The 64,847-nt window shown below is 54.8% G+C and overlaps 1 pseudogene across 1 annotated transcript; it reads right to left on the reverse strand.

Annotated features, from left to right (window-relative positions):
- Positions 1–9,024: 9,024 nt before the first annotated feature.
- Positions 9,025–48,685, reverse strand: LOC309603628 (olfactory receptor 14C36-like; annotated as a pseudogene). The gene is made up of 3 exons: positions 48,666–48,685; positions 48,467–48,580; positions 9,025–9,992 (listed from the first exon to the last, which is right to left on the reverse strand). The product of its transcript is annotated as an olfactory receptor 14C36-like (transcript).
- Between the last annotated feature and the right edge of the window lie 16,162 nt (positions 48,686–64,847).

A 64,847-nucleotide genomic window follows, 5' to 3' on the forward strand; every position in this document is an offset into this window, starting at 1 on the left:
CATGTGCTAGCTCCTGGCCTATCGTCTGCTCAGGCATGAGTGACCTCACAAGCACTTACACAATCCATAGGCCTGCTCCTGGCCTACTAGCTCCTCAGGCAGGAGTGACCTCACAACAAGCTGCACATGCCATGGGTCAGCTCCTGGCCTATTGTCTGAGAGTGGCCTCACAAGTACGTATCTGCCCATTTGCCATGTACTTGCCATTGGGCTACTCAGGCTCCGGTGACCTCACAAGCACATGCCAACCTATTTGCTGTGTGCTCGTGTGGTGGAGTGACCTCAGCTTACAGCAAAACCCCCAACCAGTCTCTCGCTCACTCCCTCCAAGCAGGATGGGGGAGACAACTGGAAGGGCAAAACCAAGCTAAAAAAAAACCATTAGCCGAGATAAACACCGTTTAATAAGTGGAGGGGAAAAGAAGGAAAGGAACCAAGCAATGGAGAAGCAATCACTCACACCAGCAGACCGATGCCCAGGCAGTCTCCAAGCAATGGCTACTTTGGAGAAACTACCCTCCAACACTTAGTGCTTAACAAGACGCCATATGCCATGGAATATCTCTTTGGTCCATTTGGGTCAGCTCTGCTGACTTTGTCCCCTCCCAGCCTCTTGCCCATCCCCAGCCTCATCGCTGTGGGGGCAGAGTGAGAAACAGAGAAGGCGCTGACATTATGGCAGCACTCCTCAGCAATAGCTACGACATCAGTGTGTTCTCAACGTTATTTTAGACAGCAGTGCAAAGCACAGCACCATCCCGAATTCTCCCCTCACTCAGGACTGGCCCCTTCTTTGCACGGGCAGGATTTGTTACGGAGGCCCCTTGGAGGACTCCTAGGAGGTGGCCGTAGCCCCTGGGCACATTCCAGCTTGTCCATACCCCACCACCTTTCAGGCACCCCTCTGCCCTCCTGAAGCCCCCCCACCCCAGACCTGTCAGGGATTGTTCTGCAGCCTGGGAAAGTGGGGGACCCCAACCTGGCCTCTTCCTTTTGTTTCTCTTCACATTTAAACTTTAAATGCTCACTCCGGTAGCTCTTATTAAAAAAAGGTTTTATCCGTTTTATACCTATGGGTTTTTTTATGGCTGTATATATTTGCTATCTATAGCTTTATAAATGTTTGCATAGACATAAAAAACTCTATATTAAGTACCTATACAGAAGTATAGATATAAAAATATTGTACCTATTTAGAAATAAATAAAATATGTATTTGTTTGCATTTCTATACTTACTTATAAATACATATATATTATATAAATGTATATATCTTTATATCTGACCACTTCCTGGACTAAAGGAGGTGGGCAGCCAATCACAGGGCTGCCTGAGAACACGTGGCTATGAACGTGTCATGAAATGGCTGTCAGCCAATCACAATGCAGGATGAAAAGACGTGGGGAATGAGGCTGTCAGAAGCGGCAGCCTCCCTGTAAGAAATGACAGGGGGCTTCCTTTGGGACGTGCCCCTGGGGACAGCGGGACGGGTGGCCGGTCCTGCCAGCCAATCACAGGGGCTGCCTGAGAACACACGGCTCTGATGGTGTCGAGACATGGCCATCAGCCAATCACAGAGCAGTACCAGCTTTAACAAAAGGGCAGCTCACTGCCATGGAATGGCGGCGCCCTGTCCCGAAATGGCGGCCAACCCAAAATGGCGGCCCCTGTGGATGCAGGGGAAGGGCCTTCCGGGTCTGACGTATCTCTGGGCCAAGCGGCAGGGGTGGCCGGTCCTGCCAGCCAATCCCAGCGGAGCACATGGCCGGCAGAGGAGAGCGACTTCCAGGGCACAGGGCCCCTGCGGGTGCTGGGAGGGGGCGGGGCTTCCAGCGGGAGCGGGTGGGCGGGGCCCCTGTCCCGTCGTGTCTCCCGCAGCAGCGGTGCCCGTGCTCTGGCGTGTTCCAGGGCAGGGATCCCAACAGGCACCGGGAAGGCCCGTGGGGAGGTGAAAATGCTTCTTGGGAGCCGTGGGCAGAGAAGGGCTCACTGGGGGGTCAGAGCTCCAGGGTCTGTGCTGGACGTAAGACCTTTCCCCGCCTCCCAGGGCTTCAAGGCCGCATCACCTTCCTCAGCAAAATAATTACCATTAATTAACTAACCAAGAAATAAACCACCATAAACCCCAAAACAATGAAAGGGAAGAGGATGGGGGCAGAGAAGCAAGGATTAGAGGAATGAAAACCCAAAAAATCTTGCTACTGCCCAAATCTTCCAACAACACGACAAAGCACACTGCTGCAGAGACCGGACTGACCAGGCAGTACCCATGGACGTGCAGCTCCTGGTGTTCACGTGAGTTGCATCGTTCATGCGATGGAGCCTCTGACAGGGTGACCGCAAGAGGAAAGAGCTACTCAGAAATAGGCCGATCCCTGCTCTGTAAATCTTCACCATGCTGCCCGAGTCCTCCAAGAGGAACGTTCACCAAAGAAACAACCCCTCAAGCACCGACTGCCAGGCAGAGACCATGAGGAACCAAGCAATCACCTGCGTGAAACCACTGAAAAGATGCATTTTCCTTGTTCACAAGCTGCAAAACAAGCCCCATTTTCTTCAGCAAGGCATAAAAGAACACAAAATGGGTAAAGAAATATTCCATGATGCCAAAGCCTGCTAACACTAATGATTTTTTTCTGCAAGTTAAACAAAAAAGTAATAATGGAAAACCTTGGTGAATGTAGACATTGTATTAGTTTTATGAACTCAACAATATAAGCTTGAACTGTCTCAGTTTGTTTACTTGCTAGTTACTCATTTTAAAGAGCCTCTCAGAGATAATGCAAATAAAATCTCAAGTGCTTTCTAAAAGCAATGGGGTAGCTGAAACGACTCGAGATTCTTTTATTGACATTAAGATGTTTTCTCATTTGGTAAGTAAACTGTTGATTTAGGACACACGAGTTACATTTTACATCTCCTGTAATACCATCAGAATAACCAAAACCAACAGACCAAACAAAATGAGTCTTAAAGTAAATATTATTTGGGCTATTACTTTGTGTGTGCTATCACCAGGTACTTATTAAAACAAGGACGCTGGAAAGGGCTCTATTTAAGCCATATGGCACAGCGTGACGTTTCCTACTTGATCTCTTTTGTCCTCCTCCACCTACTTGTTTTCCTGCCAGCTTGCGCTCCCAGCCTGAACAGAGTTTTTAAAACCCTCTTTTTCAAGCAGTTTTGAGCTATGTAGACTTATTACTCCTTGAAAGATATTTTCACTTGCAGAACTTGGGGAGTTAAATGGCTACGTTCTCACCTAATGACCCCTAGCAGAGATTGCTGAGTTGCTGAGTAAATTGATATAAATAAAACCGACTGAAAGACCCTTCCTGCTGAATAGCGGTGTCTGGATGACACCTTGCAGTGACACCGAGCACGCCTTGTGCTTCAGCAGCCCACGGCCTGCGTGAGGACTACCGCAGAGAGGATGAATACCAAACACCCCAGCCAGCGCTGGGCCTGCAGAGCTGTGAGAGCCTCCAGTTTCTCAGACCTCCAGACCACGTGAGTGACTCCCTCGCAAAACATAGCGTTAATTAAACTGACGTGAAACACCGGCCCTGTTTGAGCTCTCAGGGCAGTTTGTCTGACCTTCTCGTCCTGGGGAACCTGCAGCTGTCCCAGCACCGCCTGTGCTCACCATCTGACACTGTCACAAGAGGTGCCCTCGCCCTGTGTGTGGGGGACTGCCTACACTTGCACTAGCATGATCTATGTTTTACTCTTGTTCATGACATCCAGCCATAGCATATCTTACTCTCATCTGTGTCCGGGTGTGCGGAAGGAGCGTGTCTGCTCCTTTAAGGGTCTCTGGTCAAGGACCTGTTTCAGTGCAACAAGGGATGATAAGAAAAGGAGGAAGCCATGGACAAGAACATAGAGGGACACAAACGTGACCGTCAAATGATAAGGGAAGCAGGGATGGGGGCCAAAGCTGGTCAGTCACACAGATGAAGGCGTATGAGAGGGTGAGAGGGTTTATTCCAGCAAGTTTATCTGATGGGGGACCTTGTTAATTGGGGAACCAAGAGAAAAAGGGGAAACCAGAATCAAAATTTACTGAGACAAAGACTTGACAAAACAAAGGTGGAGTCAATGACAAGAAAGGAACCTAGCCATCAAGAAACTACAGGCGCCACTTCCAAGAGGATCAACTGGACTGTTCAACTGATAAGACTGTGAATCAGAGGGACCCCAGACGAGAGGGGTGTGGGAATCGATAGATCTGTGCAAACCCATGAGGGACAAGCACGGGAAGGGGGAAGAAGGAGGAACAAAGAGGGAGTGAGACAGAAATGGGTATAAAAGAGGCCAGTTGCATGTCAAACTTGGTCAGCCAGCGTGCTTGTCTGGCTGAGAGCTGCACCTGATCACCACACTCTGTCTTGTCATCTTATATCTTCTCATAAAATCTTGTCTTAATCTGTATAATTTCACTCTCTGTCCCGTGTGTGCGCGTGTGCTGCAAGGACTAAGTGCCAGCTGCTGGTGAGACCTCTGTGTGTGCGAGTGGAATTTGGTGCCAGCAGCTGGAGTCTGACCAGGGGTGTGGGTGCCCCTGGCCTGTGGTGCCAGCATCTGGAGGGAGTGGTGGTCCCACTGAAGCTACTGGAGCCAGTGGGGTCCTAGTGCAGCTAATGGAGAGAGTGAGGTCTCAGCATCAGCCTCTGGAGCGAGTGGGGGTCTTCAGCTTCCAGCCACTGGGGTGGGAATGGTGTGTGTCCCCAAAACCACCTACTGGAGGGGAACGGGGTGAGTGAGGTGAGTGAGGGGCTCCATGCCAGCAGCTGGAGTGGGACTGCAGGTCACAGCCTGTGTGCCTGGTGCCGGCTGCTGGGCAGCGGTGAGGGTCTGTATCCCCCCCAGCCTGGTGTGCATGGGATGTGCGTGTGTATTCACCAGCAAACTTCGACCTGGCCCGGCCGGGAGCAGGGGGGCCTCAGGACCAGGCCAGGTTATCAGGGGTGGGGGTCTGTGCTGGTACCTGGGGGGACCTGCGAGTGTGGGGCGGCTGTGGGACGGGTGTGCGAGTGCTGCGTGTTTGTAGCGAGCACCAAGCTGGATCAGCCAGCAAGTTGGGGACCTGTGGGGTGGGTCAGAAGGCCATGGTCCCGGCACGGGTCCCGGGCGTCAGAGGGGCTGTGCCAGTGCTCAGAGGACCCATGAGCGTGCATGTGCCTATGAACCCTGAGCGGCGTGTGCCTGCACTAGTGACCATCTCTCTGTGCCAGCCCCAGCAGAGGAGGGGACGTGGCTGTGGGTGCTGGTGTGTGATGTGGGTCCTGTGCGTCCTGCTGCTGGCAGCAGCACCTCAACTGTGGCAGCCTTTGTGACCGTCTGTCTGTGTGTCCCCTGTATGTCTGTGGAGGGGGAGCGGGGGTGGGTGTCTGTGTGGGGGGTGGGTGTGTGTGTGTGTGTGTGTGTGTGTGTGTGTGTGTTTCCCTGGGACATGTGGTGTAAGGGAGGTCAAACTCTGGAACAGATTTCCCAGAGAGGTTGTGGAGTCTCCATCCAGCGAGATATTAAAAACCTGACTGGAGACAGTTAAGGGCAATCTGCTCAAGCCGACCCTGCTTTCAGCGGTGAGGTTGGACTAGATGACCTCCAGAGGTCTTTTCCAACCCCAACTATTTTGAGGTTCCGTGATTCTGTAATGCCTGGCTGTGTTTCTGAGAACTTTTCTGTAGTATCCCCATATTACTTTGACTCCTGGTGCCCATGGAGCAGAGCCTCCTTTGGAGCATTAACACGTTCACTGTGTAACCCTGCAGAAAGGGTGGAATCGGGGATTACAAATGCCTCAGCAGTGTCCCCTACCCTTGACTGCCATGCCCAGCCCCTTCCTCCAGAGGTCTGGAGTTGGAAGTCAGCTCTGGAGGTCTCCTGTACCGTGAGCTGCTCTGAGCAGGGATAGCTTTACAGTTACCTGAGACTGGTCAGTGCTTTCTCCAGTTGAGTTTTGAAAATCTCTGGTCCTCCGGCACAATGCTGATCCATTGTCATAGTGATATATAAATACATAGACATGTAAAGATAGAAATAGGTATTTATTTATTTTTTTTCTTTCCTTAACACCATTTGAAATTTTGTTTACTGCTTCTTGTCCTTGTCTCTTTTCCTTCCCTTCCCTTCCTGGTCCCCAGCTAGATCATGATCATCGCACCTACTCAGACCAAGGACAATCACAACCTACTCTCTAAGCACGCCTTTGCTGGGATCCTCTGGGACCATGCAGGCCAGCCATGGTGGCCATCTTGAAGCAGAGACACACGCTGCAGAAGGATTGTGGTAGTGATTGTGAGCTGATGCCAGGAAAGAGCTGGGGGCTATGGTGGTCAGCAGAGAAGACCTCCAGCAGTTCCCCTTCACACCCAGGCAAGGAGTAACCCACCTGGCAGAGCTCCTGAGAGGCGATGGTGACACAGGAGGTGAGCATGGTGAGCTGCGGTGCGGGGAACCCTTGCTCACTCCTGTGTCTTGGGGCTCCTTGCATGTGGTGCCAGTGGCTGCAGCCCCCAAGAAACCCCCCAACCTTGTGAAGAGCAGGGAGAACTATCCTGACTGTACGGAGCTGCTCTGTCTGCAGCACAGCTGCTGGCAGAGCTTGAGTTTGTGGTGCTCACCCCCCACCCCCCACCCATAGTGCCTCTTGGGTTCCCAGTTTCATGACGGTGACTGGGGCAACAGCGCTTTGTGGCTGCTGGTTGAGGATAATGTTTGACCTCCCAGCAGTGTGGGAACATCCTGGAGCATCGTGGCTCCTGTGCACGTTCTCATCACTGCACCAGCCCAGCCCCACAGCCCCACATGAGGACCCAGAGCAGAACTGTGCAGGCACCACATGGGGAAGAGTGCATTCAGGGGCAGGGAACCATCCCCCTAGTATGGTCTGCACACCAGACCTCCGTGCCCTATCCCCCTGCAGCCCTTCTGCTTTGGCAGCCCATGCCAGTGACCGGCCCCTGCCCAGACTTGGCTGTGTCCCGTGTGGGGCTTTGCAGACAGCCCATCTCTGGGGTCTGCTGGGGTACAGCGGTGTGTGAGCCCAGGAAGGGCTGGATGCTCCCCCAGTACAGGCAGAGTTGGTCACGTTTCAAAGATCAGCCCTCACCTGGACCCTGGGGAACGGCCAGGGCATGAAATGAAAGGTACAAAGGGCTGGGCCTGGGGGTGACTTTTGGGGAAAGGTCCAGCACAGGGGGTGGGGGATACTGTGGCCACATGCTGGCATGAGGACTGAGGGACAGCAACTTACTCACATGGCTCCTGGGTCACACTTCTTTCAGTGCAAGCCCTGACACAGGGTCCCAGCCTCCCCCTTAGTGACACCCTTCAGGAGAGATGATGGCACTCAGAGATGGGGAGTGGGGAGCACTGGTCCTTCTTCAGCCATTTCCCAACCTCGTGGAGCACCAGAAAAGATAGGATTTCACAGCGTGAACATGCTTTAGGGTACCCACAATCTGGGCACTGTCTTGCTTAGCTGAACACCAGCATTTTCCTCTGTGAGGCAATTTCTAGCTCAGGTCAGCTCCCATCTGAAGTCTTCCCATCCCTCCTTCGTTGTGGCCAGACTTTGCTGTCCTCTTCCCCGTGCTCCCTGCAGAGCCCTGAGCTGGATGGGGATCACTGCAAATCCCCCTCCCTGGAGATGTGTGGATGTGGCAGTGTTGTGGTTTAACCCGGCAGGCAGCTGAACACCACACAGCCGTTCACTCACGCCCCCTGCTCCCCAGTGGGATAGGGGAAAATGTAAAATTTGCAGGTTGAGATAAAGACAGTTTAATAGGACAGAAAAGGAGAGAAAATAATAATAACAGCAATAATAATAATAATAATAAAAAGAATAAACAAAATAAATGATGCACAATGTAATTACTCACCATCCGCTGACTGATGCCCAGTCAGTTCCTGGTCATCTCCCCCCTGTTCTTATTACTGAGCATGACAACATATAGCATGGAATAGCCCTTTGGCCAGTCTGGGTCAGCTGTCCTGGCTGTGCCTCCTCACAGCTTCACGCTGGCAAGGCATGAGAAGCTGAGAAGTCCTTGAGTAGTGTAAGCACTGCTTAGCCACAACTAAACCATCAATGTGTCATCAGCATTATTCTCATCCTAAATCCAAAACCCAGCACTATACCAGCTACTAGGAGCTAACTTAACTCTATCCCAGCCAAAACCAGGACAGGCAGGTACTTGAAGGGAGGATGGAGCATTTCCAAAGTCACCTCAGTGACTCGGTTATGCCCGAGGGTGACATGAACCACTCTCCAGCCTCCTTTCCTTGTGCCGGCTGGGTCCCCACAGCCTCCCCTGGGATAGAAAAGCCCTCATTTCCCTGCAGATACCTGGATTTAGCACTTTCCCTTTGGATGACTCTGCCTTGGGCAAGCTCTCCATTTGTGGGGCTCCAGTCACTGCCCACCCCAGGCACACACTGTCCATGGAGATCTCCCAGGCTCTCCAGGCCGCTCCAGACTCCCCTCCTTAAGGACACCACCCTCATGTCGCACGTGGGGCAGCCCTGGGTATGTAACGCAGCGAGAATTCACCACCTCCACTGTCATTAAACACCGACGGGTTAGTCTTAAATCCAGCTTTTGTTCTCTAAACGGTCACAATGTGACATGGAGCCCTTTGATCCAGGCCTTTTGGGGGAGCGGTTGCTCATGCCTGTTCTTGGCACCAGCACTGAAAGAGCCAAGTCCTCAGGAGTGCACTGGGGAGATCCCATTTTATTAGAGAGAGGCTATGAGAGAGCCAACTCTGATCCAATGTTGGACAGACGTTTACACGAGGTTCAGGTGAGACAGAGCAGGTTCATTCCTCAGCAGATGTGAGCTGAATCTAAACCTTTGTGTAGGAATGTAATAACCACAAATAACAACGATGATGACAGCAATAATAATAATGTTAACAATGATGGTGATGCTAATGCTAATAATGGTATAGCAAGTTAAAAAAAACAACTCCAACCAAACCCAAAGAAAAAGCCTGGAATGGGATAGGATGGGAGTCATTTTTGAAGAGTGATGGGAAGCTTATCACTATTCAGAAACATCCATGAAATCCCTTTCCTAATACCATCCTTGAGTTCCTTCTTCCTCATGCTGTAGATGAGGGGGTTCAATGTTGGAGGCACCACTGAGTACAGAACTGCCAGCACCAGGTCCTGGGGTGGGGAGGAGATGGAGGAGGGCTTCAGGTAGGCAAACATGGCGGTGCTGATAAACAGGGAGACCACAGCCAGGTGAGGGAGGCACATGGAAAAGGCTTTGTGGCGTCCCTGCTCAGAGGACATCCTCAGCACGGCCCTGAAGATCTGCACATAAGAGAAAAGAATGAACACAAAGCAGCCGAATGCTAAAAAGACACTAGCCACAAAAAGCCCAACTTCCCTGAGGTAAGATTGTGAGCAGGAGAGCCTGAGGATCTGGGGAGCTTCACAGAAGAACTAGTTCAGGCCATTGCCTTGGCAGAGTGGTAGTGAAAATGTATTGGCAGTATCCAGCACAGCATTGAGAAAACTACCGCTCCAGGCAGCTGTTGTCATTTTGACACAAGTCCTGCTGCCCAAGAGGGTCCCATAGTGCAGGGGCTGGCAGATTGCAACATAGCGGTCATAGGCCATGACAGTAAGAAGATGCAATTCTGCTGAGATCAAGAATAAAAAGAAAAAAACCTGGGCAGCACAGCCTGCTGGTGTCCCAGAGGGAATTGGCCATGGATCTGGGGAGAGTGGTAGAGATGAAGCCCAGGTCGAGGAGGGAGAGGCTGAGGAGGAAGAAGTACATGGGCGTGTGGAGGCGGTGGTCACAGGCTACGGCGGTGATGATGAGGCCGTTGCCCAGGAGGGTAGCCAGGCAGATGCCCAGGAAGAGCCAGCAGTGCAAGAGCTGCAGCTCCCGCGTGTCTGCGAATGCCAGGAGGAGGAACTGGGTGATGGAGCTGCTGTTGACATCTGGTGCCTCTTGGCATGGGGGCCTGTTGAAGGAGGGAAAGACAGTGAAGAGTTAGGACAGACACCTCTGAGCAAAACCTACTCCATTTCTCACAGAAAATCCCCACACTGCCTCTGTCCTTTCAGAAAAGCCTTTGTGCAGCTCCCTTTCCCTTGAGCTCTGGTGCTGGCTGAGGCTGCCAGGAGAGCAGGGACTCTGCTGAGGGCTCTGGAGGAATACCTGCCCTACAGCAATTGGTAAATAGGAACATGGCTGATCTTAGTTTAAATCCGCTTGTGATAGCAAAGAGCTTTTCAGCATTGTTGCTCCCACTGCACCCCACTGCAGAGCAGAGCTGAGGGAATTTTGCAGGTTTTACTTTGTCCTAGTTGTCCCACCACACCTGATGAGCGGTTTTTTAAGGCAGAAATCCTTGGCATTTCTGCTGCGCTCCAAGTCAAACAGTGTGGGTCCTTGGAGGCAAAGGGGCTGTCCCTTAGCGCAGTGAGGACAGCTGGTCAGTCCACCCGTCCTGCTCTCACCTGCCCTGAGCTGGCAGCTCTTTGAGCTGGAGGATGATCACACCCCGATGTTCCCCTGAGAAGAACCTGGGCACTGCTGGGAGCAGAGGAATCCAGTTTGAAAGTGCAGGTCAAGAAACCACTCACGCGGTCGCAGAGCGCCTGAGGAGGATCTCAGCTCTCTGTTCTGTGCCAGGGACACAGAGGGCTCATTTCAGTTGTCGACGTACACCATTCAGCAGCATTTCCATGGCCTTAGCACCGAGGCGTCTTCATGGAGCTCCTAGATAACACAGAGATGCTATGGGAGAGCTGTGCCCTTGTGGAGGGCAGGCTGCAGCCCAGCAGAACCCCCCCCAAGCAAAGAGGGGAATGTCCTAAAGATGGGGTGCCCTGAAGCAGGGGGGTCAGCTCATTTCCAGCCCCTCACATGGCAGTGCTCAGAGCCTGCCGCCTCGGTGGGAAAAGGCAGCGCAGAGAGCTGGGGAAACATGGAGAAATGCCTCAGTGTTCCTGCCAAGGGAGGCAGGACAGGGACAGGCAGATGGTCACTCGGGAATTTCTCCTCCCCGGGGGCCGGGCTGCTGAGGAGGCAACTCAGCCAGAAAGCCCACAGCCTTGAGGACAGAGGCTCTGCTGGGTGGGAGAGGAGAAAGAGGGTTTGCTCTGGGGAAGGCTTCTGCACTGTAGGGGATGGCAGGAAGGTGCCCGAATCCCACCGCCCTCAGCATTCCTTGCAGCAGCCCCCTGTCCCTCCCTCCCTATGTCTCTGTTGCCTAAACCCGTCCCTGCTGGGAGCTGCTTCTTTGTCCCCACATCTGTGCCCTGTCGTCACTCACAGACCTCATCCCACCCTTTGCGTGCTCAGCTCTGCCTTGCAGACACCTCCCAAAGGCAGGGCACTGCCCATGGGCATCTCCATGCTAGCAGGAGCCAGACAGCATGTCACAAACCCTGATGAAGCCGGAAAGGTGATGCTGGTGCTATCTGCAGACTGATGAGTGGTGAAGGCACTTGCTGAGGTTCCTCATAAACCTCACGGTGATGGATCAGGAGCCCCAGCCCTTTCCTAAACCAGACAACCCTAGTTCCGTTCCCACCCCGACAAACAAGCGAAAACTCCAAGCACAGCTTCAGGAAAGCACAGGCTTGAACAGGACAAGGCTGCCCTGATCACACTCATGTCAAGTCCCCTCCAGAGATTTGTAGGCTGCGAGCAGGAGCTATGAGCAGCCCTGAGCCACACAGCACCCCCCCAACAGGCAGAAGGACCCTTCCCTGCCGAGGGTCACTCCTTCTCCCCGCAGTGCCGTGGGGAGCTCCCCGGGCAGGCTGAGTGCTGGCCCGGGCAGGGGGCAGAGTCCCTGCCCCAGCACACAGCTCCCAGGGGTGCAGGGACCCTGCTCTGAAGGACAGCCCTGGGCACCCTGGGGTGCACACCCTGGCTGCCCACCGCGGCAGCTGTCCCTGGGAGAAGGGGAGATGTCATGCCCTGTCCCTCTGACGGTATTGGCAGATAATCACTGCTGTGGAAAATGTCCCCCTCCTCTGCGCTAGAGAAGCCAGCAGAGCCACTGAGACCCATCATATCAGCCATGGGATGTGCCAGCTCTAGAAGAGCCCTCCAGGAGTCTCATCTGCCTTGCCCTGCAGCCAGAGACTTACCACGTCAAGGGCTATTGGGGGATTTCTGCTGCAATGAGCTTTAAGTTGTCTTCCCACTTCAGAGAGCTGTTAAAATCTTGCTATCTCCTTTCCCCTTGATCCCCCGCAGGCAGCGTCCCCAGCCCTGCTGTGCTTTGCAGATGAGCTGCTCCTGGGCAGGGCTGTCTCAGTGCAGCGCTGCCGGGTTGCCATCATCTTCCCCTGCCCTAGGAGCCCGGCTCAGCTCAAGAGCAGAGACCCAGCCCAAGGTGTCACTGTCTCTGCCCTGCCCTGCCCCACCCCCGCCCCAGCTCCCTCGGGATTTCCCTGGTGCTCCAGGGCTGACAGCTCCTGCAAGGCAGCTGGGTTATCCCTGGGGAATGTACTTTGAAGTCAACTGAAGTAATCACCAGTTGTCCCCCTCTAAACAGCAGAGAGACTGAGTCTAGCAGCGTGGTTTGTCCTACCAGAGCGTGGTTGCCTGCAAAAGCTGTAAATGTTCCCCTCTGGAAAATGTCATTGCTGTCCCCAAATAAAAGCAGGACACATAGGGTGGGGCAGGGAGGGGTTGGCTCCCCCTGTGCAGGGCAGTGACTCAGCTGAGGCAATGCAGGCATCTCATCCTGAGCTGGAAGTCCTTGGGCTAAAGCAGGATTCAGTTCCCCATCCATCCTGCAGAGCCGTGGGAGCTGGGATCACCCCTTCAGTGCAGCCCTGCATAAACTGGTTACCTGGGTGTGAGTCCCCACTCTCAGCCCCTGCAGTGGGCAGTCAGTTGCTCACACAAAGACACTTGGTGAGGATGGAGGTGGCAGGGGTGCTCCAAGACATGTGCAAGTGCCTGCAAGCTCCGATGGAAAATCTCTGAGTATGCCCACATCCTTCCTGAGCATCAGCGAGGCCAGAGGGGCAAGAAGGATATTCTTAACCATCCTGAAGAATGTGCCTTTGTCCAGTACCTCCCCGGAGCACGCAGAGCTCTTCAGCTGCCTAAGTGCAGGAGTGCCCCAGAAGGGCCCTCTAGGCTCCATCCGCTGAATTTACTAGAGTTGAAGGCACTACAAAGGTAAGACACATCCACACCCTTGCACTGAAGACACCTCGTTTAAATGGCATAAAAAGAAGTGTAATGTCATCACAGGTGTCTGGGGTGCCCAGCATACTCGCCTACATCCAGCAAACGCAGTACAGGGCCTTCAGGAAAGCCATGCCCTCCTCAAGTGGGATGCAGGGCAGACACCCCAGGGCCTTCCAAAGGGCTCTGGTGCCTGTGTACCAGCATCTGAACACCCATACCATGGCCTAGAGACAAGGTCCATCCTGGCTACAGGGTGCTGCAGAACTGGGAGGTTCTCTCAAGTGCATGGACATCAATGCACGCAAGATGAGGAGTAAACCTGATGGAATAGAGACCTGTGTGTAGTTGAGGGCTACAATCTTGGTGGGATCACGGAGGAGTGGTGGGATGGCTCCCATGACTGGAGCGTTGCAATGTAAGCACACAGGCTCTTTACAAAGGAAAGGCTGGGAAGACGAGGATGGGGAGCTTCCCTTTATGTGAGAGAGCAGCTGGAGTGTGTGGAGCTCAGCCTGGGGATTCATAAGGAGCCAAATGAGAGCTTATGGGTGAGGATTAAAGAGAGGACAGGTGAAGGTGACATTATAGCGGGTGTCTGACCTCACCAGTTTGCAGCCTCAAGTGTGCAGTCCCTGGTCCTCATGGGGCACTTCAATCATCCCAATAGCTGCTGGAGGGACAATACGGCAGGACATAAGCAACCCAGGATGTTTGTGGAGTGCACTGAAGATAACTTCCTCCTCCAAGTGATGGAGGAGGCAACAAGGAGAGGTGCTCTGCTGGGAATGTGAAGGTCAAAGGAGGGGCTCACGGGGGAATGTGAAGGTCAAAGACAACCTTGGCTGCAGTAACCAAAAGATGGTGGAGTTGGGGATCCTGAGGGCAGGGCAGTGGGTGAAAAGCAAGCTCACAACCCTGGCTTTCAGGAGAGCAGACTTTGGCCTCTTCAAGGATCTGCTTGGAAGAAGCCCATAGGATAAGGCCCTGAGGGGAAGAGGGGTCCAATAAAGCTGGTTAATATGTCAAGGGCAACAAGAAGAACTTCCATAAGTACTTAGGTGACAAAAGGAAGTCTAGGGAAAATGTGGGTCCACTGCTGAATGAGACGTGGGATCTGGTTACACGTACCATGGAAAAAGCTGACGTACTGACTGCTTTCTTCGTCCCAGTCTTTCCTAGCAAGACCGGCCTTCATGAGTCCCAGGTCCCAGAGGCCAGGAGGAAAGGCAGGAGCAAGGCAGACGTACCCTTGGTGGAAGAGGATCAGGTCAGGCAATCTTTAAGCAAATGAGACATGCGTAAGCCTGTGAGCTCTTATGGGATTCACCCACAAGTACTTACGAGTGCTGGCAGATGTCATTGTGAGGCCACTCTTAATGGTCTTTGATGGATCCTGGTGATTGGGAGAAGGGCCCAAAGACTGGTAGAAAGCAAATGTCACTCCTGTCTTCAGTAAGGGCAAGAAGGACAACCCAGGGCACTATAGGCCAGCCTGTCCCACCTCCATCCCTTGGAAGATGATAGAGCAGGGAATCCTGGAAACCATTTCTTGGCAGATGAAGGACAAGAAAATCATTGGGAGTAGTCAGCATGAATTCACTGAGGGTTACTCATGGCTTGATCAACTTGATAAGCATCAATGATGAAATGACTGGGCTGGTATACAAGGGGAGAGCGGTGGATGCTGTCTACCGAGGCTTCAGTAAGATTTTCAACACTGTCATAGAAGCTGATGAAGCAGACGTTGGGTGGATTGAAAACTGGCTGAACAGCCGGGTTCAGAGGGTGTTGATTAGTGGCATGAAGTTTCGCTGGAGGACAGCAAGTAGTGGTGTACCCTCGGGGTCAGTTCTGGCTCTGATGCTCTTGAACAATTTCTTTAATGACCTGGATGATGGGGCAGAGTGTACCCTCAACAAGTTTGCTGATGGCACAAAGCTGGGAGGAGTGGCTGAGACACCAGAGTCATAATGCTGTGGACCTCAGGAAGGTCAACAAGGGGAAGTGCAAAGTCCTGCACCTGAGGAGGAGCAACCTCAGGCATCAATATATTTTGCAGGTTGCACAGCTGCAAAGCAGCTCTACACAAGAGACCCTATGGGTCCTGGTGAACACCAGGATGAACGTGAGCCAGCAATACGCCCTTGTGGCAAAAAGGGCTAATGGTTTCCGGGGCTGCCTATGGTGGTATGTTGCCAGCAGGTCAAGGGAGGTGATCCTTCCTCTCTACGCAGCACTGGTGAGGCCTCACCTGGAGTACTGTGTCCAGTTCTGGTCTCTCCAGTACAAGAAAGACATGGACACACTGGAGAGAGTCCAGGGAAGGGCCACGAAGAGGATGAAGGGACTGGAGCATATCTCATTTGAGGACCTCACTGATTTGGACTAGCTGACCGACTTCCCAGCTTGATTCTTTAGGGGTTTTCAATGAAATAAGACTGTGGCCACCCACGTGCTAGACCCATGCGGAGTCACAGAGGCTTCGGGCCTTTCCTTTCTTCCCATCTCTTGGTCAGGCTCTGGCAGAAGATAAGAAGGTGAGTTTCTTGGCTGCCAATGATTGAAAGGGGTGAGGAGAGGCATCCCATGCAAAATGATCTAAAGGTTGTGCTAGTTCAAAACAGTTCACTTTGGATCCTGCCTCTGAAGCCTTAACTCTGCAGCAGGGAACCTCAAAGCTCTGAGATGCCTCCCTCTCCCTCTCTTTCATCAATTAAGTTGAGATTGCCCCGGTCAGAGGCATGGTTTCCGTTCTGTTTGCAGCCTAAAGCACCCCATGGGTGTGGAGATACGCCAGGAAGCATTCAGAAGACACACTCCTCTGGACAAGAAGGCGGATGTTCCCAGCCATGTCTCATGGCTTAACCAATGCTTGTGTTCTGGGAGCTGGTCAAATGTCTTTTCTCCATTTCTGTAGCGGTAGCTTAGATTCCTGGCTCCTGTGAGGGCTCCATGAGGATGCTGACTTCTACTGAGAAACCTGGTCTGAGATCAGAGCTGGACCTGCTTTGAGACAGAGGTTGGACCAGAGACCTCCTGAGCTCCCTTCCAACCTGAATTGTCCTATGAGGTGGTTCTGCAGAGGCCCTCACCTCCAGCTGAATGCCTTCTCCTCAGGCTCACTGCAAGGCACAGGCTCATGGAGGTGTTCATGGGGAAGGGACTGCTGGGGCTCTCTGCTCCAGCCTCTCACCCAGAGAGGAACCATCACCAGCCCTGGGGTCAGGTTGGCTTTTGTTTTGTGGAGCTGGGACCTGAAAATCTCCAAAGGTGTAAATGACAGGGCCTGTGGGGGAGGTGAGACTGATGCTGAGGAAAGACAAGGTGCTGCTGAAAATGGCCTTTGGTGTGGACATGCTGTGATTCAGGCGTACTGGGAAAATCACTGGCCTGTTCCTTGAACGTCTTATCAAGGCAGTGGGTAAAGGATGGGGAGAGAAAATCTGCCGCGTTTCAGAGCGGAGGCACGAGAGCAGAGGCTGCGCTGTGATGTGCTTCCTAGTCATGCACTGCCTGCATCTCCTGGATAGAGATGGGACAGGCCTGGCCTCGCTGCAGCAGTGGCAATCAGCTTCTTGCACTCAAGCACCAAATCCGCCTACAATGCCCAGGGTTTTCTGTCACGCACCTGCTCTGGACAGGGACGGCTTTCCTGTAGGTGCTGTGCTGTCCTTGCCAGCCACATACAATTGTGCTGGAGATCCCTGGCATCTCACGCAGCACCTCGGGCCTGGAATTGGCCCTGACGCTGAGCAGCTGCCCAGAATGAGTTTGGCAACGTTGGGATGTACATGAGACAACTTTATAATCAATGGAGGTGGTGTAAGTGCGGCTGATGGAGAAGACAAGAAGGGAGAGGCTTCGCTCTCCCTGTTGCACTGCACTCCACGTGGCCAGCTGACGACCTCCGCAGGTTGCCCTGAACATACTGTTTGGACAGTTTGTGTTGTCGATTCAGGTGGCCAAAGGAATTTGTCACCAGCCCCCAAGAGGCTTCCCCCAGATGATGTCCTGCCCCTCGGCATTGCTCCATTAGAACCTGAAGTTATCTACACGTAGTTTTACCACCTCTGGCACCTCAAAGGCCAAGAAGCTTTTGCGTGTAGCTTCCTGCCCTCGGTCTCCATTAATTAGCATGGGAGCGGAGACAAGAGGTTCCCATGCGGGTTCCTGGTTTGGGTACACCTGAACTGAGGCAAGAGGAATCACCAGTCCTGGGGGTTTGTGGGGAGCACGGGAGCAAGCTGAGTCCCCTTGCAGCTCCAGGACTACAAACGCCGAAGGAGATGCCTCAGCTGACTCATCTGAATCCATTCTCTCGGCATGGGTAAAGGAAACCCCTCCCTGCCCCTCTCTGGTGTCTCTGTCTGATGGTGGGACAAGGAGCGAGTATTCCCGTACCTAACTCTGTCTCTGAGAGGAGAAGTGACACTGCTGGGAAGAAGTGTCTCTGCAGCGCTGAGAGAGGGGACATCAGTGGTTGCTTCGGTCTGTGTCAGAGTAGGTTCCCTGGGAGACCTGGAGACATCTCAAGGGCTCCATCTTCTCCTGCGCTGGGCCGGGCTCCTGGGATGGAGAGAGTTGAGGGCAAGCAGGCACCACTGCAGAGCAGCTCATCCTGAGCGCCATCACGCGGCGCGTACGGGCCAACCAGGGGATCAGGCCCAGCCAGCGTGGGTTTATGAAAGGCAGGTCCTGCTTGACCGACCTGATCTCCGTCCATGGCAAGGTGACCCGCTGGGTGGAGGAGGGGAAGGCTGGGGATGCTGTCTGCCTGGACTTGAGTAAGGCCTTTGACACCGTTTCCTGGAGCCAGGGAGTCATACTGGGAGCACTGGGGTGGCACTGGGAGCACTGGGGGGAGCCAGGGAGCCACACTGGGACCAATGGAGCTGCACTGGGAGAACTGAGGGGAGCCCCAGAGCCGCACTGGGAGCACAGGGGCGCCACTGGGAGCACTGGGGAGAGCCAGTGAGCCGTAATGGGAGCACTGGGGGGAGTAAGGGAGCCGCACTGGCAGCACTGGGGTGTCACTGGGACCACTGCGGGGAGCCAGTTAGATGCACTGGGAACACTGCAGGGAGCCAGAGAGCCGCACTAGGAGCACTGGAGTGTCACTGGGAGCACAGGGGCGGCACTGGGAGCACTGAGGCTTTACTGGGATGACTGGGGGGTACCAGGGAGTGATACTGGGAGCACTGAGGGGAGCCCGGGAGCCACATTTGGGACTATGGGGCTACACTGGGAGAACTGGGGGGAGCCACAAAGCCGCACTGGAAGCAGAGGGGTAGCTCCAAGAGCACTGTGGCTTTGCTGGGATGGCTGGGGGGACCAGGGAGTGATACTGGGAGCACTGGCAGGGGCCAGGGAGCTGCACTGAGAGCACTGGGGCAGCACTGGAAGCACTGGGGGAAACAGGCATCTGCACTGGCGTGGCACTGGGTGCATTGGGGGAAGCCAGGAAGCCAAACTGGGAGTACTGAGTCTGCACTGGCAGTACTGGGGGGAGACACAGAGCTGCACTGGGAGCACTGGGGCACCACTGGGAGCACTGTGGAGAGCCAGGGAGCAGAAATGGGAGTACTGGGGTGACACTGGGAACACTGGGGAGAGTCAGGGTGCCAGACTATCAGCACTGGAGTGTAACTGGGAGCACTGGGATGAGACAGGAAGCCGCACTGGGAAGACTGGGGAAACACTGGGAGCATGGGGGGGAGGCAGTGAGTCATGCTGGGAAAACTAGGGTGGCACTGGGAGCACAGGGGTGATACCGGGAGCACTGGGGAGAGGCAGGAGGCCACACTGGGAGCACTGGGGGGAGCCAGGGAGCCACATTTGGGACTATGGGGCTGCACTGGGAGAACCGGGGGGAGCCACAGAGCTGCACTGGGAGCACAGGAGCGGCTCTGGGAGCACTGTGCCTTTACTGGGCTGACTAGGGGGTACCAGGGAGTGATATGGGGTGCACTGGAGGGGAGCAGGAAGCTGCACTGGGAGCACTGGGGTAGCACTGGAAGCACTAGAGGGAACCAGGGTAATGCACTGGGAGCCATGGAGCCACACTGGGAGCACTGGGGTGGCACTGGGAGCAGGGAGGGTGGCAGTGGGAGCACTGGGGGGAGTAAGGAACCTGCACTTGGATCACTGGGGCAGCACTGGGAGCACGGGGTGGAGCCAGGGAGCCACACTGGGAGCACTGGCGTGTCACTGGGAGCACTGGGGCTTTACTGGGAGGACTAGGGTAAGCCACAGAGTGATACTGGGTGCACTGGGGGGAGGCAGGGAAGGCAATAGGAGCCTTAGGTGTCACTGGGAGAACTGGGGAGAGGCAGGGAGCCATACTGAGAGCACCGGAGAGGCACTGGGTGCACTGCGGGGGGAGTCAGGAAGCCGCAGTGGCAGCACTGGGGCTGAACTGGGTGCACACAGGGGGCCAGGGAGCTGCACTGGGAGCACTGGTGTTATATTGAGAGCACTTGGGGGAGCCTCAGAGCTGCACTGAGAACACTGGGGTGTCACTGGGAGCACTGGGGGGATTCAGGGAGCTGCCCTGAGAGCACTGGAAGGAGCCATGGAGACGCACTGGGAGAACTGGGGTGGCACTGGAAGCACTGGGTGGAACCAGGGAGATGCAGTGGGAGCACTGGGGCTGCACTGGGAAGAGTGGGGGGAGCCTGGGAGCCGCTCTGAGAGCACTGGAAAGAGGCAGAGACGGGCACTGGGAGCACTGAGGCAGCACTGGGAGAAGTGGGGGCAGCCAGGAAGCTGATGTGGGAGTACTGGGGAGAGCCGGGGAGCCACACTGGGAGCACTGGGTTGGCACTGGGAGCACTGGGGCTTTACTTGGAGGAGTAGGGTGAGGCAGGGAGTGATACTGTGTGCACTTGGGGGAGCCAGGGAAGGCACTGGGAGCACTGGGTTGAACTGGGAGGACCGGGGAGAGCCAATGAGCCACAGTGAGAGCACTAGGGCAGCACTGGGTGCACCGCAGGGAGCCAGGAGGCTGTACTGGGAGCTCTGGGGCATCGCTGGGAACACTGCGGGGAGCCGGGGAGCTGCACTGGGACCAATGGGGCAGCACTGGGAAAACTGGGGGGAGCCACAGAACTACACTGTGAGAAAAGGGGCAGCACTGGGAGCACTGGGACTTTACCAGGATGACTGGGAGGGACCAGGGAGTGATACTGGGTGCACTGGGGCGGCACTGGGAGCCCTGGGGAGAGCCAGGGAGCCATACTGGGAGCACTGGGCCACAACTAGGAGCACTGGGATGAGACAGGGAGCTGTACTGGGAGCACTGGGGTGTCACTGGGAGGACTGGGGTGGCACTGGGAGCATGGGGGCAGCACTGGGAACACTGTGGGGAGCAAGGAACCTGCACTGGGACCACTGGGGCGACACTGGGAGCCCTGGGGGGAGCCAAGGAGCCACACTAGCAGCACTGGGGCTGAACTGGGATCACACAGGGAGCCAGGGAGCTGCACTGGGAGCACAGGGGCAGCACTGGGAGCACTGGGGCTTTACTGGGATGACTGCAGGGGACCAGGGACTGATACTGGGTGCACATGGGAGGGCCAGGGAGCTGCACGGGGAGCACTGGGGCTGCACTGGGAGAACTGGGGGGAGTCACAGAGCTGCACTGGCAGCATAGGGGTGGCACTGGGAGCACTGGGGCTTTACTGGGATGACTGCAGGGGACCAGGGACTGATACTGGGTGCACATGGGAGGGCCAGGGAGCTGCACGGGGAGCACTGGGGCTGCACTGGGAGAACTGGGGGGAGTCACAGAGCTGCACTGGCAGCATAGGGGTGGCACTGGGAGCACTGGGGCTTTGCTAGAATAACTGGTTGGGACCAGGGAGTATTACTGGGTGCAGTGACAGGGGCCAGGGAGCTGCACTGGGAGCACTCAGGCGGCGCTGGAAGGACTGGAGGGGATCCATGAGCTGCACTGGGAGTTCTGGTGCCACACTGGGAGCACTGGGAAGAGCCAGGGAGCAGAAATGGGAGTATGGGGCGGCACTGGGAGCACTGGGGGGAGCCAGGGAGCTGTACTGGGAGCACTGGGTAGAGCCAGGGAGCCACACTGGGAGGACTACGTTGGCACTGGGAAGACTACGTTGGCACTGGGAGTACTGCGGCTGTACTGGAAGGACAAGAGGGAGGCAGGGAGTAATAATGGGAGGACTGGGGGGAGCTAGGGAGAGGCACTGGGAGCACTGGGGTGCCACCGTGAATACTAGGGGCAGCCAGGGATCTGCCCTGGGAGCACTGGGACTGCACTGGGAGCACTGGGGGGATGCAGGCAGCAGAACTTGGAGTGCTGGGGTGGCACTGTTAACACTGGGGAGAGCCAGTGAGCCGTACTGGGAGCACTGGGGTGCAACTGTAATAAATGGAGAGAGATAGGGAGCTGTACTGGGTGCACTGGGAGGTGACTGTGAGAAATGGATAGCACCAGGGAGCCACGCTGAGAATATTGGAGTGGCACTGGAAGCACTGGGGAGAGGCAGGGAGCCACACTGGGAGCACTGGAGCAGCTCTGGGAACACTGCGGGGAGCTAGGTAGAGGCACTGGGAGCCCTGGGCTTACAATGGGAGCCCTGGGGTGAACCAGGGAGCCTCACTGTGAGCTCTGGGGTGGAAGTGGAACCACTGGGGGGAATTAGGGAGCAGCACTGGGAGCACTGGAGTGTCACTGGGAGCACTTGGGGTGCCAGGGAGATGCACTGGGAGCCATGGAGCTACACTGGGAGCACTGAGGTGGCACCTGGAGAAATGGGGGAGTCAGGCAGAGACAATGCGAGCACTGGGGCAGCACTGGTGGCACTGGGGGAAGGCAGGGAGCTGCTCTGGGACCACAGAAGTGGCAGTGGGAGCGCTGCGGGAAACCAGGGAGCAACACTGGGAGCGCTGGGGAGGCACTGGGAGAACTGGGGGAAGTCAGGGACCTGCACCGAGAGCATTGGGGCTGTATTGGGAGCCCTGGGGTGCGCCAGGGAGCTGTGCAGGGTACCCAGCCTCCTGAGCTGGAAGACAGGGACGGGGAGCAGAATGAAGCCCCCATAATCCCAGGGGAAATGGTCAGTGACCTGCCACACCACTCAGACACGCACAAGTCTGTGGGGCCAGAGGGGATCCACCCAAGGGTACTGAGGGAGCTGGCAGAGGTGCTCACCAAGCCACTCTCCACCATCTATCAGCATCCTGGCTAACCGGGGAGGTCCCAGTTGACTGGAGGTTAGCAAATGCGACGCCCATCTACAAGAAGGGTCGGAAGGAGGATCCGGGGAACTACAGGCCTGTCAGCCTGACCTCAGTGCCAGAGACGGTCATGGAGCAGATCATCTTGAGTGCCATCACGTGGCACATACGGTACAACCAGGGGATCAGGCCCTGCCAGCGTGGGTTTATGAAAGGCAGGTCCTGCTTGACTGACCTGATCTCCTTCTATGACAAGGTGACCTGCTTAGTGGAGGAGGGGAAGGCTGTGGATGTCGTCTACTTGGACTCTTGTAAAGCCTTTGACATGGTTTCCCATAGCATTCTCCTGGAGAAACTGGCTGCTCCTGGCTTGGAAAAGTGTACTCTTTGCTGGGTAAAAACTGGCTGGAGGGCTGGGCCCAGAGAGTGGTGGTGAATGGAGTCAAATCCAGTTGGCGGCCAGTGACAAGTGGTGTCCCCAGGGCTCAGTGTTGGGGCCAGTTCTCTTTAATATCTCTATCAATGATAGAGACGAGTAGATTGAGTGCACCCCCAGTAAGTTTGCAGTTGACACCAAGTTGGGTGGAAGTGTCGATCTGCTGGAGGGTAGGAGGGCCCTACAGAGGGACCTGGCCAGGCGAGATCGATGGGCTGGGGCCAACTGTGTGAGGCTCAACAAGGCTCAGTGCCGGGTCCTGCACTTGGGGCACAACAACCCCAGGCAACACCGCCGACGTGGGGAGCAGTGGCTGGAGAGCTGCCTGGCGGAAAAGGACCTGGGGGGTGTTGGTTGACAGCCAGCTGAACATGAGCCAGCAGTGTGCTCAGGTGGCCAAGAGGGCCAATGGCATCCTGGCTTGCATCGGGAATCGTATGGCCAGCAGCACCAGGGAGGTGATGGTGCCCCTGTACTGGGCACTGGTGAGGCTGCACCTCGAATCCTGTATTCAGGTTTTGGGCCTCCCACTCCAAGAAGGCCATGGAGGGGCTGGAGCGTGGCCAGAGCAGGGCAGCGAGGCTGGGGAAGGGTCTGGAGCACAAGGCTGGTGAGGAGCAGCTGAGGGAGCTGGGGTTGTTTAGTTTGGAGAAAAGGAGGCTGAGGGGAGACCTTGTTGCCTCTACACCTGCCTGAAAGGAGGCTGCAGCCAGGGGGGTCGGTCTCTTCTCCCCAGTAACAAGCAATAGGACAAAAGGAAATGGCCTCAAGCTGTGCCAGGGGAGGCTTAGGTTGGATATTAAGAAAAACTTCTTCACTGAAAGGGTAGTCAGGCATTGGAACAGGCTGCCCAGGGAAGTGGTTGAGTCTCCATCCCTGGAGGGATTTAAAAGCTGGGTATATGTGGTGCTTGAGGACATGGTTTAGTGGTGGACTTGGCAGGGATAGGTTAACAGTTGGACTCGATGATCTTATCGGTCTTTTCCAACCTTAACGATTCCATGATTCTATGAATCTCTCCATACTGGCTAAGGAAGGATCTCTCAGTCTCAGGAAAGGGATCTCAAACCCTGAGAGGCATCCCTGCTCGAGGGGAGAGTCACCTGGCCTGCCGTCCAGCTGCCATGCAGGGAGAGCTCTCATTGGGCCCATCCTGATGGTAATATTTACAGGGTGAAGTAGTTGGCTGCCAGTCAATAGCATAGACAAGATATCTTCATTTTAGCTCTGGCAACTTGTATTTTTGGCTTTCAAAACCACCTTTTGGAATCTTGTTCAAGACACCTTCACTCCCTTGTACGTCAGCCAGGGGCTTTCCAGCTCACACATTCACCCCAAGGACGTGAGGGCTGTTGCTCCTGCGTCAGCCTGAACCAAAGTGCGGCTCGGAGTCAAGTGTATCCGTCACATTGACCAGATGCAGGAACTTTGAGGGTTTTATTCCTTTAACCCTTGCCTCTCTCCCCTCATCCTCTTTTCCTAGGGTGTTTTGGAGTTTAAGGGGGGATTTTTTGTTGTTGGAGGTGTTTCTGTAATTATTTTGCTGAGGAAGGTGGCGCAGCCTTGAAGCCCTGGGAGGCGGGGAAAGGTCTTACGTCCGGCACAAAGCCGGGAGCTCTGACCCCACTGTGAGCCCTTCTCTGCCCACGGCTCCCAAGAAGCATTTTCACCTCCCCACGGGCCTTCCCGGTGCCTGTTGGGATCCCTGCCCTGGAACACGCCAGAGCACGGGCACCGCTGCTGCTGCGGGAGACACGGCGGGACAGGGGCCCCGCCCACCCGCTTCTGCTGGAAGCCCCGCCCCCTCCCAGCACCCGCAGGGGCCCTGTGCCCCGGAAGTCGCTCTCCTCTACCGGCCATGTGCTCCGCTGGGATTGGCTGGCAGGACCGGCCACCACTCCTGCCGTCCTGAGGGGCACGCCCCAAAGGAAGCCCCCTGTCATTTCCTACAAGGAGGCCGCCACTTCTGACAGCCTCATTCCCCACGTCTTTTCATCCTGCACTGTGATTGGCTGACAGCCATTTCAGAACACCTTCATATCCACATGTTCTCAGGGAGCCCTCCAATTGGCCGCCCACCTCATTTGGTCCAGGAAGTGCTCAAATATAAAAATATCTACATTTATTTAATATATATGTATTTAAAAGTGTACAAGTACATATATCTATTTTACTTTTATTTAATAAGTACAGTATTTTTAAATATATACTTTTGTATATGTATTTAAGTATAGAAGTTTTTATGTATATGTAAACATTTATAAAGCTATAGCAAGTAAATATATATAGCCTTAAAAACATAGGTATAAAACAGATAAAATCTGTTTTTAATAAGAGCTACTGGAGTGAGCACTTAAAGTTTAAATGTGAAGAGAAACAAAAGGAAGAGGCCACGTTGGGGTCCCCCACTTTCCCAGGCTGCAGAACAAGCCCTGACAGGTCTGGGGTGGGGGGGCTTCAGGAGGGCAGAGGAGTGCCCGAAAGGTGGTGGGGTTTGGACAAGCTGGAACGTGCCCAAGGGCTACGGCCACCTCCAAGGAATAAAAGACTCCTTTGCCACGCGATATTGAATATATATCATCACATATATATATATATATAAAAATATATAATATCTATAATATATAATAATACACAATATTATATATACCACAATATATATAATATATAATGATATTGTAATATATAATAAAATTTATTATATATTTAAATTATATTATATTATAGTATAATATTACACCAATTATTATATTATATTGTATGGTATTGTATTGTATTATAATTATTGGTATAATTATGACATTTGTTATCAAAAGTATTATAATAAAATAAATTATTATAACAATATATTTAATATGATTATAAGTATTATAATTATTAAAATATAATTATTATATTATATTAAGCTATATTATAATATATTTAATAATATATATATATATATATATATATAATATATATCACCATATATATACAATATATCACCGCACGAGTACATAGGAAATATGTTGGTATGTGCTTGTGAGGTCACCGGAGCCTGAGTAGCCCAATGGCAAGTACATGGAAATGGGCAGATACGTACTTGTGAGGCCACTCTCAGACAACAGGCCAGGGGCTGACTCATGGCATGTGCAGCTTGTTGTGAGGGCTCTGCTGCCTGAGTAGCTGCTAGGCCAGGAGCAGGCCCATGGCTTGTGTCTGTGCTTCTGAGGTCACTCCTGCCTGAGGAGCTAGTAGGCCAGGAGCAGGCCTATGGATTGTGTAAGTGCTTGTGAGGTCACTCATGCCTGAGCAGATGATAGGCCAGGACCTGGCACATGGCTTGTGAATGTCTTTGTGATGTCAGTGGTGCCTGAGTAGCTGGTAGGCCAGGAGAAGCATGTCTTGTGCTGGACATTTTGAGGTCAGAGGTGCCTGAGAAGCTGGTAGGCCAGGAGTAAGCACCTGTCTTGTGTAGGTGTTTGCAAGGTCATTTGTGACTGATGAGCTGATGGGCCAGGAAGAGGCCCATGGGTTGTGTAAGTGCTTGTGAAGTCACTGCTGCCCTGGTAGCTGATAGGCCAGGAGCAGGGCCATGGGTGGTGTAGGTTGCTGTGGTGTCACTGGTGCCTGAGTAGCCGATAGGTTGGCTGTTGGGTCATTGGTGTCCAAATACCTGATAGGCCAGAAGCAGGCACATGGCAGGTTTAGATGTTATGACATCACCTGTGGCTGAGTGACGGATAGGCCAGGAGCATGCACATGGCTTGTGTACGAGCTTGTGATTTCCCCGGTACTGGATCAGCTTATAGGCCAAGAGCAGGCATAGGGCTTGTGTGGGTGCTTCTGATGTCGTCAAAATAATGTTTAGTCCCCACCCAAACATGGCTTTTTGGAAGACCAATCAACAGCAGAGGCCTGTGCACAGCACCCACCCCCGTGTGACAGTGTAACTCTTGAGCAGACAGCGATGGCAGCAGGAGGGTGTGAGGTCACCGTCACTATAACTGCTGAGCACCCAGTGGTGGCTGTAGGAGGGTGTGAGGTCACCGTCACTCTAACTGCTGAGCACCCAGTAGTGGCTGTAGGAGGGTGTGAGGTCACCGTCACTACAACTGCTGAGCACCCAGTGGTGGCTGTAGGAGGGTGTGAGGTCACCGTCACTGTAACTCAGAAGCACACAGCTGTGGCAGGAGAAGGGTCTGAGGTCCCGTCACCGATGGCACCGCGTGGCCGTGGGGCTCGGTGCACAGCGGCCGTGTGCATCAGCGGGGCATGCCGGGGGCCGGGAGCTGCCCGGCCCCGTGTCTGCGAGGCCGAAGGAGCAGCCCCTGCAGCCCTGGCTGGAGCAGTCGGGGTGGGGGTGGCTCGGGGGCACCGCAGGGATGTGCCTGGGCACGGTGCCAGGAGGAAACCACAGACTTCCTGCCCGGGCGCTGCGCTGCGCAGGGAGCGCGGCGAGCGCTGCGAGGCCACGGGGGCTGTGGTTTGTGCACCTGCAGGCTCCAGCTCCCGATGCGCCTGTGGGGAAGAACGGCCCCTCGGGGACAGGCTGAGAGTCAGGGGCCTGACGGAGCCTCTGGGCTGCAGGTCTGCTGCCAGGGCAAGGCCATGGCCCAGCTCGGGCTCCTACGAGGGACCCAGGGTGGGGCTGTGCAGGGAGGGACGGGCGAGCCAGCCCTCCTGGGATGGAGCTCTTCCCCTGCCCAAGGCCCTTGCCCAGCTGCTGCTCCCAGCACAGCAGGGTCCGTAGCAGGGGCAGGGGCTGTTTCCTTCCCATCCTGACACAGACCCTGGTGCAGTCCCAGCTCCGTGGTTCCACAGCTCAGTGGTGGCTGGACACTCACACCTTGGCCTCTTGGATGAGCCCACCGTAGAAGATGCTCAGTGCTCCCAGTCCCCACAGCAGGGTGCAAGGGGTGACGGACTCATTTCCCCTCCACACTCAGCTTCTCCCATGATGATTCCCTTACGTAGCAACCATGACACCCGCAGCAGGACACATATGTCCCTCATATATGGTCATGAATGGCGCTCGCGAAGTTCATTGGAGGGCTGGGCTGTGTCGGAGGGGAGATAGCTCCCGACAACGTCTCAAAAGGTGCTGCTGCTGCTTTGATTGGCTCCTCCTGCAGCTGTGTCGGCATCTGCAGAGATATATTACCCTCCCATCGTCGTTGTCCCCGTGAGTCCCCAGGAGCCGTGGCAGGGAGTGGGGCGCAGCAGGGCTGTGCCAGCAGGGCAGGAGGCTCAGGATGGGGATGGAGGCACTCCTGTCCCCGCGGCTGCTGTGGCTGCTGCTTTGGGTGCAGCTGTGCAGGGGTAAGTGCCGGTTCCCTTGTCTCACAGCCCAGGGCCAGCGGGTACCAGTGGGGTCATCGGGATCCCTTTGGGAATGGGGTTTCTTTCCAGGCTCCACTGAGACAAGGGTCAGAAGGTCCATGGACCTTGTGCCTTTTCCTGTGCCTCTCTGTGTTTAAGGCAGCCTGTGCCTGCCTGCATTTATGGACTCCCCCATCCTGGGTGACCCTTTTGGGACCCCTTGTTCCCCAGTTCTGTGCCCCTGAGGCTGGCAGTGGCCCAGGTGGTGATGGCAGCACTCAGCGACCCCCAGGGCACAGCCAATCTCCAGGGTGCCCCGGAGGGTTTGTGTGCTGCTCCCTGCCCCAGGGTGCAGGGGAACCCCGACCCCAGGAAGGCAGTTTGTGCCCCACAGAGAGAAGGGGCCCGGGCTGTCTGCACCCACAGGTGGCAGAGAAGTTTCCTTCCTGGGGGCCTCGGTCAAGCACAAGAGTTGGCCTGATGCCTGGGCAAGGAGACGATATGGGTTCGGGGGATCCTTGGGATCATCTCGGTGCTCCCTGAGGACATGGGAAGCCCTGGGGGTGGTGTGGGTTTGGGTGGTGGCAGGGCAGGTGGTGGGCAGGGGAAGCTGCGGGCCTGGGGGCATGGGGCTTTCCAGGGTGTGCTTGGCTGGGGAGATGGTGCCCTGTGCAGGGCCTGGGGGCACGGTGTGTGGGTGGGCATGGGCAGGGGGCTGTTGGAATGGGAGGAGGTGCCAAGGGCTGTGGGGCAGTGAATGGCCCAGCAGGGCTGGGGTTGGCCCCCCCAGCCTGCACAGCCCGTGGGGAGAGGAGGGACCCCCACACTTCCCCAGGCACAGCTCAGAGAGGAGAGGGCTCCCAGCCTGGTGCTGTGACTCGACTCCCAGACCTGCAGCCTGGGACTCGGCCCTCTCCTGACCGGTCCCGTGTTTTGGTGTTTGAAGGGGCTGTGGAGGTGAGGCTGGAGGCTGGCGGCGGGCGCTGTGCTGGGAGAGTGGAGGTGAAACACCAGGGCCAGTGGGGGACCGTGTGTCATTTCTCCTGGGACATGGCCGATGCTGCAGTGGTTTGTAAGCAGCTGGGCTGTGGGTCTGCTGTTGAAGCTCCTAAGTACGCACACTTTGGGCCAGGATCTGGCCCCATTTGGATGTCTTATGTTGGCTGTCGTGGCACCGAGTCTGCCCTGTCTGACTGCAGACACAGTGGATGGGGTAACCATTACTGTGATCACAGCTGGGATGCTGGAGTGACGTGTTCAGGTAAGGGGTCAGCCCTTTCCCCACCTTTGAGACCAGGATGCGGGGAGGGAACTGGCTGTGCCCTCAGGAAGAAATGAGTGGATGCCACAGCAGGGCCCAGTGTGGCCAGTTGCACTGCTGAGCTGGGACATATGTTGCTGCTTTTGCCAGTCCCTGAGGAAAGCCCTGTGAGAGCCCACCCTGGGTGCGCGCACCCTTCCTGGTCCCTTACATGGCTCAGCCCACCCTCCATTGGTGCCTGGGGCTCAGGTGAAACCCCCTCCCTGCCCCTTTGTGTCTGTTGGTGCCCATCTTTCTCCTCCCATTCAGGCAGGACCTGTCTGGCATTGCCAGCGGCCAGGTCCCCCCATGCCAGAGGCACCGAGAGTGGCTCATGTGGTCACACACAGCCCCGGGGAAGGGCACAGAGTGGCCAGGGACTTCTGGGTTGTGCCTCCTGGCAGGCATGAGTCCCTCGGCCTAAGCAAAGGGGCTGCTCAGAGGGGGAAAGCGCTGGCCTTGAGCAGAGGAGCAGGGTGGGGTGCAGAGCATCCCATTCCTCTCCCAGGGTCACCCCATGAGAGCCAGCCCACGTGGACATGGCCCCGTGCTGTCAGTGCTGACCCCCTGCCCAGCCTCTCCTGCCTGCCCCAGCCCCGGCTGCCCTGTGCCCCAGGGGCTTTGCCAGCACTTGCACTGTCCTCGGTGCCTGTCCTTGCACCGGGAGCTTGTGTCAGCCCAGGGCTGCCCCTCTGCCCGCTCTCCTGCCCTCTGCCTGGCCGTTGATGGGGATGTGTGTGCCTGGCAGTGCACTCTGACCCTGGCTGAGGACCCCCTCCCTGGGCAGGTGCCAGAGTGGGGGGCTGGCACAGACACTGACTGTACATAGAGCTGTGCCATAGCTGTACCCTGTGAAATAGCCCATCTAACAGCAGTGCCCCAGCAGCCTGAGACCACCCTGAGAGAAGGGTGCGTTACTGGGGATTCCAAGGGTTCCTCAGCCAGGCCCTGAGCTCAGTGGGCAGATCAGGCTGCAGCAGCCAACAGTGCCTTGGCCAGTCTCCCTGGGCCCCAAGTGCTCGCAGTGCTGCCAGGAAGCCCAGGGTCTCCAAAATGGCAGCAGTTTGTCCGAGCAGTGCCTACGGCTGGGGGTTTGGGAGAGAAGCAAGGCCACAAGTGCTGTGCTGATGGCTGAGGAGCGGCAGGGTGTCCCTGGTGTCTTTGTGCCATCAGCAGCCCCTGGGAGCTGCTGGGAGGGTTGTGGGGCTCTGTGCCTGTGGCCACCTTGCAGACCAGGTGGGACGTGGGCATGTAACAGCCAGAGGGCTCTGGGAACTCTCCGGGGACTTTGATTGCTCCAGGATTTGTCCGGCTGGTCGGAGGGGAGAGCCCTTGCTCAGGACGCGTGGAGATCCGTGATGAGGACCAGTAGAAACCTGTCTGTGACTCAGACTTTGGTCCCAAAGCTGCCGACGTGGTCTGCGGGGAGTTGCAGTGTGGCGCAGCCCTGTCTGTGCCCAGGGCAGCTCACTTTGGAGAAGGTGTTGGTGCCATGTGGAACAGAGAGCTGCAGTGTGTGGGGAATGAATCCTTCCTCATGTTCTGCCCCAGGGGATTCCGCAGAGACCAGCCCTGCACCCACACGAACGCCGCTGGTGTCACCTGTACACGTAAGGACTGAGGGTGGGGTGTTCCATATCTGGGGGTGTGCTGGGGCCAAGGGGAGCAGGACAGGGACAGTGCCATGCTGTGCTGGGTGTGAGGACAGAAAGGGTGATGTGGTTGCCTCCAGCCTTAAAATCATGCAGAAGGAGGAGAAAGGCAGGCTCTCCTCCATTTGGCTGCTCCTCCATCTCCAGTGGAAGCAAAAGCACAAGTCTACCCTCTCTCATTTTTCTCTGTTCCCGATGACACAGGGTTCAGGCTGGTGAACGGCAGCACGGCGTGTGAGGGGAGGGTGGAGGTGCAGGTGCTGGGGACCTGGGGCACCCTCTGTGCCTCCCGCTGGGATCTCTCGGACGCCCACGTTCTCTGTCGTCACCTCGACTGCGGGTTTGCTGAGTCCATTCCCAGAGGAGGGCATTTTGGGAGAGGCACCGGACCTGTCTGGAGAGACTCATTCCACTGTGACGGGACTGAAGCCCACCTGGGACAGTGCCCAGTGACAGCCCTGGGGGCTTCACCATGCTCCCATGAGAACGATGCTGCTGTCATTTGCTCAGGTGAGTGCTGGGACAACGCTGTGTTAACTCCATTTGTCCCTTGGGTGTTGCATGGCCACCCAAAGCAGAGGACCCCATGGCAGCAGCAGGGTGAATTTCTGCTGAAAGAAAAGAAACCCTAGATTCACCAGGAATCTCTGCCCCACCCTGGGGATCAGGCCCAAACTTGTCCTGTTTGATCGGAAAGGCCCCCCTTGCTCTGCTCCCTGCCAGGGACACAGGCTCCCAGGCCCAGATCCCCAGGGATGCAGAGAGGCAGAGGTGTGTGTGCTCTGCCCCATGGCTCAGCAGTGCCAATGGCAGCGCTGAGGTGGGGCAAGGCTTGTCCTGGGGCTGCCTGTCCCCAGGCCACCGCCGGCTGCTGCTCCCTCCTGCGGGAGCTGCCCCATCTGCCTCAGCAGGGACGTGTTGGGTGGCTCTGCCCCACCAAGAGCAAAGAGAGGGTCTTGCTCAGGAAGGCTCAGGGACTGGGGAAGCAAGCCTGTGGAAAGCTGCTCCTGAAGCTGACCACAGAGGGCTGGGGGCAGGCGGGTGAGCTGCAGGGTGTTGTGAGGGTTGGAGAGCCTGGAGAGGTGCTGCAGGTTTGTGGGCTGCCTGGTGCTGCTGAGGGCTGGGGCATGGCTGCTCTCCCCAGGCCCAGGCAGCTCCACAGCCCTGCGGCTGGTGGGTGGAGGGAGCCGGTGCGACGGGCGAGTGGAGATCTTGCAGCGCGGGACGTGGGGCCGAGTCCTGGATGAGCAGTGGGACATGCAGGAGGCCAGCGTGGTGTGCCGGCAGCTGCGGTGCGGAGAGGCAGAGAGAGCCTACAACCCCCCGAAGCCTCAGAGAGGGACGGGTCCCGTGGGGCTGCGAGGGGTCCGGTGCGCAGGGCACGAGGCCAACCTGACCCTCTGCAACACCTCCCTGCCCGTGAGCGCGCTGGCAGCAGGGATTGCAGAGGACGTGGGGGTCGTTTGCTGGGGTGAGTGGCACTGCACAGGCCCCCCAGGCTCGGGGCTGGGTGGGCAGCCGGCCCCTGATGGCAGCTGGGGTTTCTTCCTGCTGCAGGGAGCCGGCAGGTCCGGCTGGTGAACGGGCCCGGGCGCTGTGCTGGGAGAGTGGAGATCTACCACCAGGGCAGCTGGGGGACTGTCTGCGATGACCAATGGGACCTGTCTGATGCCGCCGTCGTTTGCCACCAGCTGGGCTGCGGAGGGGCGGTGGAGGCAGTTGGCTCCGCCCGGTTCGGGGAAGGCTCTGGTCAGATTTGGCTGGACAGCGTGAACTGCTCCGGGGCCGAAGCTGCTCTCTGGGACTGCCCGGCAGGGTCCTGGGGGCAGCACGACTGCGAGCACAATGAGGACGCAGGAGTCGTCTGCTCAGGTCTGTGCTGGGAGCTGTGGTGGGAGCCCAGTGCCTGGGGAGACCAGGACAAGGGGAGAGCCGACAACAGCCGAGGCTGTCCCTGGCTGCCTCTGAGCCCCTGCCTGAGCCTGTCCTGGGGACAGCCATGCACAAACCCCCTCGGTCCCACTGGGGGCCCCTTGTAAGCTGAGCTGTCCCCAAGGGTTAGCGGGGAGGGCATGGGTGTCTGTCCGTCAGGGACTTCTCTCTGCCCCTGGCAAAAGGGTGACTTGCTGGCCGTGCCTCTGCCTGGCTGAGGGCCTGGGGGGTGAAGAGGCTCCTCTGCTCCCATAGCCCCAGACCAGCCTGTTCCCCTCTGGGCTCTTTCCTCCCAGATTTCATGGCCCTGAGGCTGCACAACAGCACCAACTGCTCCGGGCGCCTGCAGGTGTTCTACAATGGCACATGGGGGACCGTTTGCTCCAACTCAATGACTCCCAAAACGGTGTCGCTGGCATGCAAGGAGCTGGGCTGTGGGGATGAAGGGACGCTGGAAACACGCCTGCCCTATGGTAGGGTGTCTGGTCTCACCTGGCTGGATCGCGTGGAGTGTGGGGAGAGAAACAGCTCCTTCTGGCAGTGTCCTTCTGCTCCCTGGGACCCACAGTCGTGTGATGACCTGCGAGACGAGACCCACATCACCTGCAATGGTAATTTGGAGCTCCGCGGGCACCAGCATCCCCCCAGCTCCTGCTCCCTGCTGGGCACAGTCAAGCGCAGAGACAGGGCCTACAGGGGCTTTTACAGGGGCATGTCCTGGGCTGCCTGCGCCATCCTGCCCAATACCCAGAGCAGGGCCCTGGGCTCTGTCCTGGCCACCATGACCAGTTTTGCAGGAGGGGCAATTTGGGTGGGATGTGTCAGGGATATATGAACGCGCACGCACACACACACACACACACAGCGCGTGTGAGAGACGAGGCTCCCTGGTACCTGCACACCCACCCTCTCAGCCCAGCTCTCCTTCTCCTCTTCTGCAGCTGCACCCAGGACAGCAGCACCAACCCCCTGAGCGGGTCCCCGCCAGCGCCGGGTCTTCTCAGGGCCAGCTGTGACCCATGGCGGGAGGGAAGGGGCTCCTTGCTGGGATGTGAAACTCCCAGGAGGAGGCACTGGGATAGCAGTGGGGCGGGGGGGTTGGGAAGGGCTGTCATTTCCCCATCAGGGTGGGAGCTTCCTCATGACTCACTCCTGGGGTTGTCTACCCCTGGTGTAATGGGGGTCAGGACTGGGGTGTCCCAGCCCCCCACCTCTCCCAGGCCTGGTGCTGCCCTTTTTGTGCTCCTGCCATGCAGATCCCACCCGGGGCCGTCCGACCACCAGCGGGAGAGTCTCATTGCCCGTCATCATCTGCATCATCCTGGGGGCCCTTCTCTGCCTTGTCCTGGCCCTCCTGGCCAGGCAAGTGCAAAGCGCCAGGTCTGGGCACGGAGGTGGGTTGTGGGGAAAGATGCCTCCTGGCAAGGCCAGGGGTGCAGTGAGGTGTGAGTGAGTGGCACAGGCAGAGCTGGGGGGATAAGGGTGTGTGCTGCTTTCATTCCCATGCACCGCCTCCTTGACTGCCTGACCATGGGCCACCAGCAGCAAGGGGTAGAGAGGGTCCGGACATGGGGGGAGGTAGGGATGGGTTGAGGACAGAAATGGCAGAGCCGGACTAGAGGAGCGGAACTGTACTGTGGCGATAGCCGTGTGCTGGCCCAGGGGACCCAAAGCTGGGGGAGCAGAGCGGGATCCCATCCTGTCTCTGCCTGTCCCTGGGCCAGCCCTGCTGCTGTCCACAGGCTCTGGGAGAGCTTGGGAGCCCTTCCCTGAGGCCGTGTATGAGGAGATCGGTTACAGCCCGGCGTGGGAGAAGCAGGCGAGGTTCAGTGGCTCAGGTGGGTGTGGGTTCCTCCTGGGGGGCACATCTGCCAGGCTCTTCCCCCTCACCCCCCACCCATGGCTGACCCCCTGCAGTCCCCTGGCCCATGGTCCCTGCAGTGCTGGGGCTGTGGGGGCTGTGGGGAGAGCAGCCAGGTCCTGGGCCCAAGAGAGGAGCTTCCTCCCCACCAGTTCCTCCCCTCCCAGCTGGGGACAGCCCCTCTCTGCCTGTCCCTGCACCCCTATGGGACACCTGAGGGGGGAGGGAAGGGGCTGTCCCGGGGCAGCTCTGGGAGCCCCTTTGAGACAGGGTTTGTCCCAGGGGAGCAGGATGAGTCCTGAGCCCTGAGCCCTTCTCCCCACTCAGCCCTGCCTCTGGGGGTCCCCCGTCCCCAGCAGCACTGACCACAGGCCTGGTCAGCAGAGTGCACTCCCCTAACAGCCGCTGCGCCTCTCTCCAGGCTCCTCTTCAGAGGGGTCCCTGACCAAGCTGGAGCCCTACCCCGGGGACAGCAAGGAGGAGGATGGTCCGGGATCAGCAGCAGGTAATAGGGTGCGGGAAGGAGTGGATCTCTCCTCCCTGCAGACATGTGAAGAACAGCAGTGTCACCGTCGGAGCTGGGGAGGACATGGAGGGGTGTCTCCTGTGGTGCTGCCAACACCGGTGTCTGAGCCCCATGTCCCTGAGCATCCTCCCATCCTCTGCTCTGCAAATGTATCTTCTCCCTGTCACCAGCTCCCCTCTCCCTTCAGACGTCCCTGTCCTGCCTGGAGGTGACCCAGCGGATGGCTATGATGATGCCAGGGAGGTTTCTGAGCCTGGGGAGGATCGTGCCCCTGGGCAGGGAGGCTGGGAATTGGCCAGGGCACGAGAGGAGGCAGCAGGGTCCAGGGATGCACCTGGAGGTGAGAGGGAAAGAGAGCGCTGCCGGATCCTGGGCTGCCATCCCTGGTGCCAGATGAATCCTTGCTGTACTGAGAGCCCAGCGTCCTGGGTGGGGGAACGTGCGCCAGGAGTTGTCCTTGGGGGCCCGGGATAGGGAGAGGGAGCTGAACATCTCCAGACTGGTGGGGAGAAGGGAGGAAGGTGATGTACAGAGCAGGAGGATCACCCCATGCGGCGAACGTGCAGTGGCTGCCTTGCTGCTTGCAGGGGCAAACCTGTGCTCCCAGAGATGCGCTGGGGCCCCTGGAGCTGAGGGAGATGCCTGGTTCCTGTCCCCAGAGAGCACAGGCTATGACGATGCTGAAGAGGTGTCTCTGGCACATCCCCCTGAGGACACACAGGCTGTGACACCGGAGCTCAGTGCACAACAGTCCCTGAGCCCCGCGCCAGGAGAGCCCGTCCCTGCCATGCAGCTGGGTGCAGCCAGGAGGGAGGAGAGGTCTGTGCAGCTGGGAGAGCCGTGAGCACCAGGGAACCGTCTCCCTTTTCCCACAGGCAGCAGAAACAGCCAGGCAATTCCTCTATATTTGTTCCCCTGTTTTTGCATCATGCCTCCATATTTGTTCTTATTAAAAGCCTTTAGGGGTCTGAGCCACAGCTGGTGCTTGCCTGGTGTGATGTCGGGGTGTCTCCCTGAGGCTGATCAGGAGGAGCGGAGCACAAAGACATGGTGGTGGGGAAGGGGCATGTCTCAGGGACAGCAGTCTCGGGGTCAGATTGTGGGGCTGCAAGAGCCCATGGTCCCTGGGGATATTCCTGCTGACAGCGACATTTCCGTCCTGCCAGCCACAGTTTCCAGCCAAAATGTCTCTCTCCAAGGTCCCAGGAGTGCCCATCTCTTCACCTCGGGGTTCCCCAGTTGCTCTTTCCCCTCCCACAGCAGTGTTGCCCCATTCCCTGCTGGGAGCTCCTCCACCCCTGGGGTGACCCTGGGGGTGGCCCAGGGGGAGCCCAGGCTCACACACCCCTCTGCCCTGGTCCCTAGAGCTTTCCTGCTGGCAGCCCCCGGTCCCAAGCCAGCCCCTCCATCCCCAGCCCTGGGCCCATCTCTCCCTGTGGAGATGCAGGGCTGGAGCCTGCCCTGCTGGGGGTTTCCCATGGGATGGGGGCTGTGTTTGCAGTGCCCGTCTGTGTCACCCGTCCCCTTGGGGGTCTCACCCTGGAAACGCTGCTCTCCCGTGGACTTCCCACAGCCGTGCTCTGCCCAGGGTGGGGCAGCAGTGCAGAGGGTTGGGGTCCCACTGTCACACCCTCGGGGAGGTCCTCGGGAGCTGCAGGAGCAAGCCCAGATCTGGGGCACAGGGATGATCCTGCATTGCTCCAGAGCACAGACCCAGCCTGCAAGGCCAGATGGTTCAGGCCCCAAAATGCCATGAAATGGGCTCTCTCTACTCAGCTGTGCAGAAAATAGCATTTGAACCCTCCTGAGATGGAGGAAGTCCGGACTGCCTCTGCACTGGGGCCTGATCCTGGCACAGGGCTGTGCGACAGAGCACTGCCCCTCCATGTCACTGCAGGGCAATGGGGCAGAAGCAGGCTCTTGCTGCAGGCGCTGCTCCCACGCTCTGGCCCACCCTGGGGTGCTTTGATGGAGAGGAGCAAAGCCCTTCCCTTGAGCCTCCTCTGCCCCCCAGGGCTACAGCCCTCTGTGTCACATCTGTCCCCAACTCCAGAGCAGGAGCAGAGCAACAGGCTGAGGGAAATGCCCTCCCTGGGCTGAGGTGCCCCCAGGCTCTGATGGCAGCCCAGGGCATGCGGTGGAGGGGACAGAGGAGCAGAAAGCTCACAGCCCCTCATCCAGGCACTGGGACTCCCCATGCACCCCTCTGCCCCCCAGCATCCCTGGAGGTGGGGGGAAGGGCAAGCTTCCGTCTCCCTGGGGCTAAGGGTCTCTGTGGCAGGGTGGGTGAGCATGGTCAGCTGTTAACTGAAAGGCCGACGGTTTGGCCACACGCAGGAGTGGTGTCCTCGTGGTGCTGCAGCTGGGGCAGTTGTGTCGCCCAGTGCCATAGATTTGTTCCCCAGTGAGCCCCTGCCGGGCAGAGAGGGTTTGGGGGAATGAAAACCAGACCTCAGTCACCGTGAACATCTGGAGGGGTTGAGTGGAGGAGTTAAGGGGATGGGCTGCTCATCCAGTCTGCTTTGCACACATGGCCCCAAGGCCCATCCTTATCAGTGACTCTCCTATTCTTGCTCAGCAACAACCTAGAAGGACTCTTTGGGAGCAGTGAGAGTCCTGCAGGCACTGTCCCTGCATCCAAGCAATTTCAAGCTCATGCTCAAAGCTGGCCAGACAGTAACCTTGCTTGGACAGACAGTCTCTCCCTCTCCCCGTCCTCTCACTTGCTCTCAGTCACGAAAAAAGCCAAAGTCCTCTGGAGGTGCTGTAGAGCACCAGCTGAATGATCCTCAGCAGGGCTTTGTCAGCTGTCCTGGGCACATCAGAGGTCTTACTGGGACAGAGCTCTGGAGGGAGGATGCTGCCATTCAGGACTCCGCTCCAGGGAGTGCATCTCCCTGGGACTGCGGGGACGGTGGCCTCTGGTCTGGGAAATGGGGTCCAGGTGAAGGAGGTGTGTGAGGATGGGACCAGACTGTGCACCACTGAGAATGACAAAGAGGAGAGAGACAGGGTCTTTGCAGAGACCCCGCAGAGGAGAGATCTCCATCCCTGTGGAGCAGGGAAGGAGGGACAGCTGGAGACCACCCCAGAGGAGCTCTGAAGGGCGAGTCCTGACCCAGGAGGGGCTGGGGACTGTTGGTGCTGGAGGAAGGCTCCTTCGAAGCCACAGATCGACAGCTACAGAGCTGGGATGGTGCTCTGGCAAGAGGTGAAGGAGCAAGCAGGGCTGGGGCAGGCTGGAAGAAGGCAGATGGGCTTTGCAAACATGTAAGGGAGAAAATGATTGCTGAAGCCCGGGGATGAAGCAGGGACCTTTAGATGTTCAGTCTAACGCTCTCCCAGCTGAGCTACTTCAGCCCTGCCTTGCCCCCCCAGCCCTTGTCCCTATGGCAGCGGTGCCAGGCCCCAGGCTGACACACAGGAGGAGGCTCCTCAGGGAGGTTCCCAGGGAAAAGCTGTGCCCAGCCTCAGGCAGAGGGGACCTGGCCCCTCCCTGCCTCCAAGGCCCCGTGGGCTCCACGTTTGGTGGAGGCCAGCTCGCACTGGCTGTGCCAAGATGTGTGGGGTCCTTCTACAAATGTGACAGTGGCAAAGGTAAGTGGGCAGGCCAGGCATGCACAGCTGCAAAGGCTGAGGGTGGAAGAAGCATGGAGACCTTATCTCCTTCCCCATGGAAGGCCTCCCTCCCACCACCCTGTTTTCCCCAGCTCAACTTCACCCCTTTGTTCCCAACTCTTCTAGCCCTGAGCAGTGCAGGGGGATGGGCAATGGAGGCTGTGGTCAGTCCAGAACAGGTCCTCTCTGCTGCTCCTTCCTTCTCACACTTTTCCCATGGGGTCCGTCTTATGGGCTACAGTCCTTTGAGACGAACTTGCTCCAGCATGGGCTCTCCTCAAGCCACCATTCTTGCAGGAAATATCCTACGTCTCCAGTGCTGGGTCCTCCACAGACTGCAGGGCTTACCTTCTCCACCGTGCTCTCTGCCATGGGCTGCAGGGAACCTGCTCTGGTGCCTGAAGCACCTCCTTCTTCACCAACCTCTGTGCCTGCAGGACTGTTTCTCCCACTATTGTTTCCCTCACTCCTCTCCCACTTTGGCGGTTGTGTCCTTAAATACACTTTCACAGAGGTTCCACCGTCCTCGTTGATGGGCTCAGCTTTGGCCAGCAATGGGTCTGTTTGGAGCCAGCTGGAAGCAGCTCTGTCTGGCATGGAGGCAGCCCCTGGTCTCTTCTCACAGAGACCACCCCTGCAGCCCCCCCCGCTACCAAAACCTGCACATGGACACCAAGACACAGTGTGAAGCTTTGCCTTGCTAAATGGTGTCCCCTGCTCTTCCCTCATCCACAAATAGAGTTTAGTCGCTGGGGAGGAAGGGAGAGAACCAGAGAAGGCCTTGATGCTGTGCAAACACAGGTCAGCACTAGCTACAACATTGGGGTGCTGTCAACACTGTTTTGGTCACAAATCCCAAACATAGCACCATACGGGCTGCTATGAAGAAAATTATCCCCATCCCAGCCAAAACCAGTACAATGTGCCTGGAAATACAGTTTCCAGGATTCGCTGCTCTATCACCTTGCCAGGGAGAGAGGTGAGGCTGAGTGGCCTCTAGTTCCCTGGGTCCTCCTTCTTGCTCTTCTTGAAGACAGGACTGACATTTGATTTCCTCCAGTCTTCGGCCACTTCCCCCAGTTTTGATGATTGGTAAAAGATTACTGAGAGTGGCTTCACAATGACATCTGCCAGCTCCCTGAGCACTTGTGGCTGCATCCCATCAGGGCCCAGAGACTTCCGTATGTCCAGTTTGCTTACGTATTCCCTGATCTGATCCTCTTGCACCAGGGGTACTACTGCCTGGCTCCCGACTTTCCCCACTGGTCTCTGGGACCTGGGATTGCTGAAGGCCTGTCTTGCCAGTAAAGGAGGAGGTGAAGGCGGCATTCAGTGCCACGGCCATTCCCATGTGCTGTGTCAATAGCTCCCCCACCTCCTTCAGCAATGCACCCACTGTTTTCAGAGCTTTTGTCATAGCTTTTGTCAGCTCTGTCAGTACAGAAACCCTTCCTGTTGCCATTAACATCCTTCATGAGATTCAGTTCTACTTGGGCTTTGGTTTTCCAGACTGCCTCTCTGCATGCTTGGACAGTCTCTCTGTATTCCTCCCAGGTTACCTGTCCCTGCTTCCACCCTCTCCATGCTCCTTTTCATGTCTGAGTTTGGCCAGGAGGTCCTTGTTCCTCCATGCAGGCCTCCTGGCATATTTGCCCGACCACCTCTGGCACCTCCAATGTCACCAGGTGTTTGTGTGTGAACAACTCCCTCCTGGCCTCCACCCCCAGTAATGAGCATGGGAGCTGAGACAAGGAACTCACATGCAGGAGCCTATTTTGTGCACATGTATGAACTGAGGCAAGAAGAAACCCACCACCTGTGGGGTTGTGGCAGGCATGGGATAAAGTTTAGTCCCCTTCTAGCCCAAGGACTACAAACCCAGAAGGAGATGCCTCGACTGACTCAGCTGAATCCCTTCCCTCAGCAGGGGTAAAGGAGATCATTCCCTGTCCCTCTCTGGGTGTCTTGTGTAATGATGGGAAAAGACAACGTGATTTTCATGGTCAAATCTTTTTCCTGAGAGGAGAAATGCCACTGCTAGGAGTAAGTGTCTCTCCCCAGCTAAGGGAGGGAACATCGATGATTCCTTCAGGCTGTTTCACAGCAGGTTCCCCTTGAGCCCCAGAGACACCTGGAGGGAGCCCAGAGGGGACAGAGAAAGTGGTGCCTTGGGCTGGTCCTGTGCTGCTGAGCTGGGCTGGGCTCCTGGGACAGAGGGAGCTCCTGGCAAGTGGGCAGCGCTGCAGAGAGACAGCTCTGCCCAGGAGCAGCTCCTCTGCAAAGCACAGCAGGGCTGAGGGCACTGCCTGCAGGCACCAAAGGGAGAGGAGTGAGGCAGAGAGAGGTTAAGTTAAGAGGTTAAGTTAAGGTTAAGAGGTTAAGAGTGAGGCAGAAAGACATTAAAGTTCGTGTGGGGTGAGAGGATGCAGAGAGCTGACTGTGGGAGAAACCTTCACAACCCTCTGCACAGGAAGTCTCTGGCTGCAGGGAAAAGCATCTGTGGTTCCTGGAGGGATCTCATAGAGCAGGTACATCCCACCGCCTATGGGACCTTCTGGGAGGATTTTCATGTGGAGGAGGAACGTGCGCTGCCTCTGTGTGAGGCAGAGAAAGGTTAAAGGCAGCCTTGAGTGGGGGGATGCTGAGGGCTCACTGGGGGAGAAATCTTCACAGCCCTCTGTGTGGAAAGTCTCTGGCTGCAGGACAACGTGGATGAGTATTCTGGAGGGGTCTCCTGAAACTCAGGCATCCCACAGCCTGTAGGATCTTTCCGGAGGACTCTCACAGTTTCTCTAGCGTAGAGGAGAAGGACATGCTCCAGAGCAGGGATTCCCTGCTTCACTGTGAGAGGGACAGGGCACGATGGCTGCCTTCTCCTGGGGATGGCTGCAGGGGTGTGAAGGGGTGCCCAGAGCTGTCCTTCCAAGCAGGGTCCCTATGTCCCCAGGGGGCTGTGTGCTGGGGCATGGACTCTGCCACCCTCCAGGGTCAGCACTCGTCCTGCCCGGGGAGCTCCCCACGGCACTGCGGGGAGAAGCTGTGGGTGGAAGGGGCGACCCCCAGCAGGGCAGGGCAGGGTCCTTCTGCTGTCGAGAGGCTGCTGCATGGGTGAGGGCTGCTCACAGCTCCAGATCACCCCCGGGACATTTCTGAGGGGACTTTGGAAGAAGGACATCAAGGCAGCATTTACCTGTGTCATGGTTTAACCCCAGGCAGCAACTAAGCCCCACAGAGCTGCTCGCTCACTTCCCCCGCCCCAGTGGGATGGGGCAGAGACTTGGAAGGGTGAAAGTGAGAAATCTCGTGGGTTGAGATAAGAATAGTTTAATAATTGAAATAAAAATAGGAATAGTAGTAGCAGTAGTAGTAATAATAATAATAATAATAATAATAATAATAATAATAATTTAGTCCCTCACAGCACCCCTGGCCCAAACCAGCTAAATTGTGCTCAGTAGGCGGAGGCCAGGCCCCAGCACAGTGCGACAAGCAGTGTCTCTTCGGCATAGCCAAGGCCAGGGCACCCTTTTCTCAAACATTCTGGCACTTCATCAGGATCCTGCACTTGTTTGGGTTGAAGTCCCAGACCGTCAAAGGTGACAACCGTTTAGGTACCTGCCCATATTCTCCAACATGCCTTGCAACCTGTAACCACACTGCCTCAGGGCCTGGGTGTTGCTCCAAAATAGTGGTTAACTTTAGAGAAAGCTGAAAAACTAGTCTTGAGAAGTACCAACAGGAGTATTTTGGTTCCCCAAGGATGTCCAAGATACTGAAGAGTTGTAATGCGGGAGAAAACATCTGCCACGCAGGGAAAGGTGGTGAAGGTGCCATTCTGTGTTTCCTCCACCAAAAAGCTCTCGGAGGAGAAAAGGTGAGAAGTGTAATTGTTGATTGTCCCCATGAGATGGTTCCCAAAGTAGAGTAGTGGCATCAGTGCAGAGCTCAAAGACCAGATTAAGCTCAAGGCCGCTACTTTTATAATATACCTGTGAGATAAAGCACCACCAAGCGCTACAGAGCACAGCAAACAGCAAAAGCCAAAGCCAGCCTTTAACATGTACAACAAAAAGGGAGCATGGCACAGATCAGATAAACTAATGTTGGGGAGAGAGAAGTCAATATCATAACCAGCAACTGTTCAACAGCTATCACAATTATAAGTTCCCTCTACTACACTCTGGTCAAATCTGTGGTGAACTCTATCCCAGCCAAAAGCAGTAGAGCAGGACAGAGACCCCCTGCTGAGTCCTGTCCTTGCCCCCACCCTCCGCAGGTACTAAGGGAACTGGAGGGTACTGGGAGACGGGATGGAAGAAGTGACCATGGGGAAAACAAGGCCCCCAGTGTCCGTCTGTCCCCACGCACATGCCTGCCAGTGCTGCAGAGCGGTCTCTCCCCTCTCCTTCTAACCCTCCCATCCCTTCTCCTCCCCTTTCGTGCCTGCCTCTGTCGGTCTCTCTCTCTCCCTCCCTGCCTCCATCCCTGGGTTTCCTACAATGGGGCAGGGGAAGATGCATCTCCAAATGGGAGAGGGGAGAGCTGGGCTCATAGCTTAGGCTCCCACCCTGTATACCTAGGCAAGATGGACAGATAAACCAAGTGTTTCCACCAAAGAAGAAGTAGCGCAATCACTTTTTCTCCCCTTTCTCTCTCTAAAACAGTGGCATACCTTTTGTAGGTATCCTGTAGGCAGGTCAAAGCCTGAGGAGAACAACCTTGCTAAAACTTTATTTGGGAAATAAATGTGGTCCAAAGTCCACTGCCTCACAGAAGTGACTGCAGGAAAAACAGAGAAACTCCCAGAAGTGCTCTCAGCCCTGCTCGGAGAAGGCGGAGAGAGATTAGCTACAGTTTAGACCAGCCCTGTAAAGTCTCCTGTCCATCTCTTTGTCAAACCGGCAACCTCGTGACATTTTACTTTTTCAATACGCTACTGCTACAAAACCATGAGCACCTCCTTTTAGATACCATTAAATCAGCAAATGGCATCTTCCTGAGGAGCACCTTTAATGTTAAGTGGCTATCAAACGCCATCCACCTGATTTGCATTTGTCTCAAAGGCAGCCTTGACCTCTCCTAAGTCAGTATTCCTCAATTATGACAGTGCATACAATTCATCAATTCTTTTAAAAATAACTTCAGAATACAAATAGCTCACAGCCTATTGAAACATGATGGATAACACTGTGTAACTTAGCTATCTAATAAATAGCACAAAAGCAGAAGCAGTCAAACTGAAAATCTTCCGGGTGACTGCCTGCCCTTTGGGCAATTTCCAAAGCAAATATTCAAGTCATTGCCTGAAATCTTTTTGCAACTGATCCACAACAGATCTCTTATTTATAGGTAGTGTCCCGTTAAGATATAACCATATCCCTAACCCTTAAAAATTACATAGAATGTCAGTGAAGAATCTGAGCCATTTACAGTTCTCATGAACCACTTATCAGTGTTTTTTTATTTCTTTGAAGCCGTGGCAGGAGTGTGTATCATCATCAGAACAAAACCAGTGACACCTTGGATTCACTGACACGCAGGCAAACCTCCTGCTGACTTCACAACCTAAACCAGACTTTTACCACCAGCCTTTGATTCCCAGCCTGTGTCTCCTAAAAATGAATTACCCTCACTCCCTCAGAGACAGAGGGCTAAACCAGAGCACTGTTTTACTTTCAGACACATGAGGTGGACTGCTGGATGGTTTGGGAAGTGAATGGCAACTGGGAAGCACAGTGTGGTAGCTTGAATTCCTGTGGCACATAACAAACAGCGGATGAGTTTAGAGAGGAACGTGGCAGCCTTCCGAAGCATTCATGGATCTGCTATCATAATGCTGATGTCCCATGAAGCCAGGAGAGGCCACGAGTCCAGCGCATTCAATGCTGCTGTTTTTCCATGCGCTTAGTGGATTTGCTGGTGATGACATGTGGTTACTTCTGATTATCAGCTGCTGAGAGAGACACGTATCGTAGAATGATAGAATGCTTTGGGATGGAAGGGACCTTTAAAGGTCATCTAGTCCATCCCCCCTGCAATTGGCAGGGACATCTTCAACCAGATCAGGTTGCTCAGAGCCCCATCCAGCCTGGCCTTGAATGTTTCCAAGGACGGGGCATCTACCACCACTCTGGTCAACCCGTTCCAGTGTTTCACCACTCTCATCGTAAAAAATTTCTTCCTTCTATCTAGTCTGAATCTCCCCTCTTTTAGTTTAAAAGCATTACCCCTTGTCCTGTCGCTACAGGCCCTGCTAAAAAGACTATCCCCATCTTTCTTGGAGGCCTTTTTTTAAGTATTGAAAGGCTGCAAGAAGGTTTCTTGTTGAAGAGCCTTCTCTTCTCCTGACTGAACAACCCCAGCTCTCTCAGCCTTTCCTCATAGCAGAGGTGTTCCAGCCCTCTGATCATTTTTGGGGCCTCCTCCGGACCCTCTCCAACAGGTCTATGACCTTTCTGTACTGAGGACCCCAGAGGTGGAGGCAGTGCTCCAGGTGGGGTCTCACCAAAGCAGAGCAGAGGGGCAGAATCCCCTCCCTCCCCCTGCTGGCCACGCTGCTTTTGATGCAGCCCAGGGTACGGTTGGCTTTCTGGGCTTTGAGAGCACATTGCCAGCTCATGTCCAGCTTTCTGTCTACCAGTACCCCCACGTCCTTCTCAGCAGGGCTGCACTCAATCCCTTCATCCCCCAGCCTGTACTGATACCAGGGATTGCCCCGACCCAGGTGCAGGACCTTGTACTTGGCCTTGTTGAACCTCATGAGGTTCCCACAGGCCCACCTCTCCAGCCTGTCCAGGTCCCTCTGGATGGCATCCTGTCCCTCAGGTGTGTCGACTGCACCACTCAGCTTGGTGTCATCTGCAAACTTGCTGAGGGTGCTCTCGATCCCGATGTCTGTGTCATTGATGAAGATATTGAACAGCACTGGCCCCAGTACAGACCCCTGAGGGACACCGCTTGTCACTGATCTCCATCTGGACATCGAACCATTGACCACTACCCTCTGGATGCGACCATCCAGCCAGTTTGCTGTCCACCGAATTTTCCGCCCATCAAATCCATATCCTTCCAATTTAGAGAGAAGGATATTGTGGGGGACCATGTCAAAGGCCTTAGAGATGTCCAGATAGATGACATCCATAGCTCTTCCCTCGTCCACTGATGTAGTCACTCCATCATAGAAGGCCACTAGGTTGGTCAGGCAGGACTTGCCCTTGGTGAAGCCGAGCTGGGCTCTGGCTGTAATGAGGGCGGGGGAGAAAGAGGGTGTTGGGACCTATAGAGGGCTAGGCAAGCGCAGAGCCGTCATGTTTGTGGGGCTGTGAATGGGGTTCCAAGGATCCAAGGATCGTTGAGGACCAGCAACAGCTTTCAGTCCTGCCAGCTTTGCTGTGGAGAAATCTCTGTCCCAGGACAGAGCGGGCACAGGGAGCAGAGATGGGGGTGATGGCCTGTTAACGAGCCCCATTGGTGCCTCTGTGGCTCACAATTTAGCAGGCCGCTCCCACTAGGGAAGCTGGGTTCCCCCAGGCCATTGGTGGCTTCCATGCCCAGCTCCCCGCCTGCTGACACCGCGGGCTTCCACATCCCTGCATGCCCCGATATGAAGTTTGGCCCAGAATTGGTCAATTCCTGGGTTTGCTGTCATTATGACCCAAACAATTGTGCTACTGATCTGTATTTATTGCTATTATTCTGAAAATAATGGTCGACCCCTGAAGCTGTCAGTCGGGAGTCTGTTGTCCCACCCAAAACCCATATCCTGGTGGGGCTGCCTCAGGCCCTTGGAGGAGGGCTGGGGCAATGGGCTTGGTGGGCAGGGGGGTGGCTTCCGTTCCTCTGGGGGCTGGAGGGTGCTGGGCTGCTCCCGCGACAGCCGGCTGGCTGAGTGAGACAGCCATGAAGGCCGGGGTGCAGGCAGGCGAGCCTGTCCCCCTGCGGTGCTCTGTGGCAGGCGGGCCGGTTTTCCAGGCACAGGTGATGGCTGCTGCTGCCGGGTCCAGCCCTCAGAGGTGCTGGGGCGGGCGGTCTGGCTTTGTGGGTGTGAGGGGCAGCTGCTGTGTTGGGCCGGGCTCCTGAAGCTGCGGAGAGGCGCCTGTGGAGAGAGGAGGCTGCTGAGGCCCCACCATGGCTGTGGTGCCAGGCGGGTGCGAGGGTGTGGGGCAGTGCTGGGCGCACCGTCGGGTGCGGGTGGCTGGGTGCACGTGGGAGCAGTGGGCACAGAGAGCTCTCTGCAGAAAATGGGGCACCCCGCACCACTCAGCTGGGGCTCTGCTCGCCTGACCATGACTCATCTCCTCTCGGCCCTGACCATCCTGACCTGCCTGCTCTGCACATACCGAGAAGGAGACCTGACCCCGACAGATCGAGGGGGCCAAAGCTGGGCATGGCACTGCAGGGCCAGGAGAGCCTCCTCTTCTCCTTTCTCAGCATGCCTGGCAGAGACTAGGAAAATGCCCCTGGAGTGGCCACAACCCCCTGCACCTCCCCGCAGGGTGTCTGCCTCCCGCTGCCCGTGGAGCTGGCTACGGCTCACCCAGCCCAGCCCGGCCCTACTGCTCTCCTAGCCCTGCCCCACCATGACCTCAGCCCTGCTCTCACCCCGAGGTGTGGTGGGTGCTGCGCCACACATCCAGGCCTGGGTGCTGGCCCTCACCTGCCTGCCTACCTAATCCCTGCACTCGCCACGGAGCAGCCCCGACGTCCCAGGCTCGCAGGACCACCAGGAGGAGGAGGAGGCAGGCAGGGGCCACGGCCCGCCGCGCCTGCACCGTGCTGCTGCTGCTGCTGCTGCTGCTGCTGCTGCTGGCACTGCTGGCACTGCTGGACCAGTGCCTGCTGCACAGCACTGCACATCATGGCACGGCACAGTGGGGCTCTGTGACCTCACCACAGCAGCCACACCCCACCACACCCACTCCCCCAGGCACCTCCCCCAGCACACCACGCCCCCACATGTCACCTCAGGATGGTGGGGCATCCAGAGGGGGAGGGGAGGGAGACTGAGACTGCTCTCCTGGGAGCTGCCCTGGCGTGGGAGCGCCGCGGTGGCCTGCTGACCCAGGGACTGACACACGGGGTGTGAGGAGCAGCTGTGACACCCGCCGAGTCAGAGCGCAGCAAAACTCATCAACCCAGGCTAATCCTCAGGCAGTTCAGTGGAAAACACTGCTTTTTTGGCTTGGAAGGGATTCTGGCCTAAACACTCTGGCTTAAACACTCTGGTCACTCCCCCAGACCAGGAAGCACCCCCCAAAACTTGCAGCACTTCACAGGAGCAGTTGCCAGGACCCAGGGAAAGCAAACGGGTTGCTAGTTGGGAGGACACAGTGATGCAAACAAGGGACCACCTGCCAGAACCCTTGTTCTTAGTCCTTCCTCCCCAAGCACGTGCAGAGACAGAGATCTCACACAGGGCCCTAGACTTCTGCTTTGGCAGCTTACCCCTCTTCCTCTGCCTGCTCCCTGCCTCCCGGACAAAGACACTTGCTGCCATTGCAGCCCATGTGCCACTGGTACACCAGTCCGAAGGCCTGGTCGCTCTCCTGTGATGGTTGTCTGCTGGAGAAGGAAGGGAAAGTGTTGAGCCCCTGTTGCCCCAGCATCAGGCAGATCCAGGCCATCCCTGCTCTTCCGCCCCCACCCCGTCTCCAGCTCCTCCATGAAGCCGAGGACAAGAGTCAGGGAACAGCAGAAGGCCAGGCCTGCCGGGGCAGTCCCTGGCCTGGCACCGCGCTCGTGCCTGACATCTTGTGAGTTGGGAAGAGAAAAAACAGCCTCTTGGAGATTCGAATCCCCATGGTGAGCATCTCCCTCACAAACTGATCTTTGTTTTGGCAACGCAAGCAGCAGAAGCAGACGCCAGCGTGGACAGCCTGTTTCTGGATGCAGCTCTGGTGGAACCAGGCGTGTTGGCATGCTGGGCATGCCATGGTGCGGTAGGACTTTTTGTCCTCCACGAGGTCCGGGCGGATGATGCAGGTGCTGTTCAGCTGTGGACTGGCCTGCACTGCCTGCTCTGGGTGGTGCTCCCAGCAGAAGGACCTGGGGGGAAGATGGAAGGGGTGGGCGAGGTGAAGTGACAAGTGCTGAGTCCTTCCCTGGCGATGGCGAGGAGGGCAGAGGAGCAGTGAAGGCACCGCAGACCCTGTCCGGGCTCTGGCTCTGGCTGTGGCAGGCTGCTGGGAAGTGTCCCTGTGGGTTCCTCACTTGCTGGCAGGAGGGGACTTGGAGACGAGGAGGCTCCTGCACGAGGGCTGGCAGCCCTTACCTGTACAGCCCGCAGAATGGGGTGACACATTCACCCTCTGAGGTGCAGGAGAGATGGAAGCTGCGGTCGCACCCCTTCTCCTGGCAGTTGATGGCCGCGCCCGTCTCGCCGCAAACGAAGCAGCGCTGGAAAGAGCACAGCAGTCCCCTCAGCGGCAGCCTCGGGGCCTGTGTGGCCAGCCCCACGCCTCCGGGCAGGGCGCAGGCTGTGGGCACTGCTGGCTCACAGCCCGCAGATCCGCCTGGCACACGAGGCGCTTGCCTGTGCTGGAGCCTCTGTGGAGCTGCTGGGAGCAGGCGTTTGTCCCAGAGCTGGTGGAAAGGCTGGGATTTCTTTCTTGGGTCCAGGAGGAGCTCCCACAAGCCTCTCCTAGTGCAAACCTCCCTGCTCTTTCCAGGTCCTCAGAGCATAGGATCCCACTTGGGCAGACGTCCAACAATTATTGGAATCAGTGTTTGCCCTGGATGAGCGTATACGAATCCAGGAGCATCATCAATGATGGGCTGCAGAAGACCCTGGGAGAAGACCGTGGCCGATGGCTGACCCAGGATGGGATCATAGTACAGAAGCAGTGAGGAATACCCTGAGACAAGGTAGGGATGGGCTTGCAGAATCCCTGGAGTCAGCAGGATGAAAAACAACAAATTGGAGTCAAGTGAGGGAATGTCAGAAAGGGCCGACAGAGCACCCGTCTGATTTCTAAGCTCGATTAGCTCATTAAATGAGAATGTATGGAGGGGACAACCTTGAAAATCAATCATTATTGTTTGACTTTCTGTTGACCAAGCCGCTCCTGACATTTGCAAATATGTTTCTAGACATGCTCCAGGATGGCAAGGGAAAGGAATAGGTTAAATAGTTAGTGTATCTGCTTTTGTCTTTAATGGCAGGGATGACAAACAAGGACAACTGAGGAAAAAAACAACAGGAGGAAAAAGTTTCCTTGCTAGCCGCAGCCCTTAGGGGTCCAGGACCCTTCTTCCCAAGAGGAAGGGGCCAAGGGCAAGGATGCCATAAACCGCGAGGCCCTTTTTCCTCTGGAACTCCCCAAGCTGATTGCTGCAGCTATTGTGGGTGATTAGGACACGGGAAAAAAGATTGCCCCTTTAAACCCTGTCTTCCTCTGACACCACAAGCTATGCCCGGTGTAACCGTGACTTCCAAATTCAACTCCCCTGCACCCGCACAAGAACATAATTGTAGCCAAGACTGACAGCTACTGGGAACCTGTTAGGCAGCAACCATCAATAATGCCGACATGATTTGAAATACGATAAACCCACAACCAGAGCTCCAACTGACCCTTACGGTGGGGCAGGGGGGGAATTATTTGTGCCTCATAGATACGGGCACTATGCATTTGACTCTAAACAAATGACCACAAAACATGAACACGGTGGGACAAAAACATATCCTAGGAATTGAAGGAAGTCCCCAGCACGTACCCTTGTTAGAAGAGATGCCCCTCCAGGCAGGGCCCCTATTGATTACACATTCTTTTACACTACTTGCAAATTAACCCAACAAATTTATTAGGGAGATATTTACTCTGCCAATTGCAGGCAAATTTAAACTGTTCCCCCCAGGGCATGCGGCTCCCAATACCTAGCAAGAATTTATCTGGACTAGTTGCCCCATTACAGGAAAGCCCTAGAGACTTCACCCTACCAAACGAGATGCCAAAACTCCTGGCCATATTTGGGGCTGGGATCCCACTGAAGTAGGACTCCTAAAATCCACAGTAACGAAATCCTACAAACTAAGGAGGGTGCCCCACCTTCACTCAAACCATACCCATGATCGCATGAAGCCACTGAAGGGTTATTAGCCCTAATCCAAAGGTTTTACTCCAAGGGATATTAAAAGAATACCAATCCCCATGGAACACCCCTATTCTACCCGTTAAAAAAACCCTAAATCAGGCCCACAGGGGAAACCTGTCTACCAATTCGTACAGGATCTACGAGCTGTCAGTGAGTGGGTAGAAATGCCCCACCCAATAGTGCCCGATCTGTCAACTAGTATTACCTTAACCCCCCCCAAATTCTAAAGTTTATACCCATTGATGCGCAGCACTTTTTAGCATCCCCATTCATCCAGATTCCCAATCTCTTTTTGCCTTTACTTGGATGTTAGGGTAACTCACTTGGAACTGAACGCAACTTTCTCCCCACATCCCGTCCAAGCAATCCAAAATATTCCCTGGGCACAAACGAAAAAACAGACGCCAACCTTTTTAGGAGCTGTAGGATTTTGTAGACCGTGGATTGCTGCTTCAGGAGCATTAGTGAAGCCACTCCTCAACAGCAGACATCAAGATCAAGCAGAGCCTTTGCAACGGAGTGCGGACCAGGTGGCTGCCTTTGCAAAACTTAAACGAGCCTTCTTGACAGGCCCTGCACTTGGCCTCCAAATGATGATAAACCTTTCACCTTATATGTACGTGAAAGAGAAGGAACCGCCTCTGGGGTACTGACACAAGAACTGGGGGGGAAACAAAGGCCTGCAGCATATTACTCCCTGCAATTAGATCCAGTCGGGCATGCAGGCCGTGGCTGCTGCAGCTGCTTTAACAGACAAAGTGAAAAATATGGTCCTAGGACACCCCCTAGAAGTTCAAGTACCCTGTGAAGTGGAGACAATCTTGACAAATCACATCAATCAAGCTTTGTTGCCTCAGCATCTTCATAAATAGGAAGCAACACTCTTAACAGCTGACAACATTCCTCTGAAACGTTGCAACGCTCTCAATCCAGCATCCTTGCCTCCACTACTGCACAAAGGACTTCCACACTGTGACTGTAGAGAAGTCATACAAGAATCCAGAACAACAGGAGAAGACCTCCAAGATACCCCTCCTGCAAATCCTGGTTTGAATCTATACATTGACGGTTCTTCATATTACCTAACTGGACACGGCATCATGGGCTTTGCAGTCACTCCAGAAAGCAAAGTGTTAGTAAGGGACTCAGTGGCAGTTAGCCCGGCCTAAGTGCACAAGCAGCCCAATTACTCGGCCTAACTGAAGCCTGTAAACTAAGCACAGATAAATTGGTTCACATCCACACAGACTCGCGATATGCCTTCAGAGCGTGCCAGGCCACAGGAAAATTTAGAAACACTCTTAACATGAGTGATTTGAATGGTCTCCAGAACTGTATTGTAACACATATAAACCCTGCATTCCTCTCTATCGGGGTCCCCCATACATTAGGCTGGGGCACCGCTATGCACGTAGCTAAACTATCAAAGAAAAAATTCCCCTGGTAATTCTATGCTAAGTGTCCTTGCCTCCCTCCACGGATGGCAAAGAACTGTCTTTTACAGGCCACAGGACGAGCAGGAGGAGGAGAGAGCAGGAGATAACAGGAGGGAACAGGACAAGGAGAAGGAGGGGGCAAGAGGAGGCAAGAGAAGAAAGAGGAGGGGGGAGGAGGAGGGAGTAGAGGAAGAGGCAACAGGAGGTAAGAGAAAGAAAGAGGAGAAGGAGGCAACATGAGGCAAAAGGAGGAGGAGGCAACAGGAAACAACAGCAGGCAACAAGAGGAGGAGGTGGAGGAGGAGAAGGAGCCAACAGGAAACAAAAGGAGGAAGAGGATGAGGTAGCAGGAGAAGGAGGAGGAGGGAGAAGAAGAGGAGGAGGAGGCAACAGGAGGAACAGAAGGAGAAGGAGGAAGCAGGAGGCAAGAGGATGAAGGAAGAGGCAGGAGGAAGCAAGAAAAGGCTATAGAAGGCAACAGGAGGAGGAGGCAACAAGAAGCAACTGGAGGCATTAGGAGGAAAGAGGACGAAAGAGGAGGAGGAGAAGGCAAGAGGAGGCAAGAGGAGGCAACGAAAACGGAGGCCAGAGGAGGCAACAGGAGGTGTTGGCAAGAAGAGGCAAGAGAAGGAGGATGATAAGGGGGAGGCAACAGGAAGCAACAGGAGGAGGCAAGAGGAAGAGGAGGAAGGGCAGGAGGAGGAGGAAGAAACACACCCATATTCCTTCTAGATTTTAAGCACATCAAGTCAGGGATGGAGAACCTGCCGCGTCCGTTTGTCTTCAGCGATTCTGAAAACCCAAACCTAGTGCTGAAGTCGTTACTCACAGGAGGCATTCCACATCATGACCATCGCTCTTCTCGGGAACAGAGGGGAAAGCTCTGCATGACAAAGGACGTCAGGATGCGCTCCGGAAAGAGAAGATCGGTCCAAGAAGATCCCCACCACCTAATTGCAAAGACATAATCCTAGCTCAATGAAATGAGTACACAAAACGAAACACACCGAATAGAGCTGCAGCCTGACAGCCTTGCCATCACTGTCACAGGGCCCCACTTCACAGCAATTACCAAGGCCCTTTTGAAAGACTCTAATGCGTGTCACCTCCTCTGAAGAGGACCTGCTGCTTACCTGTTGCCAGCGTTAGCAGCAGAGCCCACTGCCTCTCCAGCCCACACTTTCCCACCTTGTATGCAGGACTTACCGGCTTTCAGTTGCTACTCTAACGGTTCTCTTGGCCGTGCTTCTTTTCTGTCTCGCTTCCTTCTGTATCGGTCAGGGTAGGCTTCCTCTCATTCTAGACTGAGCCCAGCTTCTCAGTAGGAGGACTACGCTGCTGCCCCATTGCTTGCCTGTTTTAGAATATGGAAAAGAAATTATAATTGTCAAACAGTAACTCTACCCACAGCCCTTATCTATCCAGCCTACAGCTCTGAAGGTATAGACCAGCCTATACTTACATCCTGTATCTACCTGCTCTACGATCCATGCAGAAAGTCAAGTCAAAATTGCCTTTAATAGAGCATGGATCCGGGAGAAGGGGGGAGAAAGAAAAGGTGAAAAACGGAGAAGTGTAGGCACGCAATTAAGAAAGAAAGGAGCTGAGTTATCCCAAAGGCCAGCTCAGTAAACCTTGCTTTCACTGTCAGAAAGCTGTGCAGCTTGGAGGGAAAATAGCTGCCCTTGGTGCTGGGATGCACACAGATGTCTGAGTTCAGATGCGAAACAGCAGAAAAACCCTGACAGGGCTCCTTTTCACTGTCCCCCTACCTGCGTGCGTGCTGGGACCTCCTCGCTTCCCTGAAGTCCTCCCACACTAACAGGGACATGGCCTCTGTCCAGTCCATGTGCCACGAGGAGAAACAGGTTTGACCACGAAGGGGGCAGCAAACAACTGCATCTGCAGAAGCAAAGGGGCAGCCGTGCCTCAGCTTTGGAGATGCCCAAAGGCGCCCTGAGCCCCAGGAGCCCCTGGCGCCTGGACATTTGCATGGCTCTGAAGCCCTGTGGGGCCTGCCAGCGCTGGGGAGCCCCAGGGACAGAAGGGAAGGACAGTGGTCAGCCCCCATGGGGAGAGGGACGGGGCTCCATCCTTCCTTCTGGCCGCAGGAGGATGCCCTGGGCCCCGCCAGCACAGGGCGTCTCTCCTCCTCACCGCCCGGGGGAAGGCAAGGCCTGAGGGAGGCCCTGGGTGCGGAGCTCAGCACGGGCGCTGGGACCGGGGGCAGAGCCCCGTCTCCTGCCAGCGGCCGGTCTGGCCGAGGCCAGTGGCTCCTGTCACGCAGCTCCTCCTGCCCAGGGCTGGGGCTGGAGCACAGACAGAGCCGCAGTTTGGGGTGGACTTGCCGATCCTGAGCAAATCCAGGGCAGATCCTCAGTGTCCTGGCGGGCTGAGGAGCAGCTGCACTGCGGGGGGCAGCGGGTGCAGGGAGGCTCTGGGAGGAGAATCATCGAATCATAGAATCATAGAATCGTCAAGGTTGGAAAAGACCCTTAAGATCATCGAGTCCAACCGTTAACCTAACACTGCCAAGTCCATCTATACCATGTCTTCGAGCACCGTATCTATCCGTTCTTTAAATCCCTCCAGGGATGGAGACTCAACCACTTCACTGGGCAGCCTGTTCCAATGCTTGACCACCCTCTCGGTGAAGAAGTTTTTCCTAATGTCTAACCTAAACCTCCCCGGTGTAGCTTGAGGCCGTTTCCTCTCGTTCTATCGCTTGTTACTTGGGAGAAGAGACTGACCCCCACCTTGCTACAACCTCCTTTCAGGTAGTTGTAGAGAGCAATAAGGTCGCCCCTCAGCCTCCTCTTCTCCAGGCTAAACAACCCCAGTTCCCTCAGCCGCTCCTCATAAGACTTGTTCTCTAGACCCTTCACCAACTTCGTTGCCCTGCTCTGGACATGCTCCAGCCCCTCCATGGCCTTCTTGTAGTGAGGGGCCCAACACTGAACACAGGATTCGAGGGGCGGCCTCACCAGTGCCCAGTACAGGGGCACTATCACCTCCCTGGTCCTGCTGGCCACACTATTCTTGATACAGGCCAGGATGCCATTGGCCTTCTTGGCCACCTGGGCACACTGCTGGCTCATGTTCAGCCGGCTGTCAACCAACACCCCCAGGTCCTTTTCAGCCAGACAGCTCTCCAGCCACTCCTCCCCAAGCCTGCAGCGTTGCATGGGGTTGTTGTGACCCAAGTGCAGGAACCCGGCCCTGAGCCTTGTTGAATCTCATGCAGTTGGCCCCAGCCCATTGATCCAGCCTGTCCAGATCCCTCTTCAGGGCCTTCCTACCCTCCAGCAGATCGACACTTCCACCCAACTCGGTGTTATCTCCAAACTTACTGAGGGTGCACTCGATCCCCTCATCCAGATCATCAAGGAAGATGTTGAACAGGACCAGCCCCAACACTGAGCCCTGGGGAACACCACTCATGACCAGCCGCCAACTGGATTTGACTCCATTCACCACCACTCTCTGGGCTCGGCTGTCCAGCCAGTTTTTAACCCAGCGTAGAGTGCACCCATCCAAGCCGTGAGCAGCCAGCTTCTCCAGGAGAATGCTGTGGGAGACTGTGTCAAAGGCCTTACTGAAGTCCAAGTAGACAACATCCACAGCCTTCCCCTCATCCACTAAGCGGGTCACCTTGTCATAGAAGGAGACCAGGTTAGTGAAACAGGATCTCCCTTTCATAAACCCATGCTGGCTGGGCCTGATCCCTCGGTTGTCCCGCACTTGCTGCATAATGGCACTCAAGGTGACCTGCTCCGTGACCTTCCCCGGCACCGAGGTCAGGCTGACAGGCCTGTAGTTCCCGGGATCCTCCTTCCGACCCTTCTTGTAGAGGGGCATCACATTTGCTAGTTTCCAGTCATCCGGGGCCTCCCCAGTTGACCAGGACTGCTGATAAATAATGGAGAGAGGCTTGGCCAGCTCCTCTACCAGCTCCCTCATTATCCTCAGGTGGATCCCATCTGGGCCCATGGACTTGTGCACATCCAGGTGGAGGAGCAGGTCAGTGACTGCCACCTCTTCAACAACTGGGACTTCACTCTGCGTCCTATCTCCGTCTCCCAGCTCAGGGGCCTGAAAACCCAAGGATGACTAGCTTGACTATTAAAGACTGAGGCAAAGAAGGCATTAAGTACCTCTGCCTTCTCCTCATCCTTTGTGGCAAGGTTAACTTCTGTATCCAACAGGGGAGGGAGATTCTCCCTGGCCCTCCTTTTGTCACTGCCTCACTGCCTGAGCCTGCCCGGCAACGGCCGCGCCATTGGCCACGGCTGAGCCAATCAGCAGCGCTGGAGGCGGCCTGTCAGTCACAGCCAGGCTGGGGCGGGGCCGGAGGGGGCCGAGGCCAAGGGGCCTGAGGAGAAAGGGGCGAGAGCCGGGCCGGGGGCAGCCGGGGCCCGGGGGGAGCAGGGCCAGGGCCAGGGGAGCTGCAGGAGCAGGAGCAGGAGCAGGAGCAGGAGCAGGAGCAGGTATCTGCCAGTGCGGATGGGCCTGGGGGGAGGGACCTGGAGGCCTCACCGCCCAGGGGCCCCGCCACGGCCCAGTCCCCAGCCCTGGGCCCGAGGGCTCAGCCCAGAGCCAGCCCCACCAGCAGGGTCAGGGCGGTCCCTGCTGCTGCCCCGAGAGTCGCCAGCCCCAGCCCTGACAGCTGGGGGTCGGTGTTTGATGTCCGCAGGCCAGGGGAAGGCAGAGCGGCCTCCTCTCTGTGGGAATAAATGAGATAGTGTTTTACTTTGACAAAATGCAGCTGTGCCCTTGAGGCTTGTTACAAACAGGTTCACAGGAATGCAGCTGTGGCCTTGAGGCTTGTTACAAACAAGTTTGTGAAACTCAGAGGCAGAAAAATAAGGATGAGATTGGATACATCCCTGAAAGAGGAATTCGCGTACACCAGCTTGAAGAACCAATAAGTAACGCTGAAGAGACGCATGGACAAAAGACAGTAGCCAATGAAATGGGTTTTGCTTGCTCGTGAACACTAGATCATATTATAAAAGGGATAGATTGTAAAAATAAAGATCATCGTCATCGTTATTATCATCGCCATTGCCATTGCCGTTGTCGTCGTCGTCGTCTTCGCTTGTCTTACTGCCTAAACTCATATGCGGAGTCCGTGTTTAACTGCCACAAATGGTGACCCCGACATGATTCGATCCTACGACGTGATTCGATCCTAAGAACTGCGGACGAGAGAGCGGACGGTGGCAAGCCCAGCTGAACTTTATTGCAGTGGACCATAGAGCTGAATTTTATTGCAGCGGACCAGAGAGCTGAACTCTACTGCAGTGGACCAGAGAGCTGCTTGTCGACAATCAATCGCCTCGGGAAAAAGAGGTGAGCAGCTGGGAACGGAAAAATGGGGGCGCAAATGTCCTCGGAAGAAAAATCTATTTTGTATATATTTTTGAGAATCCTTGCAAAAAGGGGCATAAATTATGATGAAGGAAAGGTTCGGTTGTTGTTAACTTGGTTGCGAAAAAATGGGCAACAAGCGAACGCAGTGACCGCGTTCCAGGTGGAGACTTGGGAGGAGGCAGGAAAAGTGTTATGGGAAGCGGCCACCAGGGGAGACAATAATGCCACAAGTGTTTTGACAACATGGCGTTTATTGAAAGACTCTTCAGAACAATTAGAGTCAGACCGAAAGGCTGCAGCTTCTGATACCACTCCAGAGCTAATCCCGCAGGGCATGCCAGAAACACCGACATGGGGTTCGTCCTCCGACATGCCCTTGCTCGCAGGTGCTCAGGCTGCACAACCCTCCACCCCCGCCGCGCCGCCGCTACCCTCTGCGCCGCTTTCTCCTTCACCTGCTCCTATGGCTTCAACACCTCTGCTAGACCTCCCGATCCCTGCAATCAGTACCCCTCCACTTCCCCGCCCGCCCCCGGCCCCTGCTGCGTCGGCACTCTTACCGCCTTTCTCTACCGCTCCTGATACCGATACTCCACAAACCCATAATCAATTGCCACCCGAGGAATGGGGGGCGTCAGCCGCTGCTGCGAGGTGGCAAAAGATTAGACACCAAGCATTGCAAGCCGGGGATACAGCTTTTTGTTCAGCGATAGCGTGTCCTGTCATACGCAGCAATGCAAATGTCCCCGATGAGCATGAACCTTTTGGCTATAATGTTTTAAAAGATCTATGACAAACAGTTGCCGCGCATGGACTGGGTTCTCCTTTTACACAATCCCTGCTACGGGGAATATTTACAAATGAAATAGTACCATTTGACATATGCATGCTTACTAATCTTATATTGACCCCAACACAAAAGGGGGATTTGTGGGATATCTGAAAAGCCAAGGACATGTAGTGAGCAACCCAGACTCAGACTATGTGGACTTAATCTGCATTTAACGCAAGAGGAATTCAAGGATGCTGCGAAGGTCGACTGTGGTTTGGAAGACATGAAACAAGCAGATTAAGAGGAAGAAACTATTGGCTTGCAATGTTGAAAACAAGATATGGGAGAAGCGGGCGGTGCGTGTGAACTATTGTTATGAACGAATCAGAATATCGCTAGTAGCGCATGAACAGCATATTGCCAAACATAGTTAACCAATTAGCGATAAGTTTATGCATGATTAGGAAGGCAAGAAACTATATTAACTAAGCTGTGTATGTAATAAACCAACATTCTGCTTGATCCTATTGATTGTGTGCTGTGTCCGTGACTTCCGCGTCAGCAGGTGGCGCCCGAACAGGGACCCTCAGATCGGAGTTGGATTTTCTGACGAAACCGAGAACGGAGGGGGCGGAAGCTGGCCGAAGGTGAGTGCTGCCCCGGCACTCGGGAAACGCTAGCGCGAAAGGTGGAATCTCACCCTGATCAGGTGAGCGGCCGGGGAGGAGATGGGGGCTACCATGACAAAAGAAGAGTCAGCGGTGGTTAAGCTCCTCCAACATATCCTCTCAACGAGAGGTATAAGTTATGACTCGTCTACTCTGAAAGCATTATTGCTCTGGGCAAAAGGAAAGGATTTGATCCCCACGGTTGGAGTTGCCTTTAATGCTATGACATGGGAGAAAATAGGGGCAGAACTGTGGGAAGAAATAAGGATCCAAAGAGGCGAGCAAATTCCCCACTGTGTGGAGACTGATTAATGAAACTTTAAAAAGCATGGGGGAGGAGCGGCAAGTCACTGCATCGGCATTCGCGGCTTTGACTCCAGGTGGCGGGCCCACCTCTGCAACCAGTATGTTGTTTTCGGGTCCGACAATCCCTGCAGCGACCCCAGCCCGCGTTGCAGGAGGGGTCCGGATCCTAGCAGGGACTGCAACTGCAGCTCCCACCACCACCGAAGTGCAGTCACCAGAAAAAAACGCTGCGGAGGCTACTCCGCCATCGCCCAATGTACCACAGTCGGATCGCCCTCCGAGTTACGATGAGGCCGATCCACCAAATCGACCTCCCTCACCGGTGGCGACCACCTCACTTTACCCTCCTTTGCCACCAGGTGGCGAAGAGGAGGAGGAAAACAATGGTGTTCTAGAGGAGAAAGCTGAATTACAGCAATTGATAAAAAGACTAGAGACTTTAGAAGCGCGATTGGCGGCCCCGCCAGAAAACCCACCAACGTCACTGTCCGCATTATACCCAGGACGGTCAGCACCCGACGTTTTTGCTCCAACTAGGACACCGGTGGAAACTGGTGCTTTTCCGTCTTTGCCACCACAACAACCATCGGGGGGGGGGTGTATTCGGGCAAGGGATGTTGGTGGGAGGAGTTGGGGATCCGTCAATGCAATGGAAAGGTGTTATCCGAGATGCCATGATAGAGGGACAGGTTTTACCCATGGCTTTTCCTGTTGTAGTTGATAATAACGGGAGAGGTGTATGGGAAGCACTGGACTGGAAAATATTGAAAGAAGCGAAAAGCGCTGTTACTCAATATGGTATAAAATCACCATATACTCAATCTATATTACAGCACATTTTTTCAGCACAGTTATTAACTCCTTATGATTCTAGAATGATTGTCCAGATGCTATTACCACCATCGCAACAACTACAATTTCTCCAACATTGGCAAACTGCCTGTGATAGGGCAGCTTCAATACCTCGACAACAAGGCGATCCGTTATTCGGAATCCAGGCTCAAATGTTAATGGGCGCAGGGCCTTTTACGCGACCTGATTGGCAAGCGCAGTTTGCTACCGAGGTATTGCAATTGAGTCAGGAGTTAGCTTATAAAGCTCTTATTAACGTGCATGATGAGAAAATTAGACCTGCTTTTACCGCTGTAAGGCAGGGACCCACTGAATCGTACGGCAAGTTTAATGATCATTTGCACGCTGCAATTATGGCTCATCCAGATATGGATGAGGGAATGAAAGTAAAGTCCTTAGATATGCTTGCTTTTGATAACGCTAATGAAAAAACAAAAAGAGCACTCAGTGTGTTTCCAAGAGGATCCAGCACACAACAGTTGCTAGAGGCTGCTGAGCGAATGTTAGAACAAGAAAAGGCTATGGTTATGGCCGCAGCTGTAGGTGCAGCAGTGAAGCCGTTGGTATCAAAAAAGCAAGGGGGAAAAAAGGACAAGAAGTGCTTTAATTGTGGAAAACTAGGCCATTTTAAAAAAGAATGTAGGAGTCCAATTAATACTGAGGGTTGGAAAGAAAAATGGTGTACGAATTGTAAAAAAGATAATCACGACACCCAAGAGTGTCGGAAATCGGGAAACACGGCGCGGAGCGCGCCACACCCACGCGTGAAGACACAAGTGCAGGGTGCTTGGACCGCTGCGCAGCCGCCACAGCCAGTAGCGCCGGAGTGGACCTGGCAACAGCAGTAGACATAACCTTAACAATGTCTGAGGTTAAATTAATTGCTTCAGATCAACAAGGACCTCTAGGGCACGGGTTGAGTGCGTTGCTCATAGGCCGTTCTTCAATATCACGAAAAGGTATGTTTATAGCACCAGGACTCATCGATGCGGATTTCTGTGGAACCATAAAGATTATGGTATATACCTTAACGCCACCACTTACAATACCAGCACAGTCTAAAATAGCTCAATTAATACCATTTCATGCGTGTGTCCCTGAAGCGCATTCAATTGTACGTGGGCATGGAGGTTTTGGATCCACAGGAGTACCAAATGTGTTATTAGCAATAGATATTGCCAAGGGAAAACCTGAAGAAAGGGTAACATTAAGACATCCTAATGGACAATCTTTAGTACTGTCAATGTTAATTGACACGGGGGCAGATGTACCTATTGTCCCTATCACAAAATGGCCTCGTCATTGGCCACTGGTACCTGCAGCTACCAGTGTTGTGGGAGTCGGGGGGGCACAATGCACGATGATTAGCAAATTACTGATAGCATTCAATTTTGAAGACGGTGCCGCTGTTACCACAAGGCCATATGTAATGCACTTGCCTGTAGCTCTTATAGGTCAGGATATATTATCCCAAATGGGAGCCAAACTTGTAACCCAGCATTTTTAGGAGCGGCCATGGTTGAGCAGCCCATCTTAAAACTCACCTGGACTACGACAACGCCAGTGTGGGTAGACCAGTGGCCGCTGAAACAGGAGAGGCTGCATATTTTACAAAATTTAGTTAAAGAACAACTAGAAGCAGGTCACATTGTGCCTTCCACAAGCCCTTGGAACACACCCGTTTTTACCATCCCGAAAAAATCTGGAAAATGGCGATTGTTGCATGATTTACGAGCGGTGAATGCTGTAATGCAAAATATGGGGGCATTACAGCCAGGATTACCCTCCCCTGTGATGATCCCAGAAAATTGGGACTTCCTCATCATTGATTTGAAGGATTGTTTTTTTACTATTCCTTTGCATCCTGAAGATGCAGAAAAAATTTGCATTTACAGTACCATCAATCAATAAACAGGAACCGGCAAAAAGATACCATTGGGTGGTACTACCTCAAGGAATGAAAAACTCACCTACTCTGTGTCAAAATTTTGTAGCATGGGCCTTACAACGATTCCGAATGAAACATCCATTTTTACTAGTTTTTCACTATATGGATGATATCTTAATTGCTGGAGAAAAAATGGACGTGGAAGGAACTTTACAAAGGTTAATAGAAACCTTAGAACCAAAAGGTCTTAAAATTGCTCCAGAAAAGGTACAAGGACAAAATCCATGGCAATATTTAGGATGGACAATTACTGGGAGCACAGTCAGACCACAGAAGATCATACTCAAAACAGACATTAAGACGCTCTCAGATGTTCAAAAACTAATGGGAGATTTACAGCGGGTAAGGTCAGTTAGTGGAATAACTAATGATGATCTAGCTCCCTTGATGCCTCTGTTGGGAACCTCAACCAGAGCCGATGAACGACGAAGCCTGACGAAGGAACAAGAGCAGGCATTGGATCACATTCTAAAAAAGGTTTTGACAACAGTTGTACAAAGCAAAATTAGTGATTTGCCTTTGCAATTTTTAATTGTTAACTCATCACCCAACCGAGAACACTTAATAGGACTGATAATCCAAATAGATAGCCCACGCATCAACATTTTAGAGTGGGTATTTTTATCCTATCAATCAGCCAAAAAATACCGTCTGTACACAGATTGAACTATTAGCTAATATGATCATCCAAGGTAGAAGAAGGATTTGTGATCTGACAGGACAAGAACCTGAAACCCTGTTTGTACCTATAGCACAGAATTATTTAGATTGGCTTTTAGCAACATCAGAAAGGTTTCAAATCGCTTTAGCCGAATATCCAGGTACTGTAACCAATAACTATCCTTCCACGAAAATTTTGCCGCTTTTACAAAATCAGGACTTTGAAGACATCCCTTATAGATCAGAAGTACCAGTTGAAGGGCTTACAGTATTTACTGATGCTGGTAGAAAATCGAAACGAGCTGCTATTGCTTGGTATGACAATAATCAATGGAATCATCAACTTCTTACAGGTCACACCGCCGACTCTTTACAAACCCTCGAGCTGAGAGCGGTGTTATGGGCCTTTCAACGCTGGCCCAACAAACCTCTAAATGTAATTTCAGATTCGCTCTACGTAGTAGGAACGGTACAGTGCCTGGAATGCGCTATGATCAAATCACTGAAGAATAACACCTTATATGTGTTATTAATGCAACTTTTACTTTTATTGAATCAACGCACTAAACACTATTTTGTGACACATATTCGTAGCCATCAATTTGATCAAGGCTTGTCGATTGGAAACAACATAGCCGACAAGTTGGTTGCTACCATCCAGAAAAATCAAAATATTAACCTGTTTGAGCAGGCCCGTTCATCTCATGAATTTTCACATCAATCTGCAAAAGTATTGGCGAAACAATTTGATTTAAAACTATCAGATGCCCGAGGCATCGTCCCGTCCTGTCCTGCCTGCCAAAAATCAGGATTCGGTTTAGGTCTTGGGGTCAACCCTCGAGGTCTGGGAGCCCTACAGTTATGGCAAACGGATGTCACCCACATCACAGAGTTTGGACGGCAAAAATATGTACACATTAGCATTGATACTTATTCGCATGCAATCTGGGCCACTGCTCAAACAGGGAAACAGCCAAACATGTTGTAAAACATATGTGTGCAGCCATCGCTGCTTTGGGGATTCCTCAAGAGATGAAAACAGATAATGGCCCTGCATATATCTCTAAAACATTTGAACATTTCTGCCACTTGTGGGGCATTCGCAGAATCACAGGCATACCACACTCTCCTACAGGACAGGCGATCGTAGAATGCGCACATGCTACGTTAAAATCGCTGTTGCAAAAACAAAAGGGGGGAGAAATAGCCCCTGCTGAACGTCTTGCAAAAGCAATTTACGTTTTAAATTATTTACGGTTAACAGGGGACCGTGAATCTCCTCCAATTGTTATACACCATATGTCATTTCAATCGGGAATACAGAAGATCGATTCAGTATCGGTAAAAGTACGATATCGTGACTTAAAAACTGGAGAATGGAAGGGTCCTGCAGAAATTAAGATGGCAGGTCGAGGATATGTTTGTGTTTTGACAGACGAAGGTCCGAGGTGGGTGCCTAGCCGCTGGGTGAAACCATGGAGAGAAGAGTCGGGACCACAACAGGAGTTACCAGGATATGTTTTCTCACGTCATTCCTCTCCATCATTGGTAGTGGTCACTCATGGATTTCAGTACAACCACGTACAAATGTTTGGGTAACTCTAGCTAATAAAACAGGGCAAGATTCAATCTGTTTAGCGGCAGCAAATGCAGGCAACCCATTTATGACATGTTTAGTGGGGACTCCGATTGGCGGTAAAGAGTGGGAGTATGTTTG

The sequence above is a fragment of the Platalea leucorodia genome (genome assembly GCF_965183815.1).
Source record: "Platalea leucorodia genome assembly, contig: HAP1_HAP1_SCAFFOLD_159, whole genome shotgun sequence".
Lineage (NCBI taxonomy): Eukaryota > Metazoa > Chordata > Aves > Pelecaniformes > Threskiornithidae > Platalea > Platalea leucorodia.